At 57.9% G+C, this 59578-nt stretch overlaps 3 protein-coding genes across 5 annotated transcripts; 2 read left to right on the forward strand and 1 right to left on the reverse strand.

Moving 5' to 3' along the window:
• The first annotated feature begins 5723 nt into the window (after positions 1–5723).
• PPP1R9B (protein phosphatase 1 regulatory subunit 9B) lies at positions 5724–21639 on the forward strand. The gene is made up of 10 exons (XM_060080524.1): positions 5724–7625; positions 11669–11801; positions 13109–13229; positions 15116–15220; positions 16261–16396; positions 16941–17093; positions 17204–17257; positions 19777–20006; positions 20341–20437; positions 20641–21639. The coding sequence occupies exons 1-10, from the start codon at positions 6252–6254 to the stop codon at positions 20692–20694; spliced, it is 2457 nt and encodes an 818-aa protein (XP_059936507.1). The 5' UTR covers positions 5724–6251; the 3' UTR covers positions 20695–21639.
• Positions 21640–26114: 4475 nt separating this feature from the next.
• SAMD14 (sterile alpha motif domain containing 14) lies at positions 26115–39459 on the forward strand. The gene is made up of 10 exons (XM_060080525.1): positions 26115–26368; positions 29811–29865; positions 34289–34455; positions 34889–35177; positions 35901–35988; positions 36078–36152; positions 36259–36418; positions 37630–37749; positions 37837–37992; positions 38839–39459. The coding sequence occupies exons 2-10, from the start codon at positions 29823–29825 to the stop codon at positions 38992–38994; spliced, it is 1254 nt and encodes a 417-aa protein (XP_059936508.1). The 5' UTR covers positions 26115–26368; positions 29811–29822; the 3' UTR covers positions 38995–39459.
• A 1335-nt stretch (positions 39460–40794) lies between these two features.
• Positions 40795–57226, reverse strand: PDK2 (pyruvate dehydrogenase kinase 2). Of its 3 annotated transcripts, none has more exons than XM_060080528.1 (11): positions 57206–57226; positions 54859–55000; positions 47768–47839; positions 47235–47419; positions 46685–46774; positions 46403–46480; positions 43715–43791; positions 43526–43624; positions 43246–43353; positions 42465–42578; positions 40795–41871 (listed from the first exon to the last, which is right to left on the reverse strand). In XM_060080528.1, exons 2-11 carry the CDS (start codon positions 54924–54926, stop codon positions 41731–41733), a joined length of 1032 nt encoding a protein of 343 aa, XP_059936511.1. In that variant the 5' UTR covers positions 54927–55000; positions 57206–57226; the 3' UTR covers positions 40795–41730. The 3 variants fall into 3 exon arrangements, with proteins under 3 accessions (XP_059936511.1, XP_059936510.1, XP_059936509.1); XM_060080527.1 differs by lacking the exon at positions 57206–57226 and adding an exon at positions 56824–57068; XM_060080526.1 differs by lacking the exons at positions 54859–55000; positions 57206–57226 and adding an exon at positions 56824–56899.
• Positions 57227–59578: the final 2352 nt, after the last annotated feature.

A 59578-nucleotide genomic window follows, 5' to 3' on the forward strand; every position in this document is an offset into this window, starting at 1 on the left:
TTCAAATGGTTAAAATAGTAAATTTTATGTTATGTATATCTGACAATTAAAAATGGTAATTTAAGAATTATGGGCTAGGGACTTCCCTGGCGGCTCAGTGGTTAAGAATCCGCCTGCCAATGCAGGGGACACGGGTTTGAGCCCTGGTCCGGGAAGATCCCACATGCCGCGGAGCAACTAAGCCCACGTGCCACAACTACTGAAGCCCGCGAGCCTAGAGCCCGTGCTCTGCAACAAGAGAAGCCATCGCAATGAGAAGCCCGCGCACCGCAATGGTAGCCCCTGCTCGCCACAACTAGAGAAAGCCCACGTGCAGCAACGAAGACCCAATGCAGCCAAAATATTAATTAATTAATTAGTTAATTAATTTTAAAAATTATGGGCTATAAAGGATGCATTCCAAATTTGTGAGAGTGGGTAAGGTGGGCAACAGGACTGGGGATAAAGAGAAAGGGGGTTGGGGCTTCCCTGGTGGTGCAGTGGTTGAGAGTCCGCCTGCCAATGCAGGGGACATGGGTTCGAGCCCTGGTCCGGGAAGATCCCACATGCCGCGGAGCAACTGGGCCCCGTGCGCCACAACGACTGAGCCTGCGCATCTGGAGCCTGTGCTCCGCAACAAGAGAGGCCGAGATAGTGAGAAGCCCGCGCACCGCGATGAAGAGTGGCCCCAGCTCGCCGCAACTAGAGAAAACCCTCGCACAGAAACGAAGACCCAACACAGCCAAAAATAAATAAATAAATTTATTTTTTTTAAAAAAAGAGAGAGAAAGGGGATTGAACCTGTGCCCCCTGCATTGGGAGTGTGGAGTCTTAACCACTGGACCATCTGGGAAGTCTCTGATAGCATTTATAAATTCTGTTTGTTATGTGATTCTCTGAACTTTTCTTTTTTTTTGGCCCCTACCAGGAATCAAACCTGAGCCCATGGAAGTGATAACACCAAGTCCTAACCACTGGACTGCCGTGGAATTCCCTGAACTTTTCTTATTTTTAAAGAAACTTTTCAAACCAAAAGTAAAAAAGTAAGTGTAAATTCTTTTTCTTTTTTTTTTTCTCTCAGAAAGAAGAGTTCTCTAAAGTAGAACTGCCCCGAAGTGGCAAAATTTGTCACCCAACCCTCACCCTCAAGGCCACCTGAAGTGCAAAGGATTGAGTGTGGAGCCTGAAAGCTGGCTTTGCAGACAGTACCTAGGCCAGGCGCATGCAGCCTGGCCGAGCCCCCGGTGGAACCAGTTGGGAGGGGAGCTGGCAGAGCCAGGATTCTCTCTCCTTTGATCTTGGGCAGGTGAGGCAAAGGCTGGTGGGAAGGTGACTCTGAGAGCCAGTCTCTTCCCCAGGCATCCACTGCAGATCCAGAGAGCAGATGAAAAATAGAAACCAACATCAAAACACAGGAATGTGTAATAATAGCAGTTGGAGCAGGCAGGAGAGAGTTCTTCGAATCTGCTGATGACAGAATAATATTGCTCAATCTTTCCAGTTATTGTTTTTTCTTTGACCTCCCTGTATATCTCTGGAGCTCCGACGGCTATGGCTGTCTGCTTTGCAAAATACATATTTACAAACCCTCTAAGTCTAGCTAAATATAGGCTTTCTTTTAAAGCAACTGATGATTTGGAGAAATCTTTCCTCTGTCCTAACCCTTCCCTGCCCCCAACACACACACACACACACACACACACACACACACACACACACACCCTGACTCTTCCTTCTTGGTCTCCTTCCTGAATCTCCAAGAGGTATCTGAAGTTTCCAAGTGACACTAGAATGAAGCGTGGAGGGTGAAGGAAAGAAAGGGGGTCAGAGCAGAGGGACCCAGGCAAGCCAGTGTCCCAGCTGTGGGAGGACCCCAAGGGGCACTCTTTCTGCAGGGGCACTGGGGGCCTTGAGACACTAAGAGGTAGGAATGAAAAACACTTTGGGAGGTAGAGAAGGAAGGTCACCTTCACTCCAGGGATGATCCCAGAAGCTTTGGAGGAGCTGCAGGCAGGGGGTGCTTATATTTCAGAATTTCATATAAGAGACCTTAAAAGGAAACGAGAGGCCCTATAGTCCAGTGAAGACACACGTGGAGATGCAAATACCCATGCCCACTTTCAGTCATACCTCCCCACACATGTACACGTGTGCACACACACCCATACATATTCAGATGTACATGTAATCAATAACAGCCAACACACCAAGCTCCTACTTTGTGCCAGGAGCTGTTCTAAATGTATTTAATTCTCACAACGCTATGAGGTTGGTCTGTTATCTCCATTTTACACATGAAGAAATTTGTTGAAGTCCCTTAACTGGGCAGTGGCAGGTTGGAGATTCTAACAAAGATGGTCTGGCTGCAAAGCCCATGTTCTGCTCTGTTCCAGAACTGGGAACAACCAGGATCGCCTATGCTCAGGAGACACACTCAGACATTCAAATTTGAGCAAGTTGAGGAAATTGGGGCTTAGGGAGTGGAAACGACTAGCCCAAGGTCACTCAGCAAATGGGTGGAGCTAGGGCTCAGTTCAGACCTTGTGAACCCTGGTCTCTTTCCTCTAAAACTGGTAAGTCACTTCCCACTTCAAGTCTCAGCCTTCCTCATTCCCCCTGGGAAGGGGTCAGCCAAGGGCTGCTAAAGGCCCTTCAACACTGACATCCTGGATTTGAGCTCTCCTGTATATAAAACATGTACACATAGGCAAGCCTTTCCAGCATCCTTGGATTAGCCCAAGTCCCCGGCAGAGGAGGACAGATGAAGGAGAGTGATTGGGGCAGGGGCCACTGGCTCACTACAAAACGACCAAAGAGCGGGGTCTAGGCCAGCCTTTGCTCAGATGACCCTAGCCACGGAAACACCACTTTCCGAGGCTGAGTCTCAAGGCCCCAGGGCTGGGAAGAGAAGGCAGCCTTGGCACCCAGCCTGGATGTGAGCCCAGGGTGCTAAGAGCTTGGGATTTATCGCAAATCAGGTCTCTCCCTGCCTTCATCACCTTCATCACCTGTCTTTGCAGTTACCACCTGGTGTTTAAAACTATGAAGCCTCAAAGAACAGTCTCAGAGGGCCCCCATCACATTTGAGGGTAGCTGGGAAAACAGGGAGGGGCTTTATCTGAAGAATAAAGATTACCTCTCCCTATAGAAGCCTCCAGGCTTTTTAGCAAGAACTGGGAAAGGCACACACCCTATTTTCTGTGTTCCATCCACTTGCACCTCAGTTTACCCTTTCAGAGCACAGAGAGGCTAAGGTATTTGTCCAGCGTCACACAGCTAGTAAGTGGTGGAGCCGGGATTTGAACTCTGGCAGCCTGGCTCCTGCGCCAGCTTTGGGAACCACTCTATTCCATGTCACAGGTAAGGAAGGAACTTCCATTCAAAGACCATCAGGCAGCTCCACAAAGGAAAAAGGAGAGAGAAAGAATGGCTAAATTACCCCGGGAGATAAGTAAGGATCTGAGGATCACAGCCTGAGGAATGAAAATTAGGTGCAAACCCTTCAGTTTGGGCGTAACCCTCCCCAAAGTAACCGCCCTCCTCACCCTTGCCCTCCTCACCCTCCCTGCAGGTGTGATTCCTGCCTCAGGCAGGCAGGGACTGGGTGGAGAAGATAACAGCCATTCCCCACTCCTCTCACAGGCCAGCCGGCCTGGCGCCTGACCCCGGGGAAGGAGTGAGATGCTAAAGCACTCATTGCTCCGTAAAAGCTTCTTCGGGAATACTGGTAGGGGGTGCCGCCCAGGAAATAATGATCCCACTCTTTAGCCTCAGTCCTCCGAGCTCTGGGCTTGCTCCAACTGTCCTGCATCTCAAAGTACTTAAGAGGGTTTCACTCTTGGAAGTCTCAGGACAAGGGGGACGCAAGCATCCCGATTCTAGTCCGCTCCAAGCTGCTGCTGGAGATGTTGTTGGGGGTTGGGGTGGGGAGCGTCCCCTGGGCCTGACTTGGTTCCCAGCTCCTCCTCCCATCCTTTAGAAGCTGGCTTCCCCACCTGGCCAGAAGTATGGGCACAGACCCCTTGGGCTGGGACCAGTTAGAATGACTCACCAAAGGGTGTGGGAGATTCTGGGCGGAACCCCCAGGGGCCTGTGCCCTCCCCCAATCCACACAAGAGCTTCTGAGGACACTGCCCAAACCCCCAACGAGGTGAGACTTCTGTCTCAGGCAACTTCCACAGTGAGGTGGGGCGGGGGCGGGGGCGGGGGGCGCTGTGGGTGGGGAGGTTCAAGTCCCAGACTTGAGCTTGGAAACCCAAGTCCCAAAGCTCCTGCTCAGAACCCAAATCCTCCCTCTCCATTAGCCTCAGGATTGCCAGCCTCAAGATCCAGTCCTGTGGTTCCGGGCCCCTCCCTGTCCCAATATTCAGGGTTCCCAGGCGGCTTCCCACACCCCATCCCCCACGCTCTTTTGCACGTGCTAACCAGTTTGTATCCCACAGAACCCACACACATCCCAACAGTGGAGAGGTGAGAGGACTCCTTTCGACAGCCCTTCCAGGCAAGGGCAGTGGGTAGTGGGAGATCGGGGAGAAGAGGAAGAGGATGGAAGGGAAGAGGGCGGGGGAGGAGGCAGAGGCTGCCGGAAGGCCTGAGATGCAGGAAGCAGCTGGGAGTGGGGGGAGGCTTTGTGCCTGAGTTGTTCTCTGGGTCCTAGGGTCCGCAACGTTCCTCATTTTCTGGGATCTGTGGAGTGAAGCCGTGCATCTGGATCTGTCATGGTCTAGGAGGTGGACCTTCACTCCCAGGCCCTGGCACCTGGGGAAGAGTAGAGGGCAGCCCCAGGCCCCTTGTTGTGTATGTGGGGGTTGGGGGGAGCATCAGAACAGCTGCCGGGACAGGGAACGTATAGGTCACTGCCCCCCTTCCCCCTCCCTCCCTACACACACTTGCACACAGTGGCCAGAATCCTTTAGATTAGAGATACAAGCTAGAGCTCTCCCCGGTGAAACTCTGGCCCCAGGCCTCCAGGATTCCTCCTCCAAAACTCCTTCCTCCTGTTTGAGAGGCAGGAGTGCTCTAGGACGGCCATGAAGACAGGCATACCACCCCTTCTTTCCCAGCCTGGGTGCAGGGCAGGCAGGTGACAGGTCACCCTCTTCAGAATTCCAGAGGGCAAAGGCCAGCTTCGGACTGCCACCTGGGTGATGAGGACCGTCTCCTTTCTCTCTTCCCCGTCCTCCTCCACCATAAGGCCAGCAACGCTGGGCCAAGGTTTCACGCCTTAAAGGGTGCAAAATGTTCCCTATGGGAAATTGTTACAATGCAGATTCCAGGGCAATCTGAATTTTTTAAATTTTCAAAGTGAACTATACTAGGAAGCTCCAAGGACCTTGAAGGAAATGATCCTTTGCCCCTCTCCACTATTCTCCCTCCACACCTCGGGGAGAGGAGGGCCACACTGAGACCACAGTGGTTGGATTGCCAACCCCCAATATTTAGTGGGAGTGCGGTTATGTGGGTTGTGAAAAGCCACAGTCAGAGGTTGGGATGGAAGGGTTGAAGTGTACAAGCCAGCGTCTGGGGTCAGTGGAAGACTGTGGCGAGGCAAGGGCAGGGGAGGGGAATACAATCGCGTGGAGGGGAAGGGGAGGGCTCACAGGCACCGGGCCCGGAAATCCGATCCCTTTAGGACCCAGAGGTGCCAGTCCCCAGCGGCGGCTGCGAGAAGGGCAGCCGCTCGGTCTCCGGCAGCCGCCGCTCCGGCAGAGCCAGAGAAAGACCGAGGCTCGGGGCGCGGGGGGGAGGGAGGGAGGGAGGGTAGTACAGCGGCGGAGCGGCCCGGGCCGGCCGAGCAGCCATGGGCGCCCTGGTGCCGGGCCCCCCAAGAGCCAAGGCCCCCGGCCGGGGTTGGGGGTGCCGGGGCTACCAGCCCCGCTGACACCGCCTCGGACGATGTGAGCCGGCGCCTCCGCTGCTGCTTCGCGGGCAGGGCTCGCAGTCCCACCGGCCCCGGCCGCCGCTCTTCTAATTTGGGTGGGGGCGACCGTTCCAGGCCGCTCGGTCTTTGGTAGAGGGGCTGGCTGTCTTTGGCAGCTTGACTGGGGGAGGCGACCCACACAGGGCTCTCGGAGATATTTTTTCCTTTTTTTTTTTTTTTTTTTTTAAAGCGAGGTTAACTGTTTTGGGCAGCTTGGTTTTGGGGGGAGGCTAAAAAAGGCCTTTCGGGGTTCCTTTTCTCTGGGGGAGGGGGCGGTGGTCCCGACTTGGCCAGCCGCCTGTTGGAAGGGGGGAGCGGGAAGCGTGGGGATGAGAACCCGGCTCCCCCCACTATGATGAAGACGGAGCCGCGGGGGCCCGGAGGTCCCCTCCGGAGCGCTTCCCCGCACCGCAGCGCCTACGAGGCGGGCATCCAGGCTCTGAAGCCGCCCGACGCGCCCGGGCCAGACGAGGCACCCAAGGCGGCCCACCACAAGAAATATGGCTCCAACGTCCACCGCATCAAAAGTATGTTCCTGCAGATGGGCACGACGGCGGGCGCGCCGGGCGAGGCGGGCGGCGGCGCGGGCCCCACTGAGGCCTTGCGGGCGCCCGAGCGCGGCGTGCGCCTGTCGCTGCCGCGGGCCAGCAGCCTAAACGAGAACGTGGACCATAGTGCCCTGCTGAAGCTGGGCACCAGCGTGTCGGAGCGCGTGAGCCGCTTCGACTCCAAGCCCGCGCCCTCCGCGCAGCCCGCGCCGCCGCCGCACCCGCCGTCCCGGCTGCAGGAGACGCGGAAGCTGTTCGAACGGAGCGTCCCGGCGGCCGCGGGCGGCGACAAGGAGGCCGCGGCGCGGCGGCTGCTGAGGCAGGAGCGCGCCGGCCTGCAGGACCGGAAGCTGGACGTCGTGGTGCGCTTCAACGGCAGCACCGAGGCGCTGGACAAGCTGGACGCCGACGCCGTGTCGCCGACGGTCAGTCAGCTCAGCGCCGTCTTTGAGAAGGCCGACTCGAGGACCGGCCTCCACCGCGGGCCGGGGCTGCCCAGGGCCGCGGCCGCCGGGGCGCCGCAGGTCAACTCGAAGCTGGTCAGCAAGCGGTCCCGGGTGTTTCAGCCGCCCCCGCCGCCGCCCGCCCCGTCGGGGGATGCCCCAGCCGAGAAGGAGCGCGGCCCCGGAGTGCAGCAGCCCCCGCAGCACCGCGTGGCCCCCGCCCGGCCGCCCCCCAAGCCTCGGGAGGTGCGCAAGATAAAGCCAGTGGAGGTGGAGGAGAGCGGGGAGTCGGAGGCCGAGGCGGCGCCCGCGGAGGTGATCCAGGCTGAGGTGACGGTCCACGCGGCCCTGGAGAATGGCAGCGCCTTGGCAACCACCGCCAGCCCCGCGCCCGAGGAGCAGAAGGCCCAGGCGGCCCCCGAGGAGGAGGCGGCGACCGTGGCGGCGCCTGAGAGAGGGGTGGGCAATGGCCGGGCCCTGGACGTGGCCCCCGAGGAGGTGGACGAGTCCAAGAAGGAGGATTTCTCGGAGGCGGACTTGGTGGACGTGAGCGCCTACAGTGGGCTGGGGGAGGACTCTGGGGGCAGTGCCCTGGAGGAGGACGACGAAGAAGACGAGGAGGAGGGTGAGCCCCCCTACGAGCCCGAGTCGGGGTGCGTGGAGATCCCTGGGCTTTCGGAAGAAGAGGACCCGGCCCCGAGCCGGAAGATCCATTTCAGCACGGCGCCCATCCAAGTAAGTGAACCCCCCTCCCCGTCCCCGCGCCGCCCCTGCCACGTGCACGCAGTCGCCCCCACCTCGCCAGCCAGCCGGGTTTGGCAGGCTGAGTCAAGCCCTGTCACCCAGCCCCCTTCCCAGAAGTTACCACCCTAAGCGGGGCGTGGGGGACTTCCAGCTGTTTGTCAGAGGGCGAAGGTTTTTAGGCCTGAGCCAGGGTGGCCTGCTCTGACCTGCCCTCAGGTTCCTGTGCCCGCTGCCCCGCCCAGCCCTGGGGCTCACCTGCCCTGCCCTGCGCGGGTCCTGGGGCACCTGCTTTCCCTTCCTTTCCCAGACCTTCGTCCTCCAGAGGCTGCCAGAGGCGTGGGCTTGGGTGGTGGGAAGGTGTGTCTGTGTATGTGTGTGTGCGTGTGTATCTGTGTCCTCAGGAGAGCCTCCCCACTTTGGTCCTTACCCCACTCTGGGCTGGAGGGGCCTGGGGAGCTTAGAAACACCCCTGCTTTCCCCCTGCACGAGAGCTGCATAGGGGGATGGAGGAGCTGGGGAACTTCCCAAAAGGAACGTGCAGTGGCCTGCAGCCCTTCCTCCAAAATGTCTGTAGCCCTCACCCCGACTTTACAGAACTGAAAGAGGGAAGCAGGTCTGTGAGGTTAGGCTGAGCTCGGGCCATGTGACTCGGGCCCTGTTCCCTGGGGTCTGTGCTGGGCCAGCTCCCGAGGTGGGGGTACAGGGTTCCACAGGGAGCAGGCACTTCCTGTGGTTTTTGAGGAGGCTCGGCCTTCCGAAGGGTATGGAGAAGAAGGGAGGGGGTGAGGCTGGGAAGCCCCCAGGTGCCTGGCAGCAGCCTCCTGCTTTTGCTCTTGGCCTTGGCAGGACCCAAGCGTTCTTGCCTCATCCTCTGGGTGCCCTGAAAGACGGATGGGAGCTGCCTCTTTTTTGGGGACTCAGCTGTGCGCACACACACACACACCCCCACTATTGGTGATTGGTTTGTGGGTTGTGCCAGTGCCCTGAGATCCTCGGGAGAACGTTGATGGTGAGATCCCTGGGAGAATGAAGAACCACAGCCCTCCTACTGCCCTCCATTCTCGGCTGGCACACTCAGCCTAAAGGCTCTTTTTCACCACGCCAGGCTCAGCTGTGCCCAACTCCAAGTCGGCTTCATGGGGGTGCCCAGGCCAAGGAAAGTCCAGCCTTTACCCCTCACCAGTCAAACCCTCATCTGTTTGACTGAAGTTTCCATAACTACTCCTGGACACTGAAGCCGCCCAAGTTTCCTCTCACCTGCCCCAGCATCTTAACTTCTGTTCCTCTCCCACCTCCACCCCAGGGGGCCTGAAAAGTGCTACTCCCCGCCTGGGCCAGCCCCTTTCCCCAGCTGTGACCTCACAAGCCCTTTCCCCTCCCCTCTCCTCTTCTGAAGGTGCTGGCATCCTGGAGGGAGAGAATTGAAGATTATGGGGTGTTTCTTGGGACACTGAGGACAGGTGGGGACCACTGAGGCGGTCAGGACCTCCCCCATCACCACCACCGGCAGTTCTGAGCTGTCTGATCCCCTCAGTTGGAGTTTGGTCTTTCAGTCCTGGGCCTCTGACTATCTATATTTGACACCTTACCCTGATTTTTGGGTAAAAAATAGCACATGATTTGGAACAGTGCTCTCTGACTCCCTGGTGACTGTTGCTCGCCTGTGTGTGGGAGCCTGTGGTGTGTGGTGCCGCCTGTGCGTGTCTGACTTTTGACCTTACTGGGAATTTCCTCCCTACCCCCACCCCCGGTTTTTCCGTCTCTTTGCCGCGCCCCCTGCATTGATACTAAGTCCAGGTCTTGTGCCCCTTGGATGACCCAATTGTTGCCTCTATGGAGGCTTCTGCTGAGGACAGAGAGCTCCGTTCCACACTGTCACCTGGAGAGGGGGACTGGGTCCAGGGCCCTGAGATAGGCTGGGCACATGGGGGTGGGCAGTGGTGAGTGGTGGTCTGGGACCTCTGAGCCTGAGGCCTGCGTTTCCTGCAGGGGGCGGACAGGCTGTGTGGTGGAGGGTGTGTGTGTGTGTGTGTGTGTGTGTGTGTGTGTGTGTGTGTGTGTGTGTGTGTGTGTGTGTGTGTGTGTGTGTGTGTGTGTGTGTGTGTGTGTGTGTGTGTGTGTGTGTGTGTGTGTGTGTGTGTGTGTGTGTGTGTGTGATTGCGTGTGTGTGTGTGTGATTGCGTGTGTGTGTGTGATTGCGTGTGTGTGTGTGTGTGTGTGTGATTGCGTGTGTGTGATTGCGTGTGTGATTGCGTGTGCTGACGCAATGGGGGGCGGGCGGTTTTTCTTGACCCAGGCCACCACATACACTGGGGGATGAAGGGACCATCTCTGCTGGAGTAGAGGGTGAGGGTCAAAGGGACTCAGATATAAAAGGGGGCCAAAGCCAGTTTGCCGGCTCTAGGCACACAGCAGCCCCTGTCCCAGGGCCTGGGGCATTTGTGCAGAGGGGACAAAGTCTCAGTAACCCACCCGCCAGTCTCATCCCGCCCTGTCACAGGCTAACCCCCATGACCTTGGGCAGCGGACCTGGCATCTTGCACTCTGTGTGGATGAGGTAGCCCGTCCCTCCCAGGAGCCTGGGGCTGCTGACCAGGTGTCAGGGGGGCAGTCGACTACTGCACAATCGACAAGGAGCTTTTAAGGGTTTGTGCTCAACTTTCTCTGATGCTGTGAAGTTGAGGGCAGTGAGTTAAGTGACCACGTGGACTCCTCCAGCTAGGAGCCCCCTTGTGGGAGTGGTGGGGCTTCGGGGGGGGTGGGTGGCACCAAACCAAGGCTGAGACACAAGAGTGCCGCTGCCAGCCTGGGTGTCCGTGGAGCCTGCTCCTGGAGGAGTGGGGCCCTGGCAGGGGCTTTGGGGGAGACGGTGCCCCACTCCAGCTGCTCAGGCCTCAGGCCCAGCCATCTGATGGAGCTGCTGACACCCTTCGTCGCCCCCGCTTGGCTCCGAGTGGTGCCAGCCTGTCGCCGCAGGCAGTGAAGCAAGGACACGTCATGGTACCCCAAATGGTGCTCATTAACCTCCCACCAGGGGCACCCTGCCTGGGCCCAGAATTAGGTCCTCCTGCAGAGCCCTTGTCCTACCTTCTCTGTTCTTTGGAGGAGGGTCAGGCTGGGGAATTTCCCTTTCTGCTGAAAGACAGCAGAGGGGTACAGGGGACAATAAGGCCAGGTTCGCTGTGGACAGTGTCAGAGGCTGCCACCTTCCTGCTCTCCTTGCTTTCTGCAGGGCACTGGGCCCAGAGCCTCTGCCCAGGCCTCCTAGTGCCCTGGGGATAAGGGTTGTACCTCAGAGAGCTGACTGAGGTTCTAGAGGGAGACTGAGGCCTGGCTGTGCAGGCAAGGCCATAGGGGCTCCTCTGGCCGCCCTTTCTCCATGGGGGTAGAGGTGGTCCTTCCCGCCTCCCTCCTCCACCCTGGCCTCCACTTCAGGTTCAGGTCGGCTGGGTCCTGGGTGCCCCTCTGCCTCTTTCTGCCCCTCTCTCTCCTCCCTTCCCCCTCCCTGCGTCTCCACTCCCGCCCCCCACACACATCTGGCCTCCTCCAGCACCTCCTTCACTCTTTCCCCTCTTCCCCTCTTCTACTCAACCTGTCCCTTTCTCTCTCCTGCCGTCTGTGTCCATGTCCACCCTCGCCTCTGTCTGGGACAGGGGCTGTCTGTCGATCTCTCTCTGACCTGGGCACCTGGGTTCCTGAGTGTGACAGTTTCTCCGGCATTGACCTTCCTTGCCTACTCCAGTTGGCCACGCTCATGTGGTCGGAGCTGCAGGGGAGTCATGGTGTGGATGGGGCAAGGCTGGGTCCCCTTCTCTCTTGCCCCACAGTTCCGGCACTAGAAGGGCCCCCACTCTGAGCTGGGGTCATTGTGGGCTGGGGGAGGCCTCATCTCAAGGGAGATGTCTGGGGGTGGGAGAGGCCTGTGGCAGGAGGGGAGCGCGGTGGGTGGCGCAGCCTGCCCTCTGGGCTTATCCTCTCGCCGGTTTAGCGCTCGCCCTCCTGTGGGCTCCTCTGACAGGCGGCCTCCTCCCCAGGTGTTCAGCACCTACTCCAACGAGGACTATGATCGTCGCAACGAGGACGTGGATCCCATGGCGGCCTCTGCTGAGTACGAGCTGGAGAAGCGGGTGGAGAGGTTGGAGCTGTTCCCTGTGGAGCTGGAGAAGGGTGAGCCAGGCCCCCTGGGCCTCCTCCCTCGTGCCAGCTTCCGCCCTGGACCCTCAGGCGCTTCCACAGAGACGGTCTGCTTCTCCCTGTAACTGGGCCTCTGGCAGAGCCCCACAGCCCCACAGACTCAGCCCAGCCCAAGCTCCTACCACCACCACCCCTGTCATGCCGCACTATGTGCCCTGAAGTCATCAGGCCCCCCGGGAGCGCTGTGGGCTGGGTCCTGGGCTGTGTGGGCCAAGCCTTGATGGGAGAGCGACGGTGGAGGTGGGGGGCAGGCCTGGGTGGAATGGTCACGTCTAACTACGTCCTTATGTACAGTGAGGGGGCCGGGAGAAGAAGGGAGGGGCCGCTCTAACAGCATTTAACAGGAGACCTGACCAGACTCGGGGGGATCCCCAAGGAAGTGATGCTTGAGCTGAGCTCTGAAGAGGAGATCAGGGGAGCGTGTGGGAGAGAGGAGAGACCTGGTGGATTCCGAGGGTGGGAGAAGACAAGGCCTTGTAGACCACTTCTTTCTGAGATGGACCGGAAGTCTTGCAAGGCCTGGGAAAGGTATTCTAGAGAGACCGCACCAGGCTGTGCTGTGGGGTGAAGGGTTATAAGTGGATGGAGAGGGGCCACTGTGGTGTGGACAAGATGATGGCCACGCAGGAAGTGGATGAGCCACTTGAGAGGTTCTTGGAAGGTGGGATCGGCAAGATTCGGTGGTTACTTGGCTTCCACAGAGGCTATGAGGGGGCGGGAGGAATGCAGGTGACTCCCAGGCCCCATGAAGGAGTGGCAGACAGGAAAAGCCTGTCTGTGGGGGAAGATCATGAGTTTGGATGTCAGAAGCCCGTTCGACAGGCGGGGGCAGCTGTGGAGAGAGGAGTGGGTCTAGGGGGAGGCAAAAGCAGGAGGTCTTGAATTATAAAGGCTGTGAGCAGGGATGGGACTGACTGCTTAGGGAGGGGAAGATCATCCCCATCGTGGCTCCCTCACTGGTCCTGTGGCCAGCACACACCTGCGTCTGCATGCAGACAGTACCCCTCAGCACGCCCTGCTGCCCGTCTGTTCTTCGCATGGGGCGGAGGGCAGCCAGTGACCCAAGGGCATCCTAGTTGGCTTGGCAGAGAAGCGGTGCACAGATCCATGTCCCTCCCCAGGTGTGGGGCCTCCCCACGTGGAGGCTGCTGCTTGAGGTGAGGCCATACCTCAGCGTGAGGGCAGGGGTGGGGAGTCTCTCACTCTGTCCCCTGCGAGCCCCAGGCTGGAGCTCCTCTCCCCACCCCCCTACCTGCTTCTCATCACCCTCTGCTTCACAGATTCCGAGGGCCTGGGCATCAGCATCATTGGCATGGGGGCCGGGGCAGACATGGGCCTGGAGAAGCTGGGCATCTTTGTTAAGACTGTGACCGAAGGCGGTGCGGCCCATCGGGACGGCAGGTACCGCCTCCCCTTCCCTGATCAGCCACCATCTGTGGGGCGGGCCACTGGGCGAGGGCGGCAGGCCGCTACCTGTGTGGGGCTCAGATGCTCGTGGAGCACTACCGTGCCAGGTGCTGGTCCAGGCCCTGGGGGCGCAGTGAACAGAACAGACGGAGCGCTCGCCCTCATGGCGCTTGCATGCTAGGAGGCTATGTGTAGGTGCTGTGTGTCCTGGTTTTGAGTGTGTGTTGGGCCATGGTGAGAGCACGGGTGTGCAGGCTCTGTCCTAGTGGAGTACCTGTGAGCTTTGTTTTCGTTTAGCAAACACTGATCCTCTGACACTGTTGTAGGGCTGGTGCCAGGCGCTGGGGAGTCAGTGTTGAGGCCTTGCCCTCGGGAAGCATGTAGGGTAGTGAGGCAGATGGATGAATAGTGGATACGCAGAAGATGGTGAAACAGAGAAAAATACAGGGTGCCACTAAAGCCTAAAACAGGAGGGCTTGACCTCTCTGGGCACCAGGGCAGTCTTCCTGGAGGAAGTGATGTTGGAGTTGAGACCCGAAGCATGAGCAAGAGTTAGCTAGGCTGAGGGAGCGGGGCATGCAAGGCATTGCAGGCAGGGCCCCGAAAGCAGGCAGGTATGGCTGGAGCTAGAGACCACGAGGGATCAGGTGTGTGGTGAGGCTGGAAGAGCCAGTGGGGGCGTGCCAGGGAGGGTGCTGCTTCTAGCCTGTGTGCCTATGCTTGGCCTCTGAGGCTGGAGGGTGTGAGTTCTGTGGGTCAGAGGGCTCAGGAAGACCCCCTGGAGTTATGGGCAGCCCAGTGACCCCTCTGGAGCCTCTCTACTGTGTGTGGATTGCAGGGGGGGAGTGGGAACAGCTGTAGGGCACCCCTGGGTTATTATAAATTAAAGGTTGATATCAGGGGTACCTTGTGGTACCTCTAAGCAGAGACCCCTCCACGTGACAGAGGTGAGTCAGTGTCCTTGTGAGGACTGGGGTCATGATGCTGGAGGTGGGGTTGCCTCATTCAGGGAGCTTCTGTCTGCTGCGGCCCAGGTGGCATGGCGGGCTAGGGTTGGGGGGGTCAGAGAATAGGAAGGAAGGCCATCCCTGCTCTTCCACTTACCCCCTCATTTGAACTTTCCAGAGCCTTTCCCATGGTCTCTTGTTGGCCGGGTGGGGAGTGTGTGTGCATGTGAGAGTGTCCCCACATGGGGCGTGTTGGTTTGAGCTGTTTACAGTAGGCTGCCTCCTCCATTTCTGTGTGGGAGCCCTGCGAGGAGGCCTGGCCCTCAGCGGGGAGGTGGGAGTGGAGGAAGGAGGTGGCCGAGGGTCCTTCCCACGCTTTCATCCCCCTCAACGGCCAGTCTGGACCACCCCCATCTCTCTCCTTGTGTGGAGAACAGGGGCTTCCAGCACCACAGCTGGAGCGTGTTGGGGGCTGTGGACCTGTATGGGGGCAGGGGGTGACCCTGTGGGACTGTGTGTGAACACAGGTCTCAGGCATTTGGAGGAAATCTGCGGACTCAGGTCTGCACGGAAATGGATGTATAAGAGGGCTGTGTGTTACGTGTGTGCTGCAGGCCCTTGCTGGCGTGCATGGCCGTGATGAGCTCTGTGGATGTCACACGGGTCTGCCGAGTGTGGTGGAGGAGGGGAAAGAGCTGTGCTTGCCCCCATTCCTGGTCCTGGGTGCCTGTGTCTGGTGTGCTTGCCTGGGTCTCACTGCCCATGGGCCTGGCTGATACCTGGTCCTCCGGCCTCATGCATCTTACGCAGGTAGACAAAGTACCGGGTCCCTGCGGGGACTGAGCCTCGAGTTACTGATGGGAGGGGGGCCACGTCTACCCCAGCCGCACAGTTCACCTCGTGAGCCCCCCTAACCAGTGTCACCTGCCTTAGGATCCAGGTGAATGATCTCCTGGTGGAAGTGGATGGAACAAGTCTGGTGGGAGTGACCCAGAGCTTTGCAGCCTCCGTGCTCCGGAACACCAAGGGCCGTGTGCGGTGAGGCCCGGGAGGGTGGGGGCGGTGGGCAGCGGGAGCAGACAGGAGGCCCAGCCCTCATCTGGCCACTTTGCCCAGCTGCCCACGCCTAGCTAAGACTCTGGGTGGCCCAACTTACAGAGAAGCTTTCACCACCTCCCTGTCAGAAGGAACTGCTGTGTGCATATCCCCTGCCCTGTCTGCCTTCACATCTCTAGCCCCTGCCTGCTGCTAGCCACCAGCACTCAGGCTTCAAGGCCCGTTGTCCACCATGCCTCCAAACTGGCCTCTTGGGCTTATTCTCCTTTCTCCCCGCCTGTCCTGACTCATTCACTGAAGATCCAAGACACGCAGGGAGAATGCCAGCCAAGTTGCCGTTTATCCCTCCCTCCCCTCTAGCCTGGTGATGCCTGTGAAGACTCTCCTCCCTGGGTCTGTCAATTAAAGGGGTTGGGTTAGAAGCTCCCGATGTTCCTCTCTGGCATAACGTTCAAGGACCACCACTCCCTGCCCTCTCCAAGAGGGGCACTGTCCCCAGCAAAGGGTGGTAGAGAAACAGGATGTGGGTGGCCACGGAGAGGAGGGGCTGGTGCCTGGAAGTTCCACTATTTCCTCTCCATCCTAATCTCTAGTTGCCATCATCCCGCCCCTTCCTGAAGCTCGGGGCCTTGGAGTGCGCACAAGACACCCGTCTACAGCCCCAGGGTCAGCTTCGCCAGTCCCCTGCCTCGTTTTCTCCCGTGTGGTGGGGGAAGAGCTCCTACGCTGGCACCTCCCCGACTCCTGTCCCCTGCAGCCTAGCCTGAAGTTTGGCCGACATCTCCCCTCCCCGCAAACTGGCCAGAAGGGCTAGTGGGCCTCTGCTGCTCCTGGGAGGGAAACCCAATCAGGGCCCCCTGCTCCCCCATTCATTATTAACACTCTGCAGTCTCTGGACTCAGTTCTTTCATTTCACCTCCCTGGGAGGACCTGGATGTGGAGAGGGGAGTACCAGCGGGGAGGACGGTGGCACTTGCCAGCCAAGGACAGAGACAAAGGGAACGATGCTGGTGCTTCTGCAGATTTATGATTGGCCGGGAGCGGCCGGGTGAGCAGAGTGAGGTGGCCCAGCTAATTCAGCAGACCCTGGAACAGGAGCGGTGGCAGCGGGAGATGATGGAGCAGAGATACGCCCAGTACGGGGAGGATGACGAGGAGGTAGGGACTCCGCCTGGCTGGCAGCGTCCTCGCCCCCTGGTGGCTTGATGGAGTGTTATAGCCGTCCTCTGCCTCTGCCACTTTCCAGGCCTCGTGAAGAACCCCAGAGCAACGCTCCTAGCCTGGGGGAGCCCCCAGTCTGAGGGAGGCGATGCAGACCTTTCCCTTAAAGAACCTCTAGTCTGATGGAAGAGTCACACCCTCTGTCTTCAGAAAGCCTTCCTGGTCCTACAAGAAAAACGTAGTTCCCTCTAAGAGCCCCCACTATGAGGGGACCTAGTCTGAGGAAGGAGACAGTCCAGACCTCAGGGGACCTGCTGTGTGAGGGGGAAAGCAGAGGCTGTTTCTTCAGGGCTCTCAGTCTTACAGGGGAATTACGCCTGTCTTCTGGGGACTCTCCAGGCTGTTGGGGGTAGACACAAACCATGCCCCTGGGTGGCCCCCAGTCTGACATGGGCAGGCTGCTGCTGGCCTAGGCCCCAGTCCTCAGGGCTGAGGGAGGTTGTGGTGGGCAGGGTGCACAGCCTCCTGTCTCCCTTCGCAGACAGGAGAATACGCCACTGACGAGGATGAGGAGCTGAGCCCCACGTTTCCGGGTGGCGAGATGGCCATCGAGGTGTTCGAGCTGGCAGAGAACGAGGATGCCTTGTCCCCTGTGGACATGGAGCCTGAGAAGCTGGTGCACAAGTTCAAGGAGGTGGGCAGAGGGGTCCCTGGGCTGGTGGAAGGCAAGGGCAGGCTGGTATCCAGCCCCGCAGTACTGCCTGCCCCAGCCCGAGCTGAGTGTCTGCGCCCCTGCCCCCACAGCTCCAGATCAAGCATGCTGTGACTGAGGCAGAGATCCAGCAGCTGAAAAGAAAGGTAAGAGCGGCGGGGAGTGGGGGCGGGGCGCTGGGGGAACAACCCCTCCACCCTCACACTGCACACGCCGGCCCTTGCCCCCCACCCACAGGTGCGTGCAGAACCAGCTGCTCTGAGGTGAGGGAGGGTAGTGTTAAGAGCGCAAGCTCTGGACCCATCTCTCCACCACTCACTTGCTGCTCTGGGTCTCATCCTCCTCACCTGTAAAATGGGTTGATAACAGTGCCAACACCATAGGATCACTGTGAGGATAAAATAGAATAATACGCGTAAAGTCCTTAGTACAGTACATAATAGGTGCTCGATAAAAAGTTGCGCTATTGGCCGTCAGCAGTCTCACAGCTGAGCGTGGACGTCTTCACGTTCACACAGTCCCACACGTGTCCTCTGTATACAAGCCCAGTGGTAAACGTAAACCATCCAGAGATCCGTGCACCAGCCCCGAACCCAGGCACATGGTACCCACAGACTCACCCAGACACCTTCTTTGCTCAGACATAACACGGGGACAACGGACCCATGCTTCACATGGCAATACCTCTGTGTCCGTCTGCTGTGTCCGTCCGCTGCGAGACACAAGAAGAGTCACAGGACATGCGCATTCTCACAGATGCTGATGCTGCCGGATGGTGCGCACACGTGATATCTACAAACACACATATGTGCTAGGTACAGACACCCACACAAGCACACTGGGTGCCAACACCCTCACAGGCATGGATACACAGACTTCTGATACACAGTCTGTACTGGGTCCCTGCTGGGCCTGGACATTAGGAGTCCCAGTTCCCTTCGGGCTTCCAGTGTGGCAGGGAGAGGCGGGGGCACGTAGGGACTGTGCAGACATGGTGCACCCAGGTACACACAGGTGCGCTCCCATATCTGGGCTTAGAGCAGCACACCTGGAGAGAGGAGAGTGTGAAGCTGAGCCCCAGGGGGAGGGCAGGGTTTAGATGACTGAGGCAGAGGAAGGGCATTCCTGGCAGGGAGACCAGCGTGAGCTTGGAGGCTGGCTTTGGAAGGAGGCCCACAGGCTGTGGCAGCTGTTCCTGTGGGGCAGAAGTGGGAGACAGCTGGACTGCCAGGGTGGGCTACGCTTGCAGTGTCCTGACACCCCGCTAAGGGCTCCAGCCTTGATTCTTTGGCCACAGCCATGAGGGGGAAGGTCACTGCGGACAAAGTGGGAGGCATGAGGGTGAGCAGGACTTGGAGGCCGGCGAACCAGTTAGAAGCCCGGGTGATGTCCTGGCAGGGATGGGCAGGGCTGCCCAGGGCACAGGCAGAGGGAATGGATAGGAAGGGCGGGTTTGAGTTGCATTTTCTAGGGTGCGGTGGCAGGCCATGCTCCTGGGTAGATGCAGAGCATGAAGCGGGGGAACTGCTGGGCGCCTTCTGGGTGCTCAGCACCGGCTAGTGCCTGCGACGGGCAGAAGCAGATGTGATCCTTGCCCTTGTGCAGCTTAGAGCCTGCGCACCGACACTGGTATCATAGAAGCTGACACGGGCTCTAGGGGAGAGGACAGGGCCGCTGAGCTCCTAGAGCCGGCAGAGCCTGATGCAGCCGGGCTGGGTGTGGGCCGTGCTGTCAGAGGGGAATCACGGGAGACTTCTTGGGAAGTGAGGCACTAAGCAGAGGGCCTGAGGGTGAGCTAGTGGGAAATGACGAGGCAGTGGGAGGGTAGGTGTGGGCATCCCAGGCACAGGGAACAGCGAGGCAAAGGCCCTGCGGCAAGAGGGAATGTGGCAGGTCTGAGGATGTGCAGGAAGGCCCCTGTGGTTGGGACACAGAGGGCAAGGGGTGCTTGCAGCCAACGAGGTTTGAGGGGCAGGCGGTGGGGCTTGAAGCTGAGCGCGGGGGTGGCAGGGAGATGATGGCACCTTTGGACGGGGGTGGGCTAGTCAGCAAAGGAGGAGTCGGTTTGTGTGGGTGGGGGCAGGGTGCCTCTGAGGAGCTGGGAGTGAATTTGGGCTGGAGACGCAGGGCTCAGTACACAGAGGTGGTGAAGGAGGTGAGTGGAGAGAGAACAGAGTCCCCAGGACTGGGCTGTGGGCGCTGGGAAGTCTGCACTGGGGTGGCCAGGGAGCTGGGAGAGGAGCCAGGACTGTTGAGGAAGCCACAGAAGCCAGGGCTGCAGAGGGGATAGAGGGCAGTGGTGACCCTCCCCCGCCCTGTTCCTTTACCTCCACCGTCTCCCTGCAGCCCCTGTGAGCCTGGCAAGGAGGGAATCGGTCCTGCTTTACAGATGGGAGGACTAAGGCTTAAGACAGAAGTGGCCTTACCCTAAGTCCCCGAGCTAATCAGCGACAATCCTGGGCCTCTGGCCTTCTAGGAGTGTGGCACGTGTCAGGGCCCCTGGCTGGGAAGGCTGGGGTGGTGGTCCCACCTCCTCCCTCTCCAGCTTTCGGTTCTCAGGCTCAGCCAAGGAGAGTCAGTAGTTGGGGGTCAGTGGGCTCCATATCTGCAGGAATCATCCAAAGACTCTGGCCCCCACCAACCCAGGGCTGTTTCTTCCTCTCAGCTGCAGAGCCTGGAGCAGGAGAAGGGGAGGTGGCGGCTAGAGAAGGCCCAGCTGGAGCAGAGTGTGGAGGAGAACAAGGAGCGCATGGAAAAACTGGAGGGCTACTGGGGCGAGGCCCAGAGCTTGTGCCAGGCTGTGGACGAGCACCTGCGGGAGACCCAGGCCCAGTACCAGGCCCTGGAGCGCAAGTACAGCAAGGCCAAGCGCCTCATCAAGGACTACCAGCAGAAGTATGTGGCTGGGGGCTGGGATTCCTGGGCCTCGGGAGGGCTGAGAGGCCTGTGGTGGCATTCCCGCCCCACCCCAGCCAAGTAGGGAGGCAAGGAGCACAGAGGTCGGAGGGCCCTATGGTGGGGATGCCTGGGTTTGTAATGACTGGGCGCCAGAGGCAACAAGCCAGGCCCCAGAGGCTTTGGGAAGAGCCGGGACCTCCTGACCGGAGAACAAGGAGCCAGCAAAAGCTGCCCAGGTGGAGCCGAGGACGGGGCTGGGGACCCTGAGACTCTCTGGGTGGAAGCCAGACCAGACACCCTTACCCACTGTCTGTCTCCCACTGGTACCCAGGGAGATTGAGTTCCTGAAAAAGGAGACGGCACAGCGCCGGGTTCTCGAGGAGTCAGAGCTGGCGAGGAAGGAAGAGATGGACAAGCTCCTGGACAAGGTAGGCCCAGGGGTGCCCTAGGGGCAGGCAGGAGCAGCAGCAGGTCGGCCCCCCTCGGGCACCCACCCTGTGGATCCTGCAGGGAGAGAGAGGAGTCATGCTGCTGCCTGGGAGCTCAGGGTCATGTCTCCTTCAGGGGGGCCCAAAGGGCAGGGACCATGCCCAGTGCCCGGGCCTGACTCCCTCTCCCCTTTGTTTTTCAGATCTCGGAACTGGAAGGAAACCTGCAAACACTGAGGAATTCCAATTCTACTTAACAGGAATCATTCCTTGACCGGACAATAATTAATCCCCTCCCACTGTCCTCCCTCCCCTGTCCTCAACACTTCACCCCGCCCCCTACCAGCCTGGGGACAGGTGCCCCGACTCCCCCACCCCTCCACCCCACCTCCCCCAGCTTCAGGGACCAGAGGGCCCATATTACAGGCCCCCTTAAGGTGGCCCGGGCAGACAGGTGGCTGGAAGGATGGCCTCCTTCTAGCCTTTGGGGCTGAGGCACAGAGGCCATGGGATGCCAAGGGCTGGCCTGGGTGGTGGATGGACACAAGGACCTGCAGACCAAACTGCCAGACTTTACAACCTCCAGCCTTTGTCTCTGGACTGGAAAGGGGCTGGGGGCTCTCCCAGCATCTCACCACCTGGAGGCTGCTCCCTGCTCATGGGGCTCCTAGGTGGCCCCTGGGCCTCGTAAGTCACTTGAGAGTCTACCTTCTTGACCATTCCCCGCTCCCCCGTCATTGTGCTGTTCTGTTGCATTCTGACCCTCCTGCTGGGAGGGGCTGCCTCTACACCTCTCCTCCCATCCCCGTCTGCCCTCCCAGGATGGGTGGGGTCTACCCAGAGCCTGGAGGCTGGGCCTGGACCTGCACTGATTTCTCCTGCATCCTTCGTGAAAAGGGGAGAGTCCAGGACACCTGATGCCCAGCCCCCCTTCCCGGGGCGGCAGCCCTCAGTTTCCCCTGTGCCTCCCGTCCCCCAGGTACCAAATAGCCATAGCCTCTTCCTGGAGCTGTTCCACGGCCTCTTTGGGGACCAGGTTTCCTGGCCAACCCTGGGAGTGAGAGGGAGGAGAGGAGGTCAGCTCAGGGGGCCTGGTTTTAGGCAAGGGGAACAGTTGTCACTGGAGAGCCAGGCCCTGTCCTGCCCTACGCAGGGCCGCACCTGGAAGCCTGGCACCAACATCGCAGAGATTCAGCCTCACCCCACCCACACCCACGGTTTTCCAGTGTTTTGACTGGAGGGCAAAATTTTACTGCTTTTCATCTTTTTGGAGACCAGGGCTGCCCTGCTGGCAGCCTGCTTTCTAAGTGAAGTCGACTCCGTTTCCCCACTTTAACCCCAAATTGGGGCTTGGACCAAGGGAGGTGAGACCCCCGGGACCCCAGGTCCCCTCCCCTTTCAGATTACATCTCGCATTTTGCCTCTTCCTCATGCCCCTGCCTCAGCCTGGGTTTTTGTTCTTTTTTTAAAAAAGCAACCCTTGTTCCATCCATCTCGGCTTTTCCTCGTCCCCTGTAAATAGACCATGCCATGGATCAGTATTTCTCAGCCCCCACTTCCTGCCCCCAGACGTGCGCCTACCCCCGAAGGAGCTGGCTGTCTCAGTGCCTGGGCCCATGCACTTCACCTCCTTGGCCTCAGCAGATGGAGGGGGCGGGGCTGGGGGAGCGGGGCCGTGGGGGGTGCTTCTGGTTTCTCCGGCCGGGGCCACCTCTGTCCCGCCTTCCACAGGACTGCGTCTCTGTATATAATATATATATGTATGTATTGTTCCCGGTTTTGTACGGACCGTGCCCTCTGTCAGGTCGTCCCCATAAAAGCAGCCCCCAGAGCCTTGCTGCGTGGTTTCTTGATTCGAAGTGGGGGTGGGGGCAGCAGTGCCAGTCGGAGCCCAGTGGTCTCCCACCAGTGCTACACCTCTGACCCTGAGGACCCTCGTTCCCACAAATTCTGTCTGCCACCATCCCCCGCCCCATCCCTCCGGGCAGGGCTGGGGGTTCTTTTTCAAGGTCTCTGATGGAAGTCAAAGGATGGGTTAGATATAGTAAGGTGAACCCTGAGTCCCTTCCCTGAGAAGTCTAACCTGATGGGGATACCCAGCCCCTAGTTTTCTGGAGGTGCAGCTGGGGGTGGGAGATGATATGTCAGAGCAATTTTGTCGCCAGGGTTCTAGAGACTCCCTCTGGCAGTAGCCAGAGAGGCCTTAAGTTGTCCTAGACCTCTGCTCTGTGCCAGCAGGTTTGGTTGCTAACTCACCAGCTCTAAAATACCAATGGGTCTGGGAGTCCAGATGCCAGGGTTCCAGGGACAAACTTTAGTGAAATCCCAGACAGAGATTAGAGCAGGGGGCAGTGGGGCCTCTCCTTGCTCTGGGAGCTGTGTGCTATGTGTGAGAAAAAAGTACAAGACACTTGTGTTCAGTGGCCTGGCCACCAAGAGGATTCTCACAGTCCCCTTTGCCCTAAAGAATGGAAGTCCCAACAGTAGGGCCCTTCAGAGTCACCTTGGTGGGTCCCTGACAAAACCCGAGATAAGTGGCCTCCACCAGAACTCCCAGGGGCAGTCAGCTCCTGTGGTGGCCACTCCCTTCTGGATGGCTCTTGTCACACAAGTCTCCTTCATGTCAAGCCAAATTCTGGCTTCGCACAGCTTCATTCCCCAAATCCTGGTTCTACACCTCAGGGCCATATATAACCAGTCCAGTTCTGCCACCCACTAAGAATCACCTGGCAACCTGGAGATGGTGGCCATGCCTCTCTAGGCATTTTCTCTTACAAGTGGATCTTCCTTGGAACACTGCCGGGAAGACAAATCCAGGTGGCTGAATCCCAGGATCAGAAACCACGAAACCACAAGGTCACAGGTCATATCTCCAGAGTTACAGGTGACTTGGGCCCTGCTCAGGCAACCTGGCCAAGAAGTCCCAAGGAGGACCTCCCTGGTGGCACAGTGGTTGAGAATCCGCCTGCCAATGCAGGGGACACGGGTTCGAGCCCTGGTCCGGGAAGATCCCACGTGCCGCGAAGCAACTAAGCCTGTGTGCCACAACTACTGAGCCTGTGCCCTAGAGCCCATGAGCCACAACTGCTGAGACTACGTGTTACAACTACTGACGCCTATGCGCCTAGAGCCTGTGCTCCGCAACAAGAGAAGCCACCGTGATGAGAAACCCGCGCACTGCAACGAAGAGTAGCCCCCACTCGCCACAACTAGAGAAAGCCCGCACGCAGCAACGAAGACCCAACGTGGCCAAAAATAAATTAAAAAAAAAAAAAAAAAAAAAAAGAAGCCCCAAGGAGTGAAGTGGCTGGATCTTCTTGGGTGGCGAGGCAGACGGGGGCGGTTGTGATGAGGGCGTCTGTTGATCTGACCAGAGCAGAGTATCCCGGGTGGGGTCCCGCCCCCATCTGTCCTGTGTATTAGGTGAGGGGCTTGCATCCCGTATGTTCCAGAAGGTGGAGTCCCTTTGGAAAGTAGCCCAAGTCAAAGCCTGAGTGTGGTGTGTGGCTGGGGATGGCGTGTGTAGCTCTGCAAGTTCCTCAGGCCTGGGAGGTGACTCACCTGTGAGCTGTGTCCATGTTTGGGGCTGGTCAAGTGGCCATGGGCAAGCCTGTGTGAGGCATTACCCCAGCCGCCCTGCCCCCTCCCCAGTTCTTAGGAGCTTGCGTGGGTTTGCCACCGCCCCAGCATTCGCCACAAGGGAGGGAAATCAGATGAGGGGAGTTTCCCAGCTCCCAGAAATTTAGGGGGTCCTCCTGGGTCCTATGGTCTATAGACACCCTCCCATAGAATGTGCCCCCAACATTGACATTACATGCCTATCATCTCCCCACTCCCTATGGGGGCTATATAATCAATCCCTCCTACCTACTCCAGCCTACCACCCAGATTTCACCAAGTGCCCACAAACTGTGATCCCCAAACACAGCCCCAATAAGACCTCCAGAGTCACCACTCCCTCCCCAGATCTCCACAGTCCAGCCAGCAACCCATGGCTGCCAGCAGATTCTAAAGACACCCAGAGATGTCAAAACTCCCATGATCTCATTGGATCTTCAGCCCCTAAAGGTTATGAATTCTGTCCTTACCTATGGTCCCAAGACCATCCGGGCTCAACATGCCACCTCCCAGAGCCCCTCAGAGGCCTGGGACTGCAGAGACTTTGGCCATCAGGGAACTCTGTCCCTACAGACTGCACGCCGCTCCCCTGAGCTCTGGACCCCCTTTGCCCAACCTCACCACCTGCTCTTGAACAAACAAAGGGGGTAACAGAAACACCTACCTCATGGGTTTATCGTGAGGGTGACATTCATCATCTGAGAAACGTGCCTAGCACAGTGCCTGGCACCCCCTGCACCATCTCGGGACCGCAGCTAAGAGCTGTTGGTTATTGTACTCCCTCCCCTGGCTGGCCTGCCACCCCCCCAGCTCACCGGGTCCAAGGCTGACCTCATCCCCCCCTGCCCCCTCCACCTACAGGGCCTCAAGCCAAGACCTGCGGTCATCTAGACCCCTCCTTCTCCCTCTGTGGCCAGCCAGGCCCCAAATCCTGTCCATTTCTTCAATTCTACATCCTTACTATTCCTCATCAGGATCTTTGATCTTCGTGCCCACTGCCATCACCTCTCAACAGCCTCATGAGTGGTGCCCCAGCCTTCAGGCAGCCTTCTCCAAAGGAGCCGAGGGGTTCTTCCTAAAATGCATATCAGAGCCCCTCACTCCTCTGTTACTTTTTCCCCTATGGCTGGTAGGATAAAGTGCAACCCCCCCCCATCCTTCATCTTCCTCTCCTTTCCTCCCTACCCCCACAAGTCCCACTAGCACTTCCACCCTGGCCTGGCCTACAGAAGTAGCCAACAGGTCACCTCCTCCAGGAATCCTCCTGGATCACTTCCACACACAGCCCCCGCCCCGATCCTCACCCGCCCCCAGGCGAGGCCTGGCCCCCTCTGGTGTGCTCTCCCCGCGCTGAAGTGTCCTCTGTGGACCAAGGCTCACAGCACCCGCTCTCTTGGGGGCCTCCCCACTCGTCTGTCCCCCTGACAACGCTGCGAGCCACGACGGCCCGGACCAGGTCGGCTCTGTTCTCCGCGGTCCCCTCGGGCCTCGGCGTATCCGACTGCTCTGTGGACGTCTGTTGAATGGATGAATCAGGAGCCCTCACGGGCCTTGCAGAGGAGGCAGAAGCCCCGTAGGTCCTAAGGTGGGGCCGCATCTCCGTCCGCTCACACCCGCCCCGACTCCCGCGGGCCGCGGAGTAGCGGTAACTAGAATCCCCTCGCCCGGCTCCGCCAGCCGGGGCCGCCTCCTCCCTCCCGCGTGCTCCCGCTGCCTCCGCCCCTCCCTCCCTCCCTCCCTCCCGCTCTTTGTCTCCCAGGCGCCCGGCCTCCCCGCCACGCGCCCCCTCATCGCCCCTTCCCTGGGGACCCCCGCGGATCCCCGTTGACACGACGCTAAGAGTATCCGCCTGCCAGGCGGGGGACCCCGCGTCCAGCCGGGCGGGGCGGGGAGACGGTTTCTCTCTCTCCCTCCCTCTCCTCCTCTCCTCTCCTCTCCTCTCTCTCTCTCTCTCTCTCTCTCTCACACACACACACACACACACACACACACACACACTCGCACACACACGCACGGAGCATCCTCCCGTCAGGTCTCCTGGTCCAGCCCCTCCCGCCGTGCCTCCAGCTTCCTGCAAACCTTCTCCTGCTCTCTCCGAACTCCCCACCCCCACCCCCACATTCCCTCCGGCTCCAAGACCCCCCTCGCTGACCCCTACCCCTACTCCCGGGATGGAGCGGATGGAGCCAGCCCGGAGTCCGCCGAGGCCGGGGTGACTGTCCCCCGCCCCTCTCCCGCCTGGCCCCAGCCCCAAACACCATGGGCCTGAGGGGTTTCTGAGGCACCGGACGCTGAAGATGACAGATGCTGGAGGTGAGGTATTGGGACCCCAAGAGCCCCAAGTTGGACGGGGAAGCGGAGCTGGGGGTCTCCGGCTTGCGGTGGGAACCCGAGTGGGGTTGGATAGGGCGAAGATACAAGGACCTTTCTTCCCCTGTCCCTAGGGGGGCCCCCCGCACAGAGCTAGGGTTCTGGGCTGTTAGGAGATGGGGTGGAGACAGGATTTGTGTCCCTAATCCTCTCCCTCTGCCCGAGGTCCGGAGAGATTAATTTTTTAAAAAAACTGGTGTTGGGGGAGGGGGGAGAGCTTAACCTCTTCTTGCCTGGTGCGGAGTTGGACTCATGGATCGGAGAGAACTAGCCACTTGGCTCTGATTGGGCGATAGGGGCCCCGAGAGTGCAGAAGGTGCCTGTCCTCCACCCCCACCCCGTCTCCAGCGGTGCTTGCTGGATGCCCCCAGCTTGGGCCTTATGGGAGGGGGTCACCCCTTTAGCTCCACACTGCCTCCGCCTGCCCCAGCCTCCTCTCCCAGCCATCCCTCCCCAGTCGCACTTCTTTCTTGGACTCCTTCTCCTCCTCCAGGGCCCCTTTCCTCTTTCCTTCCCCACTGAGGGCCGCCTCTCTCCTGGCAGCCGATCCTGCTCTTCTCTACCCCTCCCCTGGGCCTCACTCAGGGCTGCTGGAGCCCTGTCTCCACTGCTGCTTCCCCTGGCCCCGCCGCCGCTGCTGCTGCTCTCAGGCTCACCGCCTTCTTGCTCTTTCTTCCTCTTCTCTGCAGCTCTGTAGACTGACTCTCCACCAGCCTGTCTCTGCCCTGCTCCCCATTTCCTCTCCAGGGCTTGTGTACCTTTCTTTGTCTTTCTCCTTCCCCTGGGTCCCAGGAAACTTAAGAGTTCACCTGCCTCCCTTTCTCATAGGGGAGGGTCAAAGGTTATTGATGTTCTTCCTCCGGGAATTGGGAAGTCTGGGGAGGAAGGAGTGGCCTGGTAGAGTCAGAGCCCAGACTGCATCCAGAGAACAGGTGCATTTCCACCTTGTAGCAGCTACCTGGTTTGAATGTGCATGTGTGAGTGGTGTGTGTGTGTGTGTGCGTGTGTGTAGGAGTGTAATGTTGTAGGAGTGTAAATGGGGGGGATGTCTAATTTTCCAAGGTTCAGTGTTGGAAGGGGGGGGGTGGGAAGGGCCTGGTGACATTCTGATGTCATGCTTCCCAGAGTTCCCCAAGGGACAGCGCAGGGAGGGTTCCCTATACACACCCCAGGGAGTTAGTTGTTGAAAAAAGCAGTTTGTGCTGAATCAGAATTCATTCGGCACTGATGTGAGCTGGAAGCCCCAGCCCACCCCAGAGGGTACCTGAAAGAGGATGGCATCCACAAGAGGGTCTCCACCCTAAACTGGGACCTTGAATAAAGAGCACATGGGCTCTCCATTCTCAGGTGGTCTAAGAGAGGAAGCACCCTCAGGGAGCCTCCATTCTGATGGGAGAGGCAGTTCTTAGCTTCAGAGATTCCCTCTTCTGATGGGGAATACTGCCCCTCCTCCTCAGGAGCTCCCATCTGATGTGGCGGAGATATGACCCAGTTAGGGACTCAATGAAGTATGAAAAATTACTCATTTCCTAGTGGTGGGGAAGAGTGGATTTAGAAATTATATAGACAAGTGAGAGGAGTGAGGGCTACCTAGGACAGCTTTCTGGAAGAGGTGGCAGCTAGCTCCTGGTCAGGTGAGCTTTGCGACTGAAGGAGGGAATTTGGTTCATTCTTAGGGGCAGCCTCTCTTCCCATCTAACCCCTTCAGGACAGGAAGAGAGGTTCTAGAACTTCTCTGTTACCAGCGCCCAGGGTTGAAGAAGCGGCACGAGGGTTCCTGGAGGGCCCACATCCCCGGCTCCTTCTCACACCTCATTTCCTGCTTGCAGCCCCAAGCATCCACAGAGCCTGGGGTGGAGGTCGCTTTGAAGCGTATCCGGTCGGAGCGAGCGAGCATGGATCAGCTCCCTCACCTCTACCCCTGTCCCTCTCCCAGCAGTGTTCTTTCCTCATGAGCAGGTTCCACAACTGCAGATCACCACCCAGGAGAGAGCTGAGGGGCAGGAGACTGGGGTCAAGGTTGAGTTCTGCCTCTTATCTCTTGCATCTCAGTGTTCCCATCTGTAAAGTGGGGATACTAAGAATCCCAGGCCTGGACGGTTCACAGTGAGATGATATCTATGTCATAACAGAAGAGGAGAATCAGAAAAGACCAAGCAGGCCTGTGGCCTAGCTTTCCTACGCCTGTCAGATGTGTGGTCTAATGCAGCGCTCTGCCCTTCTCATGGGGACCTGAGTGTTAGAAGGAACTGGAGATCGTGTCCCAGGCATGCAGCATGCCCCTGACCCCGAGCTTCCTCCTCCTCCCCTCATCTGGTATTCCCCTGCTTCTCTAACACCCAGGCTTTGGTTTAGGGATGCTGCAATCCTACATCTGCTAGGAAGCCTGCCCAAATTGTTTCAGCTACGTGTATCCTGCTTTCCCACCTGCCCCTCCTTTCTTACTTCCCACAAACAAAACAAAGCCCCTATCCATCCATATTTCTTCCCGGAACATATTTGATGCATCACAGAGATCTGGCTCCACACTGTTCTGCTATGGGTACTCTTTGTACCCTTCTGCATCTGTGACTCTGTCTTGAACTGTGAGAACTGTGACTTTGTCAAGAACAGTGGCCCTGTTGATGATGCCAGCTTCCTGAACAGCTCACGTTCAGGAAGACAGGTGGTGAGTGCAGCAGTGATGAGAGGGGGGAGGCAGGACTGCGTGATGTATGGGAAGATGGATGGGTGAATGGTATAAATTGACGGATGTAAAAATGGGTGGATGGTTGGACGGGGTGGATGGTGGATGGATGGGTGGTTGGATGGATGATGGATGGGTGAATGAGTGGACGGCAAATGGGCAAGTAGATGCGTGGATAAGTAGGGAGGTAAGTAGGTGGGGGGATGGAAGAAGCTGGTCTCCCATTCTGACCTTGCCATTAACTTATTATGTGATCTTAGATCAGTCATTCTCCTGTCTCTTTCTTTATTTGTAAAATGAGAGGATTGGATTTAATAGTCTCCAAGATTTCTCCCAGATTTGATATTGGACAGCTTATGATGATTAAAAGCTTTTAGGGAATGCTAATGATGGAGGGGCCCAAGACAGTGACGGGGAGAAGTTCAGTGACCCGTGTGGAGGCGCTCAGCAAATCAGCTTGGACCAGGGCTGCAGGACAGCCTGTGTCTATACCCTGCAGTTGCTCCTACCTCCCGCCTGCCCCAACAATCTGGGCTGTGGTTCAGATGATTTCTCTTTCAGGGGCCAGAGAAAGAGTTGTAAGGAGAGGTGAGGGCCAGAAGGCTAGGAGCAGGTAGCCACTGGCCGCTCCCTTGCCTGCACCAACCTGAACCTCTCATCCATGGTCCTTTTTTCCTCTTTCTCCTCTTGTCCTCACAGCTCTCTTGAGTCATGGCTTCTTCAAAGCTCCGAGAACCTGCGGATGAGGTTTTTGGTAAGTTCTGTTTGCCTCTATCTCTAGTCAAGGCTATCGGGCTTTGGGGAAGAGGAGTCCTGGTAACTTCAGTGTGTGTATGTGTGTGTGTGTGTGTGTGTGTGTGTGTGTGTACTTTGGCCTTACAGGCTGATTTTTTGTCACCATTATCTGAGTAGATATCCAGTTACAACAACAACAATGATAATAAGGGTCCCCATTTATTAAGTGCTTGTCTCATGCCAGGTACTAGGCTAGCACCCCCATTTCACATGCACTGTATCATCTAACCCCACAACAAGGCTAAGGAGTGTGCCCACTTGTCCTAAGCCTAGGACACGGAGCACAGAAGTGACTTGCTTTAAAGATCACACTGCAGGTTAGTGGCAGCGCTGGGACTCAAACCCCAGACGGCCTAACTCCCCGCTGGCAGCCACTGTGCTGTACACCAGTGTCCCTCAGCACAGGTGACACGGGTTACCTCCGAGCTGCATAAAGAAGGGACCTCATCCGCATGGAAATCAAAAATGCATAACACACACTCAGCATCTACACCCCCGGGGCACCCCAGACCTACCCCCTCTGTTCTCACTGGGGTGCATGGACACCCCCCACACCCCATCATTTACCCCCTGCAGCCTTTCTATTGTGTGGATTAGAGAAAGACCACTGACAGGGCAGAGTTCCCAGCATGCACTGGGGTGGAAAGGCTGTTTACCAGCTGGGTTCGGTGGAGGAACGTGGAGGGCGAGGTGGAGCCCTCAGGACTCTCAGCTGGGAGGGGATCCTAGCTGTGGAATGCCACAGGGCCTCCAGTCTCTCCTCCCCTGCCTCTCATCCCTACCTTCCTGCCCTCTCCTCCTCCCACTTCCCCGCTCGCCCCTCTCTCCCCTGTGGCTGCCACAGGCCCTGGCAACGCCAACGCCGGCCGGCCGTCAGAGCTGGCCTCCGGCTCCTGGGGAACTGCTTCCCGGCCTGGCCTCCCTGGGGCCTGTGCATGGAGGCTTTGCCTCGGGGACGCCCCGAGCCTCGAACTGTCTCTGGGCCTCAGACTCTGAGTCTCTCCGGCCCCACGCAGGCCCAGCCTGACCCCTGGCCTGGCAGAGGCGAGCTCCCCAGTTCCTTGGGCTTTTTGGCCTCCGCTCCCCCACCCCCCACCCTTCCTGTTTTCCTTCTCCCTGACCTGCTGAGGTAGCTGCCTGCCTGTGGCCTTCCTGAAGAGAAGGGAGATGAAATATTCATGACTTCCCACTGCCCAGGGCCGGGCTAACTCCCAGGGAGAGAGGGAGAGGGAGAGCAAGATGGTGGGAGGGATGGACAAGGTGATGAGGGCCTGGTAGAGGAAGGGACCAGAGGAGAGGCTGGCCCCACCTTGCCTCAAAAAGCCCCAAGCCCCTTAGGAGCTCCTTTGCTCCCTAGACCCTCCACGGTAAGATGACCACGGTTTTGATGTGGCCCAGATTCAGGTGCAGAGAGCCCTTCTCCATGGCCCAGGGCGGCTGGGCACCAGCTGCGCGCTGGACTGGTCGAGGAGGCTCGTGAGCTCCCTTCCAGGAGCCCTGCCTACTGACCTTAACTCCCTCTGCACCCTGGGCCAAACTTTCCTCTCCAAGGAAAGTAAGGGCCTGTAAAGTGAGGGGTTGGACTCACAAGTCACTCCCATCTCTGCCTCAGAGGAGGTAGAGAGGGCTTGGTAGTTACACACTGAGCCTCTGGAGCCTGAGCCCGAAGGCCTAGAACCCTGGCCTGCTCTTCACCAGCCCTATACCCTCAGGCAAATTAAGGCTGCCCTGGGGATTCTTGGAGTCTCTTCCTCCTTGGGCTGTGGGGAGGTTCAAATGAGCTAGTAACTGTGAAACACTTAGAACACTCATATACACATACACTCACACGTGTCACACACACACCATTCTATGCCTGTGTTAGTGCAATGAACAAAATAGAGAAATGTCTGCCTTCACGGAGCTGACGTTCTAATGGGTGGAGAGAGAGAATAAACTAAATTAGTAAAATATATGGTATGCCAGAGAATGGCAAATGATATAGGAAAAAATTTAGCAGTGGGGGTTTGGGGGGTATTCTAAATTGGGTGGGCTCTCAGTGAGAGAAAGCATTTAAGCAGAGACTTGAAGGAGGTGAGAGAGAGAACTGTGCAGAAATCTGTGGCAAGAGCCTTGCAGGAAAGGGAAGAGGAAGTGCAAAGGCCCTGAGGTGCAGGATAGCTGGTGTAAGGAAGAGCCAGGAGGCCAGGGTGGCTGGAGCAGAGGGAAGAAGAGGGAGAGAGTCGCTGAGCTGCCTGAGGCTGGAGGCCGTGGTAAGAACTCAGCTTCTTACTTTGTGAGAGATGGAAGTCACTGGAGGGCTCTGAGCAGAGGGAAGAGTGACCCGGGCTGACATGTTTTATCAGGATCACTCTGGCTGCTGGGTTGAAAATAGACTGCCAATGGGAAAGGGAGGAGGGAAGACCAGCCGGGATGATCCGTAATAATGGAGGCAAGAGGTGGTAGTGACCTAGACCAGGAATGCTGTGTGCCCTCCTCTCCTTTCCTCTCCCCTCCTCCTTCTCCCCACATGTATGCATGTATGTAAGTGTGTGTATATACAGACACATATACACAATATTTTACTGTGGGAAGTCAAAAGTAGAGACTAGCACAATGTACCCCGTCATACACTTACGCACTCATCTCTCAACCTCGACCATCATCACCTCATGGACAGTCTTGTTTCGTCCACATCCCCTTCCACTCTCCACTCCTAGTCTCCTGGATTATTTTGAACCTAACCCAAAACATCATGTCATTTCACCATAAATATTTCAGCATGTCTAGATATATTTCCAAAGTAGAGCTAACAGGAATTGTGGATGGATCCGTTTGCAGGCTGAGAGGGAGAGGGAGGAATCACGGGTGACTCCAGGGGTTTGGCCTGGGCAGCTGGAAGGATGGAGACGCCATTCACTGAGATGGGCGGACCAGGCAGCTTAGGGGGTGGGGAGGTCAGGAGTCCACTCGTGACATATACGTTGAAGATGCCCATTGGACATCCAAGTGGAGGTGTCAGGTAGGCAGCTGGACACATGAATTACCAACTGGGTCTGAGAGGAGTGACTGGGTGGACAGTGGGGCCTTTCAGTGAGCCAGGGACAGAGAACCAGTTTGAGGCAAGGTGGTGGGTTCGTTTGATGGGTTGAGTTTGAGGTCCCTGGGTGATTTTGACATGGTAAGTTCCCTGGCAGGTGCTGAGGTGCCCAGACTTGGAATTCAGGGGAGGGATCAGAGTTGGAAATAGGTATAGGTAGTAGTTCAGCCACTGGGGTGGCTTAGGGGGTGTCTGCAGACAAGAGAAAGAGGAGCAGGCAAGGCAGGGCCTTGAGTGACGGGATGGGGTCCCCGAGATCACGAGGGGTGGAGTGGTGAAGAAAGGTCTTAACCCACGCTGAGGTCTGGGAAGAACCTGTTCTGCCTGGAGAAGCTCAGGGTCACTGCAGAGTGAAGGCTGCATTCTCCGGTGGAGCAACTGGAAAGGGAAACTTGGGGCAGGAGGGTCTGCGCATAACCTGCTGGGTTTGCCTCCTCTTCCGCCCTGTCCTCCTCCAGGACCTAGCCCTGGGCCACGGACCCCAGGACGGGAGAGACAGGCTTCAGGGGTCTGTAGGCTTTCCTCTCTGCCACCGCCACTGGCTTTTGGGGGTCCCTCTGCACCAGTTAACTGTGAGCCCCTCTAGGTGCCCAGCAGTGCTGTCTCTGAGGGTGACCTTGAGCATGGCACAGCGAGCCAGGGTCCCCAGCAGGGCCAATCTCTGGAGCTAGACGAGCCAGGCTCAAATCCCAGGCCATTGCTAGCTGCGGGCCTCAGTCAAGAGACTTAGCCTCTCTGATCCTCTTTGCTTAGCCGTGAAATGTACATAGCAGCTGGCCCCAGCCTGCGGGCTGTTCCGAGTAGACAAGGTGATGGACGTGCGCTCTGGCGTGTCGTTGGCACTTCTTCAGTGCAGCCGTCACAGCCGTGCTTTCTACGGCCTCAGCCCCCCGTCCTGGCCTCCACAAACCTGCCCTCCCATTGCCCGGGAGGTGCCCCGCCCCCAGCTTCCCTTCCTCCCAGCATTGCATATACCAGTTCTGCCAATCTCCTCTCTGGTAAACTCCCATCCAGACCTTCAGACCCAGCTTTGGTGTTTCCTCCTCCAACCCACCCAAACAGAGCCATCCTGCCCTCTGTGCCTGTGAGAGGCTCCATCACATGCTGTATGTATGAGCTGATATGTCCAGCTCCCTGCGAGACTGTGAAAGACCCAGCTCTCCATCCCATAGGACTACCAGTGCCCTGCGCTTGCAGACATTCGTTGAATGCCTGGGTGCGAGTGCAGGTGGCCACTTGAGGTGGGCCTCCGGGACTGCTGTCCTCATGTGTCTGGTCTCTGCCCCTCTTCCCCGGTTTGCAGACCTGGACTTGGCTGTGCCAGAGACCGTCAGACTGGACAGCAGTTTACACAAGGCCCGAGCCCAACTACTGGCCAAGGGCCGGAGACACAGGCCCTCCCGCTCGAGGCTTCGGGACAGTGCCAGCTCTGCAGAGGATGGTGAAGGCTCCGATGGGCCCGGAGGCAAGGTTGGGGCAATCCACCCAATCGCACATACCCCGCCCACCCTTCTTGCTCCTGGATAATCCCTCCAAACCACTCTTCCAGGGAAACCACACCCCTAGACTTCTGACATAATAAGGCTAACCAGTATTAGCTGCAGTTCAATTCTGGCTCATCTCATCCTTTCAAGGAAGGTATTATCCCCATCTTCCAGACCAGGAAATTGAGGCTCTGAGAGTTTCACTAACAAAGTCACACAGTTAGTAAGTGAAGGAGGCGGGATCCAGCCCCAGCCTATGTGACCGGAAGTCCCATTTCCCACCTCTCGCGGCCCAGCCACCTCTCGGCCCAAGGCACGAGGAAGCCCTCCCTCCAGGCCCCGGAAGGACCTAGGAGCCCGGGGCTCCCCTCCGGGAAGAGGGGAGAAGGGTTGGCGGTGAGCGGCTGCCCCTTCCCCAGGTGACCGATGGCTGCGGGAGCCCCCTGCACCGGCTGCGCTCGCCTCTGCACTCGGGCCCGGGGTCCCCAGCCGGGAGCTCCTTCTGCCTGGAGCCGCCGGGGTTGCGGCGCAGCCTGGACGAGGACGAGCCGCCGCCCTCGCCGCTCGCACGCTACCGGCCCCTGCACAACGCCGCCTCGCACGAGGGCCTGGCCGCCGCCTCCTGCTCGCCGCCGCGCTCCGCGCCCTCGTCCGACAGCTCGCCCAGCTTCGTGCGTCGCCATCCCCGCGCCGAGCCGCACAGCGAAGGTGAGCGGCGGCCGGCGCGGCGCCCCCTGCTGGCAAGGGGTCCCTTGGGCGCCGAAGTGCGTGGCGGGATCCGAGGGGCAGGGTGGCTGGGGAAGGTGGGGAATAAAGACCACGGTTCTTTCAGTCATTTCCCGAGCGCCTTAATATGTGCCAGACACTGCTGGGCACTGAGACACACAAAAGAGCAAGCAGATGCAGTTCTCGTCCTCACGGGGCTTATAGGTTCGAGGAGAAGCAATCAAATCATCCATTGATTAAACGTATAGTTACAAGGTGTATTAAGTGCTATGTGAGAAACAGTGCGCGGGGCGGGAGAGCATATATCAGCGTGAAAGCATCCTGGGAGCGGTCGGGAGCATCCTGGAAGGCTTCTCTGAGGAAGTGACATGGGAGCCAGGATTAGAAGGTTGCCTACAAGTTGGACAAGATAAAATTAACAGTAACGAGTAGTGGTCCCTACTTTTTCAGAGTGGTTTATGGTTTGTATAAGGCTTTCATCAACATCCTATTAGGTCTCATGAAACAGGCAGTGTCATTATCCCCGTATCTGAGATGCAGGAAGCTCAGAAGGTAGTGACTTGCCCTAGGTCACACAGCTAGTGAACGGCACCAGAGCCAGGTTGCCTGATTCCAAGTCGAGAGAACTCCTACCGCCTCACTGGCAGCTGGCAGAAGCAGACAAGCCACCACACAGGCTATTTCCTTCCTTCTCTTCCACAAAAGATGACAGCCGGGATGCCAGCCCACCTGAGCCCGCCAGCCCTACCATTGGCCTGGATAAGAAGACTCGCCGCAAGTTCCTGGACCTGGGGTGAGTGGAAGAGGGGCCGAGAACAAAGGCTCGGGCATGGGGCAGCGTAGTGGGCAGCACCGTCCCACTGCCCCTTGCCCTCCCCACAGGGTCACCTTACGCCGAGCCTCCACTAGCAAGAGCCGGAAGGAGAAAGGCAGCAACCGTCTGTCCATGGGCAGCAGGTAAGAGGTACCCACAGCCCCGCAGCCACAGCCTGTGCCCCCAGCTCCCGGTGGGCCCCAGCCCTTGCCTTGGTGCCCACACCCATGCAGGGCACTCTCTCCACAGGGAGTCGGTGGAGGGGTCCGGCAGGTCAGGGGGCTCCCCGTTCCTGCCCTTTTCCTGGTTCACAGACAGTGGCAAGGGCTCGGCGTGTTCTGGCAGCACCACCTCCCCGGCCTGCTCCCCTAAACACGAGCGCTTCAGCCCTAAGAAGTCAGCTTCTCAGGTGAGTCCGTGGCCTTCTGGCCCCCAGACTGGCCCCCAGACTCAGGTGACATGAAGACATACTCCACCCTGGCTTGGGCTGGGATCCAGGCATTCCTGGAGTCCACCTGTGTGTCCATGGAGCCATTCAGTGATCCATTAATTCATCCAGTTTCTGAGGTCAGGCATCCACTCCTTCGCTTGTTTATATGCTGAGTGGTTCCTTCATTGATTCGTTCCTTGCTGCCTCCACGATCCCCTAGTGCACAGCCAGCCTGAGGGCTCCTCTGTCCCCGCTAACTCTTCTGCCCGGCTCAGTTCTGGCCCCATGTCCTGTCTTAGGAGCTGGGCTACATGTGTGGTGTGGTGATGCTTGGGGGAAGCAGAGATGAACAGGACCCCAACCTAGCTAGTGCTCAGAAAGTTCACAACCCTGTGGGAGAAATGAGACGGAGTAGCAGAAGCAAGAATGAGCATCTGTTTACAGTCACCAGGACTCCGCAGTCTACAAAGCTCTGAGTGCATGTTTTTCCTTTACTCTCACAAAGGCTCAGTGAAGTAGGGAAGGCAGATACACTCACCCCCATGGTACAGATGAGCAAATGCAAGCCCAGAATGAAGGGATTTGCCTACAGACTCAGTTGGATTTAGGGGCCAGGCGCTATGACCCCCAGCCCTGTGCTTGTTCTGTGGTTCTGTTCCTTATGTGCAGCCGGGTCAGAGGAGAACAGAAAACTGGAAATTCAGGGGAGAAGGGGTCCCTGCCTTTCTTCCTTCCCTTGTGCTGGGCCCTGGTGAACAGACACAGCCCAGGCCCTCACGGAGCTCACAGTCCAGTGAGGACAAAGGCATCTAACCAGGTTCTTACAAGCCAGGGCGCTAGAGGCCATGCGGGGGAGGCACAAGGCAGAGACGTCTGACCCAGCGCGAGGGAACCCCAGTCAGCTGTCTAGAAAGCGACACCAGTCTGACCTCCTCCATTCCCGCTAACTACTCCGCCTGGCTCAGTTCTAGCCCCACATCCTCCCAGAGGCCTCAGATCCGATGCCTCGCACGAGTCACCATGCCCTGTGTGCCCACCTAGCTCCTGGTTCATGTACAAGGGCCCTGAGCAACTCCTGGTGCCCAGCCCTGGACTTCAGCTTCACCTGGATGGGGGTGGAGGGTCGGGGGTGACTGCCTTGCGCTTGGAGGTGAGACCCCTCCTCAGCAGCATGCCCCCCTCCTGTCTAGGAATCCACTCTGAGCGATGACTCCACACCCCCCAGCAGCAGCCCCAAGATTCCAAGTGGTCCCCGGCAGGCGGCCAAGTGTTCCTACCCCTACCACACACTGTCCCAGTCTTCGGACGAGGTAAGCAGGCCCTGATGTCTGACGCAGCCAGGTGTGCGGGCCACAGGCCACGCCGTCCCCCCTCACGCTCCTTGGTCTCCGCCCCAGTTTCTGGATGAACCTCTCCCCACCATCTACCACTGGACCAGTCAGCAGGTGGGCCAGTGGCTGCACAGCCTCAACCTGGAGCAGTATGCCGCTGAGTTTGCTGCGAGGCAGGTGGATGGGCCGCAGCTACTGCAGCTGGATGGAAGCAAACTGAAGGTGGGTCAGAGTAGAAGGGTCACGACCCAGCCAGAGCCTGAGGCAACCTTCAAGAATTAGGATCCCCTCATCCTGACCTTTCCACTCCCTTTAAGACCACTGCCCTGGTCTCTGACCTCTAGGCAGATCGTTGCTCTCTAGCATGGGTTCCCAGTCTGACTCCAGCCCAATTCCTCAGTTTGACCTTCAAGCTCCAGCCCAAGTCTCCAGGTTGACCTCTGACCTTGAGGACCATCCTATCATCTGACTCTTCACTCTAATCAGTCTCCCCTGGTCATCTCATCTGATTCTTGGAGTCTTAGTCCCCAAGACTAAGAATCTTGGAGGCTGGTGGTTGTGGGAGGGAACAAGTTGGGGCGGGGGGCGGCAGGGGGTGTCTGTCTGATCTCTGTACTGGGGGTTTCTGGCCTGTTGTGCACCCTCTGCTCAGCTGCTTGGGGAAGCGGTGGTGCGAAGAGTCCCCCAGGAAGTCTCTGGAATGGAGAGGGGACTCAGCTACTGACTAGCTGTGTGACCTTGGACATTTTGCTCCCCGTCTCTGGGCCTCAGGGGATCAGGCAGGGTCATGCCAAGGTTGAAATCCTGAGTGGAGGAATGGGAGCCAAGGATTGGGGTGGGGAGGGGACAAAGGCCCTGGAACCCTCTACCCTCATCTCTCCTAATCACTCCCATTCCAAATTCTTGCCCTGAGGGTTCTGATCCATCAGCAAGTCTGGGAGGTGGAGGCTGAGGGCTGGCAAAAGCTCCAGAGAGAATACACCTGGGGCACAGAGAACCCGGGGCTTGGGTTGGCCAGGCCTGGGTGGCTCCGGGGCTCCTCCCCTCACCCTTGGATTCCTCCCCCAGAGCCTGGGGCTCAGCAACTCACATGACCGGGCGCTAGTGAAGCGGAAGTTGAAGGAGCTGGCGGCGGCCGCTGAGAAGGAGCGCAAGGCCCAGGAGAAGGCTGCGCGGCAGCGTGAGAAGCTCCGGCGCAGGGAGCAGGCGGCCAAGAGGAGCTAGGGAGACGGGCGGGCAGGCACCGGCACCTGGCGCGGGCAGCTGCTGGACTCTGAGGGCACAGGCCGCCCGGGGAAGTGGGGCCTGGGCACCAGGCTTGGGCTGGCCTGGCCCCATGCTCTCAGGAGGAACAGCCCTCTCACCCTGTCTTCTGTCTGGACCCAGATTCCTCAGAAAGGGAGACCCCAGGGGGAGGACCCAGTAATAAATCCCATTTCAAGGACTTGTCTGGCACAGCGTTCCTGGGGGAAGTGGCAGGTTATGGGCAGAGAAGCTAGGGCTGAAGCAAGTCTGGGAGCCCAGAAGTGCCTGAGTCATTCTGACCCTCTGCCCTCAGGCCATGGTGGTGCTGGGACCAGCAGTGAATCAGGAGGCCTGCTTACCTCCCAGAAGCCGTGGGCTCAGAGAGGTGGGCTGGGCATCTCTGCAGGAGCAGGTAGATAAAGCAGTTCCTTTCCAGCTCTCCCAGGCGACTGTATGTCAGGAGAGCTCTGTTCTGCTCCGCAGGGAGGCTGGTGGGCCTGCTAGTTGCATGCAGGGTAGGCTCCCAGTCTGCACTCCTCAACAGGAGAGCAGAGAAAGCAGCATGATTACCCCACATCATCTTTGCAAGGACTTTAGAAGGAAGGGAGGAGGCAAAGCTCCTCCTTTTCCCTGTCCCTGTCCTGTGGGTCTCGGTGGTGAGATAATGCCCCTGCAGGCCTGCTCCTCCTGAGGCCCATTCAAAGCCTGGTCTTTGACCCACTCTCCAAGCTGGGCCCACTTCTGCTGCTCCCTCAGAGGCCACCTGGGCCCTCCCCGAGGACAGAGCAAACTTGGGAGCTGGTGGCCACAGAAGACACCCCCTACCAATGCCTAGATGGTCCTGAACTGGTGAATCCTCATCCCAGCCAAGCAGAGAGGCAAAATCTGGGAGGTCCCCCGGAAGCTGCTAAATTGGAAAGGTTCATCAGCCATCCCCCATCTGCCCTGGTCCCTAGCGAGGCCTCAGTGGGTTCCAGACCTGGCAGACGGTGCGGGCTCCAGTTCCTGGGCCACAGGGAGGGGTGGGGCCAGCTCCCTGGGTGGGGGTGGAGTCTACCCCAGCAACCCAGAGCCAGCCATCTGTCCTTGTAGGGAGGGAGTGTGCAGGTACGGTGCTGGCCAGCGGCTAGCCCAGCTTCTGGAGCACTGGCCGGAGTTACCAGTGAGGCCAGGGGCCTCTGACTACAGACCTCCCTCCTCCTCCTCCTATCCGCCTGGAGCACTGGACAGGACCCGATGCATGCCTACTCCCCTCGTTCCAGCCCAAGCGCTGTGGCCTGAGGGCTACCCCTATTCCTGGGTCTCAGTCCTTTCCTCCTCTCTGCTATCTGTGGCGGGAAAGGGGCTTCAGAGAGGGGCCTGAGATATGGGGGCATCAGTACCATCTGGGCCCAGAGGAGGGGCCAGTGGGGAAGGTGAAAAGTTCCCAGGTCCTTGAAGCCATGAGGAGTTATCTGGGTGCCCACCTGCATGTGAAGGGGGAGGCGGTACTCAAAGTTTATTTCAATAAACACTTACGATGTGCCAGTGACCTTTCTGTCTGCCCCAGCTGGGGGCTGGGCTGGGCCCCGCATGTGGGAGGCCACAGTTCTGTCCTTGGGTGCTGCACTGTCAAGCGCTCTGAATGGACAGCTGTGGCCGCTGTTATACTCGGCACGCGCTGAACCATGTCCTGAGCTGGGATCAGGTGCCCCGAGCGCGTCATGTGTTGGTCACGGGGGCTGCACTCTGTATGCGTTTATACGTGAGGATCTCCCTCCCCCAGGAAAGCAGCGGGGCTGCAGGGTCATTCGATCTCCTCTTTACTGTGGATGTCACCGTCACCATCACAGCCACTGGGAGGAGCACACAACTTTAACCCCCTGTGTGCTAAGGGAAAGGGTGGGTGCATTCGGGGCTATAACACTAGCTATGTACACACAACATTCTAGGGAGAAAGCCACCCCAAGCACATGTGGGCACAGTGGGCATTGGGGTCTGGAGCTCAGGGGGGGGACCGCGTGTGGCAGGCAGGTGTATGCAGGTGAGCACATGCAGGGGAAGGGCTCTGGAGGTGACAGAAACATTGCTGGGGCCACCTGCAGCCTTCAAGCAGCTGGTTGGATGGCCAAGCTCTGGGCCCTCCCAGGTTCCTCGGCTTTAGGGGTGAGCCCCAGGTGAGAAACCCCTCCCTCCTGACTTTGACCTTAAACTCAGAGTGGAGGAAGAGACTGTAGGACCAGGTCCCCAACCAGGGATCCCCTCCCACTATGCCAGATGTGGCGGGTACCTGGCCCCTTCCTAACACTGACACCAGACCAGGGCCAGGGTACTGGCACGGGCCAAGGGAGTAAGGCAAGCAGGGGTGTCCACTTGGAAGGCCAGGGCTGTGGAAGGCAGTGAGGGGGACCTAGGACCCCCAGCAGAGAAGTGGCAGCTCTGGGCTCAGAGAGGAAGAATGCCGTGGAAACGTATCTCTGGGACACACTATCAGGGTGGAGACATCCCCCAGTTCTCAGGCATTGCCCACAGAGACTGGACCCAGGGAGATCACATAGGAGATTGGCACTTAGGAGCCACCAGAGACCGGTCACCGCAGTGATTTCCACAGAAACAAGAAGCTGGTCATCAGGGAGAGCCTCCTCCAACCTGGGGTGGGGACAGGGAGGGTCACCATGGTGGCCGGATCCAAAGACAACAGTCCATCCTCTTGGGTGCAGACGAGTGGGGTGGCCTCTAGCTGACCCGGTACGTGGACGTGTTCTTAGGCTCCGTGCTGGGCACACACCAATCACCGGCCTCCTGGATGGTCTGGTAGTGGCGCCAGGCTGACTTGTTGTAGACGGGCAGGCGTTCCACCGAGTCCGTGGACAGGGCCTGCAGGGCATCAGGGTCAGCCTCTCCCGCTTCCCTGCGCCTTGCCCACTCCTCGGCAGACCAGCCTTGCCCACTCCTCGGCAGACCAGCCTTGCCCCGGCACGCCCTGGTGGCCACTGACGGTGGCCCACATGTTAGCCCAGCCAAGTGCCAGACGCTGGCTGAGATGAGTAACCCAGAAAGACCCATGAGAGGGCCTGTCCCTTCTGTGGCTTGCTCCTGCCCATTCAAGGCTGTTCACTTAAAGGTCAGGGAGGGATAGGAAGGACGCTAGGCTCTGTGACCCTGAACAAGGTCACCAGCTCCGGGCCTCAGTCTCCCCTGAGCTGAATCAGGAGTTCTCTGTGGTCCCTCCCTTTCCTTCTGAGTCTAGCAAGTCAAGGGTTCCCAGAACAGGGTCTTACTCATGCAAACCACGGACTCCGTGAAATTGCCTGCCAACTTAGGAGTGCCTGGTGGCTGGGAACTATAGCTTTGCTCTGATTCTCAGTCTGGAATCAGGAAAAGATTGGAGGGATGGAAAAGAAACCTAATAACAGGCCCGACCTATCAGCAAACTCCCCCAGCCAGACTCTGCAGGCAGGGGCCCTCACCTTGAGATAGATGACAGCGTCCGTCCCAAAGCCCTCCATGGAGAAGAGCTGCAGGTCCCCCTGGAAGTACTTGGCATACAGGCGGGAAATAGGGAGCCCATACCCGAAGCCAGCCTGCAAGGGGGTGAGAAGGGAGCGTGATGAGACACTGGCCCTGGGCTTCCTGGAACTGCAGGGACCCGATGTGCTGAGTGAGGAGGGCCAAGCTGGGGTCGTGCACGGGGACTCCCAGAACTGGGGTGGGGAGGGGACATGAGAAAGGGACAGCTCTGAGACAAGATGGGGACCGTGGGATAAAGGACATCGGTCTGGCAGAGGGAGGAAGGCTGCGGAGCATGGGGCGGGTGGGGAGCAGCAAGCAGGGCAGGGAGAGGGTCTCGGGACTGGTAGCCAGGGGTCTGGGCAGGTCACGGGGCACCTCTGTCTCAATTTCCCACACCCAGCTCTGCCTACTCTGCTGGGAATGGACAGGGAGGTGTTGGTAAGCTGAACAACTCCAAGAGAGAGGTAGTTACTTGTGGAGAGAGAGAGGGGAAGGGAGAGTTGAGGAACAGTGACAGACAGACACCCACAGGTAGGTAGGTAGGTACAGGCTGGGAGAGACAGGAGGAGCAGGGAGGCCCAGACTCAGACTCACACAGGGCCACACAAGGACGGAGGGACCATGGGAGGTAGGGAAGCGGGAGATGGCCAACAGTGACAATTTGATAAGAAGAGACCAGAAGACCGACAGGCCTTCTTCAGGAGGCCAGTGGGGGGAGCCAGAGTGAAGCCATCTCACCAGTGGGGTTCCGCCGGTGCCAGGCTGAGGCGTGGGGGCCGTGGAGTACATGTAGCTGAAGAGCCGCTCAATCTTCCTCAAGGGAACACCTCCACCTCGGTCACTCATCTGGGGGACGTGGGACACGTCAGGGTCTCCAGACCTCAGTTTTCTCCACACCCCACCCCTGACCTTCTCAGATCTTCCTCCCCCCACCAGGGGCTCCCCTGAGCCCATCTCCTGGCAGGAGGGAAGTCTCCAGACCACTGCTCTCTGGCCCCCAAAGTCAAGGGTCACGTACTTTGATGGAAAGGTCTTCCTCGCCCAAGGCCACCATGACCTTGAGAGGTGGGAGCGTGAGGCTGCATTCGTGGCTTTCCACAGTCGCTCGCATGGCATTCTGTGGTGGCAAAGGGGTGAGACTCAGTGAGGGCAACCCAGACCTCACCACTCCCACCCCCCACAAAGGACCGCCCCCCAGCCTCCTCACCTTGAAGAGTTCAAAAAGCATGTGGTAGAGGTGGGAGGGGACATAGACCATGTGAATTGGCTGTTTGGAGTTGGATGCTGCCAGGGAAGTCCAAACCAAAGGTCAGGAAATTGTCAAGAGGTCACCGTTCAGCATTCATTCACCGGCATCCAGCACCCAGCACTCAACCACCAACCACTGTCCATCCGTCGTCCATCCGTCTGCTCATGTGCTCATCCATCGAGCCATTCATCCAGTGTCCATTCATCCATCTGTCTCCCTGTGTAATATCCATCCATTACACAGTGTCTGTCTGTCCGTCCAGCCAGCCATCCGTTATCCATCCATTCATCAGTCATATCCATTCAATACCTATTTGTCTCTCTACCTACCCATTCAGTGTCCATCCAACCATCCAACTGTCCCTCAGTCTATGCATCTGTTCCAACACCTATCTTTCCCATCTATCCATTCATGCAAAGTACAGATCCATCCTTCCATTCATCCACTGTTTATCTACCCATCTATCCATCATGCATCCACCCAGATAATATGTCTATCCTAAATGTAGCCTACTAGCATTCACCCTGATAACAGAATCCCCTGTAGCGCTTTTTCACCCAGAGGAGAGGGGAGGGGGCTGCCCAGGTGATTTGGACACAAGCGTCCCACTTCCCAAGAATCACTCTATCCTGGAGCATTTTCTTGGTTTTAGAGACTGAATGTCTCTTCCTGGTGCCTGGCACAGAGCTTTGTATGTAGCAGAAGCTCGGTAAGTGTGCAGTGGATCCATGAAGGAAGGAAACTCAGGCCCTGTGCTGGGCAGTGGAGACATAAAGTTGAATGAAGTTCAATCCTACCCTCTCAGAGATTCACGTCTAGACAGAGAAACACACAACTGACTTTCACATCAGGTGCTGTACCCAGAGCTGCGTGCTAGGCCCTGGGCTCGACCCCAGGGATCCTGAAGTAAAGCAGCCTGTCTCTGCCCTCTGGTTTCTGCCAAGTAATTCAAACAGTGCAATTTAGAGGTACACCTGGGGCAGGCGGTGCCTAACGCTTCCTGGGAGGTCCGGGAAGGCTTTTCAGAGGAGGTGGACTTGAACCGGGTCTTAAGGCAAGACTAGGATGTGGGCACAGAGGCATGAACACCTCAGGTTTCTGGCCCACAGGCCAGGGTGGCTGAGGAGCAGGTGGGTGCAGGGGAGGGTAGAGGCCCTGATCCTCCTCACCCCTCCACCTCCGAGGTATTTATCCAGTTCACCCCCTTCTTTTCCTCTCTGCTGCCTTCCCGTCCCCTTGCCTGAATCTGCAATGACCTCCTAACTGGTCTTCCTGTGTCCTCTCCTGCCTCCTCCAACCTCTAAATATCTTTTTTTTCTTTAATATTTACTTGGTTGCACTGGGTCTTAGTTGTGGCAGGTGGGCTCCTTAGTTGCGGCTCACTGGCTCCTTAGTTGTGGCATGTGAACTCTTACTTGTGGCATGCATGTGGGATCTAGTTCCCTGACCAGGGATCGAACCTGGGCCCCCTGCATTGGGAGCACGGAGGCTTAACCATTGCGCCGCCAGGGAAGTCCCCTCCAGATATCTTTAGAATGTGACTCAGATCCTGTCATCACCGTGCTTCAAACCTCCAGTGGCTTTCTGCTGCTCTCAAAATCCCAGCTCCTATCTGTGGTCCACTGGCCCTGCATGCCATGGGTGGGAGAGATCCCACCCATCACCCCTTTAATCTCCTAACCCCACCACACTGGTCCTTCTGGTCCTTGACTACCCCATCCAAAGCAGGACCCTTGTAGCCATCCTCTTGTATCCGTTATTCCCTTTCTTCCTTTAGTAATACATGCCTCCCTCCCCCAAAGTTTTGACTAGCACGTGACTACCCAGCTAGAGACTAAATTCCCAGCCTCCCTTGCAGCTGGGAGACTTAGGAAAGTGCTATGTTCAGCTCTTGGGCCCTGCCTTCCACATCCTCTTTCCCTTTCTCCAGGCTGGAACTGAGACATGAGGGTGGGTAGCCAGCTTTAATTTTTATTTATTTATTTATTTTTTCTTGCAGTACGCGGGCCTCTCACTGTTGTGGCCTCTCCCGTTGTGGAGCACAGGCTCCGGACGCGCAGGCTCAGCGGCCATGGCTCACGGGCCCAGCCGCTCTGTGGCATGTGGGATCTTCCTGGACCGGGGCACGAACCCGTGTCCCCTGCATCGGCAGGCGGACTCTCAACCACTGCGCCAGCAGGGAAGCCCGGGTAGCCAGCTTTAACCATTATACCCCAGGGGCTGGGGAGAGGGAAATCTCTCTCTCAACTTAAACCAGTTTTTGGATTTGGGGAAGACAGCCAAACTCATATCCCATCTAATACACGCTCCTATCCTTCACTGTCACACTACCCCACTGTGTTTCCTTCCTGTCACTTATCATGACCTGAAGTTACCTTGTTTGTTATTTGTTCATTGGTTAAAGGTCCCATTCCCCAACCTCCCCAGTACCGAGAGTGTAAGCTCCGTGGGAACGGGGACCTCGCCTGCTGTGTTTACTGCTTAATAAATATTTACCAGATAGATTAATAATAATAATACAATAATAGCCCTGCTTCTCCCTCATCCAGGTAACAGCTCCTTTCCTGAGTCCCACCTCACTTTCCTCTCCCATGTGCCCAGCCCTTAGACAGACAGGCAGGCAGACACACAGCCTCACTCCCTCACCATTGATCTCCTGGATCTCCAGGTCAGGTGAGGCCATGTAATACTTGTCACACAGGAGCTTGGCCATGTCGTAGGCATCTGAGAGAAGAGAGGGGTCATCAGGGAATGGGGTGACCTCCCCCCAGCAGGCAGTCCTCTTGGCACCAACACTGGGCTTCACCAACACTGAACCCATGGGGACGTGGCCCCCACCCACTGGGGAATGGGTCACCGTCTAGCCAGGTAAGATTGCGGGGGTCACTGGGGCTCCTCTGTGGGCCAGGCATGGTGGGGACACCTCACCTTTCACCACCTCGGAGACGCTGCAGTTGGGGTCGATGCTGCCGATGTGTTTGGGGTGCGCCGGGTTGGTGCTGCCCTCAAAGATCAGGGCTGCGGGCGGGAAGGGAGGGCGCGGTTAGCGGGGCTCCCTCTCCCCCCGGTTCTCCAGTGCTCCACCTCTACTTCGGACACTTCTGACCCGGATGCCGCACCCCCTCCCCACCCCCCTACCCTCTCTCCCCTGACCCCTGGCCCCTCCAACCCTGGCTCAGGCCAGTCTTGGACCTCTGTAGGCCTGAAGCATTCTTCTCAGAAGTTTCATCCCCATACATTCTACATTATATTTATTCTTCTGTTTTGCTATACATTTAAAAATAATTTTTACCTTCTTGTGTAATTAATGACTGGCTACGATTTCTCAACAATCACAGTCAATACTCCTGGAGTCAGAAACACTAGACAACAACCTGTGTCCTAACATAACGAGACTTTTATGAATACCACGTAAAGAGGCGACACAGTTTTGCATCCTGTACACATCTGAACAGTGAACGGCCCTGCGCTCGCTCACTGTGCTGGTTGATGAGCATGCGGATGGAGATGCGGCTGAGGTAGAAGCGGTCCAGGAAGTACTGGATGTTCTGGTTGGAGACGGGGTCGTCGCCGTAGGCGTCCTTGTACTCCAGCACGCCCTGCGCCATGGTGGGCACCACGTCATTGTGGCGGTTCCGGATGGTGACCAGGGTGTCGGTGAACCTGCGATGGGGGTAGATGTTGGCCCTCACCCCGCCCCAGCCCTGGGACAGCCCTCAGACTCTCCCCGCTTCTCTCCACAGTGCCTTCACCCACTCGACTCTCCCCAGTCCACTCCTCCGGAAGCCCACCCCAAATCTCCCACCGCCTGCCTGACAGCCTGGGAGCTCCACAGGGGCGGGACCTGGGCCCCCCCATCAGACTCAGGGCACACCAAGGGTCGGGGGCTGTCTGCCCCCTCAGACTGGACACCCCTGGGGGTGGGGGCATTTCCTTCATCCTGCTGGCACTTCTGCCCCCGGGGCTGTGGCCCACACCTGCCCTCCCGCCCCCAGCCAGGGCCTCACTCACTGGCTCAGGGTCCGATGGTCCTCAGGGTCCTTGTCCAGGAACTCCATGATGTCCAGGAGACTCTGGACGTACCTGTGTGTGGGAGGGGGCAGGGGACGCCTCAGCCCCAGGCCGGGCCCGGCACACCTGACTCTGCGGACCCTACTTCCGTCCCGCGCCTCCAGTGGGCGCCGCCCAGAGCTGGGCCGCGTGGGTTCAGAAGCTGCGTCCAAAGTTCTCTCACTCCGCTCCCTCCGCGTGTGAGGCTCCCCAACGACACCACGAGTTATGCAAGAAAGTCTCTAACTTGTTGGTTCCTAGAGCGCCTTTGCTTGATATCCCAGAAGAGCAGCCCTCAAAGGGGGTTGGTGACCACCCCACCCCCAAGTCTCCCGGATTAGCAGACTGAGGCCCAGACCGGGGAGGGGGCCTTGCCCGAGACCAGCAGTGAGAGCAGCCTGGGGCAAGGCACTTAGCTCCCCAGGGCCCGTCATGGAAGCAGATCTTAGTGTTTGTCCCGCAGGGTTGTTGCTGCATCCCACGGGCGCAGGAGGCAGAGCGGCCAGCCCAGAGCTCTCACGGAGCAGGGCTTCAGGGAGGAGGAGGACAGCCTCATACTCCCGAGTCCAGGCACCAGGAGCTGTGCAGTCTCCTAGGGAACTGGATTTTAAATGGTGGGTGGGAAGCACTCGGGGTGGGGTGGGCATGCCCAGCTCTGACACTGGGTAGGGCTGGAGCCCACGGAGAGCCTGAAGGGACCCGGGCTGCCCAGATGGTGCCAACCTGGAGCCACTGTCCCCCCGCCCCTACTGCGAGGCGGGACGCCACTGCTTCCCTGCTAACACCTCAGCCCGCAACAGCCCATTCTCCTGGGGAAGGCAGAGAGCTGAGCCTCTCTCCAGCAGAAACACTTCCAGCCGTCAGGAAGGAGGGGCCACCGAGAGCTCTGACGGTGGGTGCCTAACAGTCTCTCTAGAAGAGGCCCCCACCACAGTCGGAAGCATTCCTAGGTACACAGGGCTTTGACCCTGACAGGTAAGACCGGCAGTAATTAGCCCCATTTCACAGTCTCCTCAACTGAGGCCTGAAGCAGTTCCACAGCTGGGAGGTCGCATAGTGAGACGGGCCTCCAGCGCTCCTGCCACCATACAGTGTTGGCCGCTCAAAACGCTCGGCCCGTGGGGCCCGCGGTTCCCTCTGCCTGGAACGCCCCGCCCCCTCCACCCACTAGCTGCTACTCGTCCCTCTGTTGCTTAGAGAGTAGAGAAGAGGGCAAAAGAGCTAGCTCTGAAGCTGGCTCTGCCGAGTTCCAGGCTGGCTTTTTCCACTTTGAGCTGCGTGGCTCTGGGTAAGTCACGGAACCTCTCTGGGCCCGAGTTTCCTCCTCAGAAAAGGGACGGTTTTGTACCTACTGCTGTCGCTGCTTTTGGGTGAGAATTAAACGTGATGATTAACACAGCGCCTGGCACACAGCGAGCGCTCTCTAAATGTTTGCTCTTGTTCCGAACAGTGGTTCAGACACTGTCAGCAGCTGAGTGCACCCTCGGAGTGCTCCTCCTGGCTGTACTGGGCAAAGACTCTGAATCACACCATGTTTGAATCTGTCATGCTCTGGACGGCCACCGATGGCAGGAATGGGGCCGTGCTCGCCCTGCTGCGCCTGCCTGCCCTCCCCACCCAGGGCCCGGCATGACGCCTGGCAAGAGGTGGCGCAGTCACTGGTAGGGGGAGCCGACAGAGCAGAGGAGATCGGATCCCCCTCGGCACCCCCGCAGCCCCGGCAGACAGTCAGAGCGGCCCTCCTTCGGCCTCACCACGGGCTCCCTGGAGAGTAAGAACAGACGACACTTACCCAGTGACCGTTAGAGCTCACAGTCTACACAGGGTCTCTTATCTCCCAGCAGCCTTCATGAGCATGTGGTATTTCCCCCCTTTTGCAGACAAGGAAACCAGCTCAGAGAGGGCAGGTAATATGCCCCAGGCCACACAGTAAGCATTCGCACTGGGATTCCAACCCAGGTCTGTCTGATGCCAAGTCTACACCACATGGCCAAGTACTCACTGTCTACACTGGTCCTAACAGTGATGCTGATGGTGAAGGTGGCCCAGCATTTACTGGCACCGGCCTTGTGCCAGGGCTCTGCTCTGTGTTCCCCTACTTTAACCTCCACAATGACCCTGTGCTGGGCGGGGGGTGTGCTACCGCTAGACCCATTTTACAGATGAGGAAGTTAACATGCAGAGCTGGGATCCTCTCTCACAGGCCTGTGTCACTCCAAATCCCTCATTCCTTGACCGTACCCAGAAGAAAGCTTCATGCTCGTGTGATTCTTAGAGGGAGTGGGGATTTGGGAGGAGAACCGGCAAATATGCAATGGTGGGGACCAGCTGAGGGGTGGGGGCCCTGGAACCCCTTCCCAAGACCCTGGGGGCAAGCAGAGAGAGCCAGGGGCCCCTGACCAGCTTGGCCAGGAGCGGGGGCAAGGGTAGGATGAGAGCTCTGGCTGCGGGCCCCGCCCCCCTGTGGCTGCCTAATGAACCATAGAGGGCGCTGTCACGTGGCCAATGAAGTAGAACAAAGGGCACCAGGATGGACTGGCAGCAAGCAGCGCCTGGCCGGCCGGCAGGGCTCTGGGGAGAGCTGTAGCCTCAGGCCGCAGCCTCCTGACTGTGAAGCAGGGTTTAGAATCCCCGCCTGCCTCCCTCGCAGGGCCACTCCTTCAGGGGAATGTCCTGAGTGCGCTCTTGGAAGGAAGAGGAGAGGATGACAAAGATTCCCCCAAGGGAACCTGGACCCCGGCCTGAAGCCCCCCAAGGGCCTGGCAGACCAGACTCACCCTTGGGCCAGATCTTGGTCCTACAAAGGGAAAGACGCTGGGGAAGGAGTGACGCTGGCTCCTGGGCTGCCCACCCCCGAGGGCCAGAGCAAGAGCTGGGCTTAGACACAGGCGGTTTGGACCAGTGGTGCAATGACAGATGCACGACCTAGGGCGCAACCTGGGCTTGGCACAGCCAGCAGCGGGGCCAATGGGACGCCCTAGGGAAGGCCTGGCCTGCCAACCTCAACAGTAAGCAAGGCCGCCCAGGACTTCCTGGGTGAGATCTGGAGCTTCCTTCCCCTCCCCTCCACCGAGGTAATGGGGAAGCCCCACACCCTGCCTTCTGGGGCTTTCTAGCCATTCCAGAGCCCTGGATTTAGGAGCTGGGAGGACTGGAAAACGGGGAGCGAGACAGCGTGTGCGCGTGTGTGCGTGCGTGTGCGTGCGTGTGTGCGCGTGAGTATGCGTGGGTGTTGGAACGAGTGCCTGGCAGCTGGAGAGGAGGCGTGTGCAGCCTTGCGTCGGGGCAGAGGAGTGGGAAGCGGGTGTGGGTCTGGGCGCCTGCGGGTGTGCGCGCACCACGCACTAGTGTCCACAGCCGCTGGGGACCAGGGGTGTGAACAGGCAAAGGCCCTGTGAGGAGGGGAGAGGGCGCAGACGTGTCCTCCATCTCTCTGGAAGCTGCCTGTGGAGGGGCAGTGGGCACGGCGCTGAGCCAGGCCGACCTGGGTCCCATGGCTGGCGGTGCCACTCAGGTTCCCGTGTGTGAAGTGGGCTTCGTAGCAGCAGGCGCGGATTAGAGGAGATGCTGGTGGCCGGTCTCTGCTCTGATTACGTAAGTGGTGGCTGAGGGATTCAATGGCAGGGCTTGGCCCTGGGCGCCCGGAACCTGTGAGGCGGTCATTCTTTTCAAGGACAAGGCCTGGGTTTGGGGTCTGCACACCTTTTGCTGATGCAGCGGAAGTTCACAAGAAGGTGCTGGTGATACCCCCTGCCATCCACTTCCCTGCACCCCTGCAAAGGCTCTACTGGTGACAGGAGTGACTCGCTGTCATGCTTCTACTCTGCAATAATCACTCAACCCTCCATTTTCTCGAAGTACATCCCCACCGACTGCACGCCCTTCCTCAGGCTGTCTTTCTCTCCTGAGAGGAGGCAAGGTTGCCCCTCTGTGCCCCCACAGTACTAGCCATCAAACAATCTCTGTAAAGGAAATCTACTCTCCCACTGACTTGCTCTGTGAGCTTAGAAATCTCTGACTCCTGGTCACTGTCCCAGAATGCAGTTCTCTCCCTTCCCTTCGAGAACGCAGTCTCCAGATCACACAGCCTGGGCTGGAATCCTGGCTCTACCAACTATTACCTGAATGAGCCCAGACAAGTTTCTTACTCTCTGAACCTCAGTTTCCTCATCTACAAAATGGGGATAATAACAAGGCCGACTTCATCAGGTTGTTGTGAAGTTAAGTGAGTTAATACGTGGACACGCTTAGAACAGCTCCTGACGGCCAGCAGGCCCCCCAGGCATGTCTGCTTCTGTCATCGTCATCACTATTATTACTACACTGTGAAGAGGACCTCCGCCACAGCACATCATCTTTGTCCTGGAGGTGCTCTCGCCAGAAGCTCGCAGACATCACTCACGCTTAGAGAGTTCCGTGTACCTTCACATCCAGCAGTGGCATCTGACCCTTAGAAACAGAACGGATCCCCATTTTACAGATGAGGAAGCCGAGGCTCAGAGGGGCCATGTGGTTGGCCAAACATTAAGTGTCTAGCAAGCAGCAAAGCCAAGCCTCAGAGTCAGGCATGCCGGCGCCACACCCAGGGCTTTCCTCTACCTTCCAGTCACTTCCAAAACCAGTTCCCACGACACCGAGTCTGTCCGGTTGAAATAATACATCAGGTTTGTTTAGAGCCAGGACTTCTCCACTTGCCCACAGTGACCCCTGCCTGGAACCTTTCCCAGCTGAATAGAAACTCCATTAGCTGCTGCCACAGATTAACTAGTACCTCTGCTCCTACCGAGGGCAGGTGCTCAGGCCTTGTCCATTTCCAAAGGGGAGGTTTTGTTCCTCACTCAACAGACTCTGAGGCTAGTGGGCCTCTTGCCAGGCTCTCTGATAGGTCGTCCCCCTCCTCTCCTGCAAACTCTCCCCACCTCCGCCGCCTCCATCATCCAAGCTGGCAAGGGGGTTCCCCTGGATAGGGAGGTCTGCCCTCTCCCACAGGCAGCCGCCTCAGAGAGTCCTTCCTTCCCTCAGACCACAGCCTCTCTTGCTGCAGCTGATGCCCATCCTCTGGAAACAGTCTCAGCAGGCGGTCTCTTCAGTGTGTCAGCACACTGGAGCAATACCTTGGCCTGCCCCCCTCTAAGTGGGTCATGCACTGGGAAGTATTCCCTTTCGTCTAACTTCACTCCCTTCTGCTGTTGCTGGACATGACTTCCCAGCTTCGAGGGAAGAATAACGTCAGGCCAAGCCCCCCACACGTGTAACGGAGTTTCAGGAAGGGACTCTCTGGGCCTCGGCGGCATCGCGGGCAGTTCAGCAGCTCCCTGCCCTCCCTCCCCACATCCCCTGACTCTTCTAGGAACATGGTGTCCAGGGAGGGGCCTGAGAAGCCTTGTCCCGGCGTCAGGGACCAGCTGGAGAGGCAGCCAGGTCACTCAGCTGGACAGAGCTGGAGGAGGGCTAGGGACAACAGATGGCACCTTCCGTCCCTCCCCATGCCTTCCACACTGCCTGGTGGCAGGAAATGCCAGTTGGCTCAGAGGTCTTGGACCTCTAAGGGACAGGGCCCAGTGAGGGGTGACCTTGTTGGGCTACATGCAAATCAGGCTCCGCCCTCTGTCCCCCATCCCCCTTCACCGCTTGCACTCACAGCACTACACCCACCAGCGAGTGCTCAGATGCCCTGGCCGGGCCCTCTCCAGCCTCTGCACCTTTGCACAAGCAGTTCCTTTGGCCTGGAACACCCTTCCCTCCCTTCTAGGTCAGGGTTCAGTTAGGCGCCTTGTCAGGCCCAGTGACACGTCACCTCCTCTCTGCGTCCACTTCAACGTCCCCACAACGTTCTGGTTCAGCTGAAATTCACTGTGCACAGAACACGTGCCTGGTCCCTCCTTACCTTACCCTCATTTAATTAGAGTAAGTCATGCATATGCATATTCATGCATAGAAAAAAGCTGGAGGGGCATCAAGAAAGGGCACTTACAAAACCTTAACAGTGTTTGCTTAAGGGGTGGAGTGGTGCTTGGCATTCCCTTTTATCTACTTTTCTGTGTTCTCCAAATGTCAACGTGAACACGTCATACTTCTGCAACAAGGGGAAAGAACCCAAATCAATGTTACTTTAAAATAATACTTTGCTTTTCATTTAAATAAAGTTAACTTTTCAGCAGCTTACTGCTCCTGCCACTATGTAGCTCTTAGTTGGCCCTCTTGTACTCTCCCCTGTGTGATCACAGGCTCCCTGAGGGCAGCTGCTGCCTGTTTAACCTCACACGGCCCTGGGCTCGAAGTAGGTGTGGATGCCGCGAATCCAAAAGGAAACCACAGCCATACCCCACCTGCCACAGCCAGAAGCAAGGGCAGAAGATTTCTGCACACATGCCACTGAAGATCAACCATGATTACGCATTTACATACCCAGTTACACAGCAAATTCTTGTTCCTTCTTCATGTGACTGGCCTCTGGCTAATGTCATTCAGTTACTTATCCCTGGACAGAATTTTTGAGTAAACTTTACTGGGGATTTCTCTCTGCTACTGCTGCTCTGTGCAATAAACTTTTGGTCTTTGCCCATCCAAAGCTCTTTGGAGTTGGTACTGTGCCATCATTGCGTCTATTCGAGTGTTTTCCAACATCCAAAACACGCTGACTTGTTTGGATTATATAATTTGAAGATTAGCTTCTTCCTGTTTCTGCTTCCCAAAAAGTTGCCTCAGGTAAATACTATCCAACAGGGGCTAGATTTTCAGGACCAGGGCTGGTGGCAAATGCTGACAATAGCCTGATTTGGGTTTTTGGCTGTGAAAATGATGATTTCCTAGGCGGATCCTGTGTTTCCAGAGAATGGAGGGTGGTGAGTATAGGGCTGTCCCATAGACATGGAAGCTGAGCTTGATCTGAGTCCCTGCTCTGGCCTAAGATTCCCACTTGACCGTAGGAACTCCCCTACCTCTCGGAGTCCCTGTGCCTCTCCTCTTTCCCCACCTCCCTCAAGGTTCCTGGGAGCAGGGGGCATCTGACAATGGGGTGGGAGGTGCGGGGACCTATTCAGGGGTCTCACCAGCTCTGTACCAGCTGCACCGAGGGTGTGCTCAGCACCCGGTCGGGAAGCAGGTTGATCTCTTTCATGATGTTGGCCAGGCGCACAGGCAACTCCTGCCTGAGGAAGGTGAATGAGGTTTTCTCACAGGCATTGCTGGACCCTGGTGGGAGAGGGAAGGGTGAGCTCACAGAGTTACAAAGCACTGGAGCCAGAGGACATCTTGGGGGGCACGGGGTCAGGTCACTAAATCCTTCATTTCCTGAGGGTTCAGAAGAGAAGAGATGGAGGCATGGGACAAGGAGCCTTTCCTGACCCCTGCACTGACCACCACACCACCCAGCCTAACCCTTAGGGAGGCTACGTCCTCTCCCTGCCCCCAGCTGAACCCTGCTTGCCTTCAACCACAGGGAAAAGGGACATCCTGGGCCCACTGGGAGCTGCCTCCAGCCCAAGTTATCTCACTTCTTCTCTTTCTTTCCCTCCTAGTAGATACTCACTTTGGGGGGGTTGATCCAGGTGGGCGAAGGGCCTGGGAAATCCATCCCTACCTTGGGATGAGCTCCCCCTGGCTGAGGGGAGCTATGCTCGGACCACCGCAGCTGCAGGGTCCCGGCATCATCTCTGGCCCAGCTGGTCTTTATGCCCATTGTAGAGCTGCCCTGTGTTAATGCCTGCCCACCTGTGAGGTAGACGGGGCCTGAGAACTGGGGCCCAGATACTTTGATCCTGGGTGTGGCTTGAAAATGAAGAGGGAGTAGGGGACTGAATGACGCCATGGCCTGGAGCCAGGAGACCCGGGTTCTAAGTCCAGGTTCTGCTTTTAACCGTCGTCCAGTGCATGTCACCATCCTTCTGGAGGTCTGTTTCCCTCACTGAACTCCAAGTGGGGGACCAAACTCTACTGGGAGCCCCTCCCTGCTGTGGCAGTTCTGTTAACTGGGGTCCAGTCTGGACTGGACAGATGCTGGGGGCTGGGAGTGGGCTCAGGAGGCCTTCCTACATGGGGGGGGTGGAGGGGGGCCGGCGGAACAGGTGCCCTGTGTCCCGGCTGCCGCCTCCCCGCCCCGTCCCATCAGTGACACAGCTGTAACCTGAGCCAGGCCCTGTCTCCTCAACGCCTGAGAGACCTGGGCAACCCCTCTTCATCTCCAGCTGGCACCACGGAAATTCCGTGGGAACAGACAAGGTCCACACAATGCCTGTTTCAGTCCCCGCGTTGGCACAGCCTTGCCACCCCCAGAACACTAATGGTAGGCGACCCTGGCCCAGGAACCCAGGGGGCAGCCAAGGATGGGTACAAGCTACCTGACTCCATCTCATGGTGCCCCGGACCCCTGCCCAGCTGGGGTAAGACGGCCAGGCCACAGCAGGTTTGATCTGCAAGTGTCCTTGCCCTCTAGGACAGCCGGGAGCCAGCTCCTTCAGTGGGCGGAGGTGTACCGGCCAGGGCCTCTCTCCTGTTGACTCATCTGAAAGAGCCCCCTCCCCCAAACGACCCCTCCACGCCCACCCCTGCGCAGGTCTCCTTCCAGATGGCTGCACCTCCCGGTGCTGCCCTGTTACTCCCACGAGCATCCTCCTCATTTCCTCTCTGACCTTCACTTTTAGAGTCGCCAGGACAGCCCCCGTAGCCCTCCAGTGCCTGGTTACACCCTCCTGCTCCGACAGCACCGCCTCCCTGCCCCTTCCTCTCCAAGACCCCTCACAAAGCCCGGGAAGACATCTTGGACCCTTCCTTCTCAGTGCCCCCGCCTCCCGCTAACAGCTCAGGCTCTTCAGTCACGGTGCCCTTAACTCTTTCAAGCCCGGCGGCCGGCCCCTGCCTCCCCGTTAACCCTTTCCTGTCTGGACCCCTGCAAGCAAACCTTCCCTGTCCCTCGGCCTCCCTTACCCTCCTTGTTCATCCTTCCGGGCCAGGACTCCTTCACTCCACCCCCACCCCCCGCGGGCCCTCGCTGCCAGCCGCCTCCCGCCCACTTGTACCGAAGTCCAGAAACTGCTTCATGGAGAGCGGGGACGGGGAGAACTTGCTGAAGTGCTCGATGTACTTGGGCGCCCCTGCCAGGGACGCATTCTTCAGCAGCGCGCGGAGCCAGCGCATGGCGGCGGCGGCCGCGCCTCGGGCTCGAGCTCCGGTCCCCGCGCGGGCAGCGCTGGCGTTCCGTTCGGCCCAGGTGGGCCCAGCGCCGCAGCAGCCGCCTACTCCCCACCCTGGCCCTGGTGGGGCTCCGAATCCCGGCCAATCGGCTCGTCGCGGCGCCCCGACGTTGCCAATGACGGCTCACAAACAACTCCCGGAGAGCCAGTAGCCTCTCGCCCCGGCACGTGGCTGCCCCTGGGCCCACCCCCTTAACCCGTTGTTTACCTGGAGCGGCCTGGTGTTTTCGAGAGGCCGCGCCGAGAGCCCGCCTCCCGGGCGTCACCACGCGCTCTCCTCTTCCACGCCCAGCCCGGGTTAACCCCTCCCTCCCCAGAGGCCCGCTATTCCCTTTCCTCTTACACTCCTTCCTTTCCCCGCTCCCTCCCTGAATCTCCTTCACTTGCCTTCCCTGAGATTGTCCGGGTAGCTTTCAACGCATTCCTTTCCTCCCCAAGGGGTCTGATTCACCTGTCCCGCATTCCACACACCTGCTGTCCCTCAGGGGGTCTGGTGGGTTTCCAGTCCTGATGAGTGACCCAGACTGTGAATGTTTGCTAACTTCGGGTTCGGGATGCAAGCCCACGCTAAACCTCATACAGATGTGCAACCCACCCACTTCCACAAATATCCAAGCGCTCAGGAAAAGGCGGCATTTTGCTTTTCCAGTTAAAAAACACCCAACCCCCTAACTAACGCCTAGCGGCGGCTACAATAAACTTTTCAAAACACTTTTATTTTATTACTCCCTACTCATTTGACCTGAGAAAGCAACCTTTTCCCCACTGGGCTTCCTTAGAGAAAGGTCCTTTAAGGTGATTTGTGCTGGAGGCCTTGAGCACACCCTTGCCCAGCAGCCTGGCTCTCTCGTGGGAACATAGCGCGCCCTCTTGTGGTCGAACGCGGTAAGTCCTGTTCCCCCCGCCCCTCCCGCTTGCCCCTTTGAGGCGTTTTTCACCCTTCAGTCCTTGTCTGGCACTCACCAAGTGCCTAATAGGTGCTAGGCTTATATGCTGGGAACGGGAAACATAGACAGGATTGGGACATGGTCTTTTTCCTTGATTATTTCATTTCTCGGTTTGAGAGAGAGCTGCATAAGTAAATAATAGTTATAACAGAATGCAATTACAGCCAATGCAGAGCTATGTGCAAGGCTTCCCAATGGAAGGGACTCTCTTAGCTGAATGAATAATAACCTATGTGCCAGGCACTGTTTGCATGCATCACCTCATTTAATTCTCCAGACAGCTCTACTGTACTACTATTATCCTCATTTTATAGATGAGGAAAGAGGTTCAGGGCTCATTTTCAACTGCAAATCTGAAGGTGTTACTTCTCTTGCTCACGGCCTTTTGATGGCTCTCCACTTCTTACTGGAGGCTTTCTAGCTCTCACATGATCTGAGTTGGCTTAACTCTCCAGCCTCATCTCTCCACATTCCCTGCTCAACTCCCAGCCATACTTATCTACTGCCTTGAACCAGCCTCCAATCTCCCCGCTGTGGCAAATGCTGTCTTTTACCCATGGATCATTCTTTCTTCTCACTTTCACCTACCCATTCTTCAGGCCCCCGACCCCCCAGGCTGGGTTATGGGCTCTCTCCAAAAGTTCCTTAGGCCTCCTGATCTAGCACTATTTTAGCTCTTCTCACACCAAGTCGTAATCATCTGACTCATCTGTCTCCCCAACTAGACTTTAAGCTCCACAAGGGCAGGGCTGTATTGGTCTTATTCACCACTCTGTCTCCAGCACCAGGCACAGCACCCAGCACATTGAACGGAAAAGAAGGAGAAAAAAGAAGTTGGGGTCACTGGGAAGACAGGCCACAGAGGTATCAGGGAGGACCACAGAACATCCCTCAGGCTAGCAATTAGGTCATTGACAATGTTGGGGAGTGCAGTCTTCAAGCTGCCCAGAAGAGTGTATGAAATACTATATGTAAAAAGCCAAGCCCTGTGCCTGGCACACAGTAAATAGTTAATAAATAGCAGCTATTACTATTATTATCAAAATTAAAGTAACGAGGAAAAGGCCATGACCTCTGAGGCTACATGTAAGCGACAAAAAGAGATTTCCCATGATCGTCCCCCTAGAGCTGGACTTCCATAATGGGGCTCTGAGCTTGGATTAAATTCCTCCTGCAGAGGTCGCTGAAGGGTGGTAATGGGAGTGGTGTGGTGTGGTGTATCAGTCAAGCTAGGTTAGGTGATGGGACGTAACAAAACCCCCCAAATTCCCAAATTTCCCACTAAATGTACAACGTGGGTTGGTGGGGGGCTCTCAAGGACTCAGACTGACAAAGCCTTATCTCAACACAGGCTTCCACAGCAGCAGAGTTGGGAGAAGCAGACCTGGGAGAGTCTCACCCAGCAATTAACTGTCTCAGCTCAGAACTGAGCCCCTTCCCTCTGGCTGACAACCCATCGGCCGGAATGGCCTCACATGGCCTCATCCAACCAGGAGGGCCCAGGAACTGCAGTCCAGCCCTGTGACCAGAGAAGAGAATTACCTCATGGATTCTTTTAGTGATATAAAAGCCAAGACCCTCTTCTGAAACTGTTCAGAGGTGCTGCAGCTCCAAGGAGCTCAAGAAGCTCGGCA

This window comes from Mesoplodon densirostris, chromosome 18 (genome assembly GCF_025265405.1).
Source record: "Mesoplodon densirostris isolate mMesDen1 chromosome 18, mMesDen1 primary haplotype, whole genome shotgun sequence".
Lineage (NCBI taxonomy): Eukaryota > Metazoa > Chordata > Mammalia > Artiodactyla > Ziphiidae > Mesoplodon > Mesoplodon densirostris.

Excerpts from the sequence above, each read along its gene's own strand:
- PPP1R9B (XM_060080524.1), top strand. The coding sequence starts at position 6,252 with ATGATGAAGACGGAGCCGCGGGGGCCCGGAGGTCCCCTCCGGAGCGCT. Across the intron at positions 15,221-16,260 it reads AACACCAAGGGCCGTGTGCG|ATTTATGATTGGCCGGGAGC; the intron begins GTGAGGCCCGGG and ends GTGCTTCTGCAG. Across the intron at positions 17,094-17,203 it reads TGGTGCACAAGTTCAAGGAG|CTCCAGATCAAGCATGCTGT; the intron begins GTGGGCAGAGGG and ends CTGCCCCCACAG.
- SAMD14 (XM_060080525.1), top strand. The coding sequence starts at position 29,823 with ATGGCTTCTTCAAAGCTCCGAGAACCTGCGGATGAGGTTTTTG. Across the intron at positions 36,153-36,258 it reads CGTCTGTCCATGGGCAGCAG|GGAGTCGGTGGAGGGGTCCG; the intron begins GTAAGAGGTACC and ends CTCTCTCCACAG. Across the intron at positions 37,750-37,836 it reads TGTCCCAGTCTTCGGACGAG|TTTCTGGATGAACCTCTCCC; the intron begins GTAAGCAGGCCC and ends TCTCCGCCCCAG.
- PDK2 (XM_060080527.1), bottom strand. The coding sequence starts at position 56,941 with ATGCGCTGGCTCCGCGCGCTGCTGAAGAATGCGTCCCTGGCAGGGGCG. Across the intron at positions 47,840-54,858 it reads GTGCAGCTGGTACAGAGCTG|GTACGTCCAGAGTCTCCTGG; the intron begins GTGAGACCCCTG and ends TCCCACACACAG. Across the intron at positions 41,872-42,464 it reads ACGCTGTCATCTATCTCAAG|GCCCTGTCCACGGACTCGGT; the intron begins GTGAGGGCCCCT and ends GATGCCCTGCAG.